A 72,089-nucleotide genomic window follows, 5' to 3' on the forward strand; every position below is an offset into this window, starting at 1 on the left:
AAATCAGCTCATGAAAAGACAGCACAGGCTTTCATGAAACAATAGCCATGTGACTGACATGACACCCGACAGGATTACACTGTAAAACATGGAAAAGAAACAAAGTGAAAGCTTCAAGCAGCGCGCTCAGAGATGGAGAGAGGTGGCAACACAAGTTCAACTACCTCTTCTGGAGAAAGAAACGATGATGCTTTTCATAAATACTCTGAAAGCCCCGTTCATTAACCATATGTTGAGAAGTGCTACTAAGAGCTTCTCAGATATAGTAATGTCTAGCAAGATAATTGAAAACACAATAAGGAGTGGGAAAATTGACGCGGGTGAAAATGCCAAAAGATCAGCCCTGAAAAAGAAAGAAAATAAAGTGAACACCGCAAGTGTGTATAATAAAGGGTATTCAAAATAGGTCACTGTGGGCCAACCAATGACTATAACAACTAGTTACCAAGGCCCTTCGAGGCAAGAATCCAACTCAAGAGCAAACACAGAAAAACTTCAATTCACACCCATCCCATTGAGTGCAATAGCAGATTTTCTTGCCAGTAGAGCTCTAGAAGATTACGAGCCTTTGAATTTCAATTTCCAAAATGAATATCTGATATATGTTGCGACTATCGAAGAAGGTGCTTAAGAAGAACGACCTTGGAAACTAAACTTTGATGGGGCTTCCAATGCTATGGGTAACGAAATCGGGGCAGTCTTAGAGTTAATTAAAAAGTTTGATGACATCACTTTCTGCTACCTCCGACGAGATAAAAATCAAATGGCTGATGCCCTAGTTACCTTAGCTTCCATTACCAAAGTGAACAAACAAGAGGATGTAAAGCATGTCCAGATGAGTATTTATGAGGCTTCAACTCATTGTCACAACAACGAGGAGGAAGAAAAGGACAATCACCCTTGGTGGCACGATATACTGCGATATGTGAAGAATCATGAATACATTGACCAAGCAACTGAGAATGATAAAAGGACGTTGAGAAGACTGGTCAATGGTTATATCTTAGATAGAGAGATCTTATATAAAAGAAGAAAAGATCAGGTGCTACTAAGATGTGTAGACGCTGTTGAGGCTAAAAAAATCTAGGAAGAAGTCCATGAGGGTGTCTGCGGAACACATGCTAATGGTTTTACAATGGCCAAGAAAATTATGAGATTTGGATATTATTGGTTCACCATGGAATGAGATTGCATCAGTTATGCCAAAAGATGTCATAAGTGTCAAATTTATAGAGACAAAATTCATGTGCCTCATTTACCTCTTCATGTTATGACTTCTCCATGACATTTCTCTATGTGAGGCATGGATGTCATTGGGCTGATCTCGCCAAAAGCTTCCAATGGGCATCGATTCATCTTTGTGGTCATCGACTACTTCACTAAGTAGGTAGAAGCCACTTCTTATGCCAATGTCTCAAAAACAAAAGTTAGTAAATTCCTGAATAAAGAAATCATATGTCAGTACGAAATGCCAGAAAGGATCATATCTGACAATGCATTAAATTTGAACAATAATACAATATCAAAAGTTTATAGTCAGTTCAAAATCAAACACCACAACTCGTCACTATATCGCCTAAAAATGAACGATGTAGTTGAGGCAGCCAATAAAAATATTAAGAAGATCGTGGGGAAAATGACTGAGACTTATAAAGATTGGCATGAGAAGCTACCATTTACCATCTTTATTTATCTAACGTCTGTCAGAACCTCCACTGAGGAAAGACCTTTCTCAATGGAGGTGATTTTTCCCATTGAATTCGAGATTCCTTCTTTCCGAGTATTTTCAGAGCTAAAGCTAGAAGAAGCAAAATGGATCTAATCTTGATATGATCAGTTGAACTTGATTGAAGAGAAGAGACTGAAAGCTATACATCATAGTCAGATGTACCAAAAACGAATGATGCAAGCTTATGACAAAAAGGTTCACCCCAGAGAATTCCATGAGGAGGATCTGGTATTAAAAAAAATCATTCCTATACAAAATGACTTTAGAGGAAAGTGGATGTCAAATTGGGAAAAACTTTATATGGTAAATAAAACCTTTTTTGGAGGAGCGCTGATTTTGACCGAGATGGATAGCAAGAACCTGCCTAATCCTGTGAATTCAAACTCATTCAAGAAATATTTCACCTAAAAAAATAAAATGGAGAGGCTCAAGTGAAAACTCGCAAAGGGTGCCTTAAGAACAAAAGGGTTTTAAGTTGAAAACCCAAGAAAGGGCAACTCAAATTTTGATTGAAGATTAAACATGTAATGGTCGGTTTTTCTCAAAAGGAAGAATGTTACATCTTAGGGCATCAACAAAGCACTCTGGACCTCCTAAACACATATCAGGCTCAAAAGGGTCTTCAAGAAGTTAGTACGAAGAAGCTCATGCTACGATATTTGGGGCACCTAGTTTCATCTTACTCATTTTGTATTTTGATTAATCTATTCATTTCGAGCTCTGCTCCCAATAAATTTCAATCTTATCCATTGTTCCCATCATTTTCAAGCATTTTTCATCGAAATAACGATTAATGGATTAATAATATTCAAGTAAAAGAAGTTCTGCATATTGCTCTGAAAGGTTTTCTAAATAGTACAAGGCCCTGAAACAGGACCACTAGTCAAAACTAACCAAATTTAAGAGTTGGAAACATTTGGGAAAGAATAATCTAAATTGTGATTATTTCTTTAGGTTTTCTGTCAAAAATATTAGCTGAACAAGAAGGCAGGGTAATACGTCAGTGATAGAACATTGATGAACAACGAGCAATGTTAACCTAAGCATTAAAAGAGGATCATTCTTGAAAAATGACATTCTGTATTCATGCAAATGTCATTCATACACATCTAGTTAGGAGCATGTAATTAATTTTGATCATGACATCTTAATCGCTTGGCAAAAATATACCCATGAAATGATTCTACAGGTCATATTTCCCAATGAACAGTGTAACAGATTAATGAAACCATAAATCCTATACCCCTGAAGTTGCAGTGGGACAGATTGAGGTCACCGTGGTGAATCTTATCTCCTTAAAGTTGCAGTGGAGCAGATTAAAGCCACAAATTTTATCTCCCTCAAGTTACAGTGGAGTAGATTGAAGATAGCGAATCTTATTTCCCTAAAGTTGCAGTAGGACAGATTAAATCTACAAGTTATCTCCCAGAAGTTACAATGGAGCAGATTGAAGATAGCGAATCTTATTTCCTTGAAGTTGCAGTGGAATAAATTAAAGCTACAAGTTACAAATCTTATCTCTCTAAAGTTGCAGTGGAGCAGATTGAAAATAGTGAATCTTATTTCCCTAAAGTTGCAGTGGAACAGATTAAAGCTACAAGTTACAAATCTTATCTCTCTGAAATTGCAGTGGAGCTAATTGAAGATAAAGAATCTTATTTCCTTAAAGTTACAGTGGAACAGATTAAAGTTACAAGTTACAAATCTTATCTCCCTGAAATTACAGTGGAGCTGATTGAAAATAACGAATCTTATTTCCTTTAAGTTACAGTGGAACAGATTAAAGCTACAAATTACAAATCTTATCTCCCTGAAGTTGCAGCGAAGCAGATTGAAGATAACGAATCTTATTTCCCTGAAGTTACAGTGGAACAGATTAAAGCTACAAATTACAAACCTTATCTCCCTAAAGTTGCAATGGAGCAGATTAAAACTATAAATCTTATCGCCCTAGAGTATAATAGAGTAGATTGAAACAACACTTCCTATACCCCTGAAGTTGTAGTGGGTTAGAACGAGGCTACTTAAAAAGAAAAGCACTAAAGAGTCAAGATTCGGCAAGACCAGACAAAATTGGTCATTCTTAAAGTCTTTACTCCATTCCTGTTGCACGACAACGAACAAAGAGGGGCAGTTGTAAAGGCCTAATTATGTTCGGGCCCTAAACAGAAACCAAAAATAAAAATTAACAGTCCCAAAGTCCAATTACATGCCAGGCCCAATACACTACCCAAACAGCCCAAAAAAGAAAGCCCTAACCCAAAGTCTAAAGCTCATAACCTAAACTAATTTAGAAACCCTAAAACCCTAAATTTCTTTTGGCGCAGCTCCTTGCGCCTCGTCAACATGCTCACCGCTAGAGGCCTAACACGGCCTTGCTACTGTTACACCAAAATGGAAAGCGCAGACCTCTCTCTTCTCTGTTGACTTCACTACCTGCAAGAAAAGAGAAAGCAAGGACAAGAAAAGCAACAAGAACAGTAATAGAAACGAAAGCCAAATACGAAAAAAATAAATGTATCATATTCGGTTATAAAAAGCATGGCCACCAATTAAGTTTTTTACCAAAAAAAAAAGCAATAGAGAACACAAATATTTTTCGAAGAACAAGAAGAAATCAAAAGAAAATAAGGTGATTTATTTCATTTTGTTTTTTACATTCGAAATAACAAACAAAACGAGAATACTTACTTGCCGACTGGTTTTTGTACCACCGTCGTTACCCTTTCTGATCCAAAAGGTTGTTGGGTCCCTAGGGATTCGGTCAAGGCCACGACGGAGAGAGCGTTGGAAACCGAAAGGTTTTCCTTTTTTCTTGGGGTTTAGGCTTTAGTTTAGCTTTTTTTACTCCAAATCGGAGTTTTACACAAAAAAAAAGGGTAAAAAGAGAAACTTTTTGGAATTTTTCAGCACCAGGAATGGCGAAGTCCGTCACCGGCAGCTTCAGAGCTTGGTGCCGGACGTGAGGAGACTAGAGAGAAAAAAAAGTCTTTGGAAAATTCTTTTAAAAACTTTGGCAGAATGATTTTTTTTTAAAAAAAATTGATTTATATAGACGCCGCTAAACGACGTCGTTTAGGGCTGGCTTTAATAGCCTCAAAACGGCGTCATTTTGAAGCCAACCAGGAGATGACCCAACCCAACCTAGGGTCTGCGCGTTTTCGCGACAAATGGGATATTTGCACTCCTAGTCCTTCCGCCTTTTGGGTTGTTTTAATTTAGTCCTAATTTCACTATTTTTTTCTTTTAGAGATTTTACCATTCAATTTTACCCCGCTTTCAATTAAGTCCTCAATTCGCTGATCTCCTGGAGAAGGGATGCGTGTCCTGAGGATTGGGACAATTGCTCATTTGGTCCTCCTTCGTTTTCGCGCTTTTAATTTTAGTCTTTTATTTTTTTATTTTATCCCAATTTATCCTTTTAATTTAATTTAAGTTGCGATTAAGTCATTTACTTATTTTAATTCTTTTATTTATTTATTTACTTATTTGCTTATTTATCATTCCTCTATTTTTGTTATATTTGAAATTATTTTTTATTTTCTTTTCATCGAGCATTTATTTATTTTATTATCTATTATTTTTATTTTTATTATTATCTATTTATTTATTACTTCTTTTTATATATACTCAAGAATTGGATTGTATACATGCTTTCATTTATACATTTTCGTTTATTATTGTCATTTTTTTAATGTGTTCTTGTTATTTTATTATTTCTCTTATTATTTTTTTAGCATTTTCATGTCATGTTTGCTTATATTTTAACCATGCATTTTCCGTTTTTGTTCTTACCTTAAGTTACCTTATTTATTTCATTATTACTATGATTCGATTATTAATATTATTATTATTGTTACTGTAACTACATTAATATTAACATAGCATTTCCTTATTCATTTATTATATATCATTCTAATATTCTACTCATATAGCCATTTTATAACCATTACATCATGCATTATGTTTAAATGTAATTGGCCGCTTTTATAATATACCCCAAAATAAGATAAATACACATTGTTTAAATGTTACATTCGTTATTGTTTAATGAAGAAAATTTTAAAATTAAGGCAATGTCTCGTATTTGGAGATTCGAGAAGTCGTGCCCTAACTTACGGGGTTCGACTTTCTCCTTGAACCTAGATAACCGGACATCCCTTTTAAAATTAAAACAAATGATATTTAAATAGTAATTAAATAAAGAGCAAGCTTATTTTCGAGGATTCAAGATGTTATACCCTAACTTACGGGATATGGTCTTTTGTTACTTCGAGATAAGAAGGCCTTTTACACACGTTTTGATTTATTCGAGTCATTTTAATTTAAAATAACATTATTGCAAAGTGGGATCATGTTTTTAAATTCTCATCAAATTTTTAATTCTCGATTCTAAGACATCAAGTAATCAACTAGGTACCAATTCTAGGAACCACGAGGGTGCTAATCTTTCCTCGTGCGTAATCGACTCCCAAACCTATTTTTTGGATTTTGTAGACCAAAAAACATTGTTTTAGTAAATTAAACCTCTTATTAAAATGATCAAACCTTGAAGTAACCCGATCACACCTCACAAAAATGATTGGTGGCAACTCTCATTTTCATTTTCAAAATATAAGTTGATTTCAAAAAAAGTTCCAAACAATTATAATTAACTCAAAATATTAAATAATAATATGAACTTATTCGTCAAATTTGTGATTCTGAAACCACTGTTTTCGAAATTACAAAAAAAAACGGGTTGCAAGTTGACTGATTTTTCAGTGTAAAAAATTTGACAACTTTAATTAATTAAATTAAATTAATTTCTCCCCATTCACACACGTTGAATCTATCGTTGACACTTAGAAAAAGTCTTCTTACCTTGTCCGTATCCAAGATTCTCTGTTTTAAACCAAGATTTCCAAGAATCAAAATCGTGATTTTCTTTAAGCTCAATATTGTCTCATTGAAGCTTGTTATGTCTGCTTGTACAATCAAGTTCATCTTCATTCGAATCTAACTAGAACTTGCTCGAGTGTTGGACCTTGTGGTAAACTAAGCCCATCACTTTATTGGGTTGGTGAAAGGGCCTTGGTGCATGCATCACAAAAGTTCCACACTGACACATTTATGGTGTTTGAGTGGACTCGATCTTTGCATGCAAAATTTTACTTGCATAATTTCACTTGTGATCCAATTCTCCCTAAAAGGCCAAGGCAAGTTAGATGGGCTCTTCCACTTGGTCCTGCTATTAAGATTAATGTGGACGGTGCTTATTTCGTAAGAGATCATAGTGATGGAGTGGGTGTGGTGGCGAGAGATTATAAGGGCTTTGTTTTTATAGGCCTTGTGGGGCCACTTAGATACTTATTCTGCAAACCTAGCAGAGGCAAAAGTTTTCATCATTGTCTCAAATTTGCTAGGGGTAGGGGCTATCTTAAGGTTGTGATTTGAGGGTGACTCCATAGTTATGTTCAACAAGCTTTGTTCAAAAGGCACATATTTATCCTTGGCGTGCACCCACTAAAGACAGAGAACATTATTAGCCTTTTATTTCTATTTTCTTTTTGTATGCTAATCGTACGGGTAATTCATTTGCACATCATTTAGCTAGATAAGCTTAATAGTGTAAATGTTTTACATTTTGATTTGAATCTGTGATACCTTAAACTCAACCTAAATGTTACAACTAGATTCTGTAAGTCACATTGGTCACCAAAATGACTAAGTAAAAATCATCAGGCCTTCAGAAATTAATTTTTTTAAGTGTTTGTTTATTTTTCAAAAAACATTAATGTTGTTGAGTTTAAAAAAATTTAATTAAACAAAAGTTCTTATTAATTTTGGAATCATATTTAACTTATAATTTACTTTTTAGAAATTCAAGTACGAATTTCGCAGTGGAAAAATACAATGACTATATTTTGTTGTTTGAAATCATATTTCAAACTTATATGATCAAATTTTTAGTTTTCCAATTATTTAACCATATTTCATGCATTCTAAATCAAAATAAAATTCTAATCCCATGCCATAGTTCATATAAAATTTTTTACAGTCCCAAATAATTATGAAATTATAAAATTGAAATACTTTAATTAGCAAAAACCGAGACGAGTCCTCTAAATACTATGTCCAATCCTAACTTTAAGATTATCTAAAAGGAGAAAATTAAGGGGTGAGCTTTAAGAAGCTCAGTGTGATCAAAAAGTAACAATTCAGTCATAAAATCATTCTCAAAAAAATGACAAGCCATCCATACAAAGCCAACAATGATACATAGAAAAATATCAACTAGGACCATCAAAACAAAGTTCATAATAAGCATGGCAATTTTCAACCAATGCATGAGCATGGCTATGATCAAATGATGCAATGCAAAGTGTCAACAGAATAGATCCTACCCCTATCTGCTACATAACATCTTCGTCCATCAAACACACTAACTAGGGTAATTAGGAACCCTTCCAACCCAACACACCAAAATCGTTATCTTTAACCATAAAAAATTATATAAACAAGTTGCCAGATTTATTACGAAAATACCGCTAGAAATAGATAATACAGTTTAATTGTCAAATTAGAATTTGTAGGTAAACCACCAGAATCACAAATCATAGTCTACTAAAATTTCCTCCAAATCATACATAACCCAACCCCAACCCCAGTGCACATGCAAATAGCATAGCAAGCTATTGGCATATTCAGAATATACTAGTTGCACTTATAGTTTAACAGATAAAGAAAATGCTATTAGCATATTTAAAAAAAACTGATTAGAACATACTAATTGCACATATAGTTTAATGGATCAAAAACATGTTATTGGCACATTTGACTATTACAAAAATAGGCAAATATCATTTCAGCAACACAATAGGGACACATACATATGCGACTAACTCAAGTTTGGGCATACTCGCCTTCAATCATGTCACCCAACTCACTTACTCGTTTTCGACCATAATTGAAGCACACCCACAGTCAATTGGCTTACACCAAATTTTACAGTAAGGGAAAATACTTACATTCGGCTTCCGCCAAAAAAAAAACATAGGTCACAACCAAACGATATTAATTAAAACACAACATCATTTTATTTTTATCATACACTCACAGATCACATACACATATACAACTCAACAAGATTTATTTACACATGCACTCGGTTATCACCAAATCATACAATCTAGTTATGAATAAGACACACACGGATTACAAAATATTAGAACCCACACTTGATCTATGTAGAGGATGGCTAGGGGTGGCAAACAAGGGCTGCCGAACATTGAGAGAATTAGCCGCGGGTCGCCAAAGGGCTATTGCGAAGAGCTGTTGCTATTGGCTGGTGGCACACAGGGAGCGACAGATTGCGATGGCTACCGGTTGCGTGCGACAGGATACGATGACTACTGGTAATTGTCGATTGCATGTGATAGACGTCGATGATTGCCGATGCAGAAGATAGGGCGGCAAAAGAAAAGAATAACAAAGTGTTCATTGCGGGCTTATGGAAGCAAAAGAAAAAAGGGAAAGAAAGAAGAGATGGGAAGGAGCAGAAAATAAAGAAAATTCGATAGAAGAGAGTTACAACAACAAAAGAAAACAACTTGGAAAACAAACAAAGTGGAGAATGAGGGGGAAGTGGGAAGGAGAGAGTTTTGGAAAATAATTCTTAAAAAAATTAAATAAATATTAAACAATATCCTAAGCTATTAGATTTATCTATTATCACAATATGGTGGTTTAGAGTTTTTATTTGACCCACCCTTTGACAAGGACGACACAGCAGGGGAAGAGCAAAAATAATTACCAGTTTTGCACACAACAGGATGTAAACTTGGGACCTTATGTGAAAAAATAAATTATGTAATAGAAATAAATTATGTTGGATTATTTTAAATGATTTTCTTGGGAACCAAAACAGGAATCACAAGCAAAATAAAACCTTAAAAAAAAAAAAGAAACCCTATCTAATGGTACAAAGACAAGGAAAAAATAAATAAATAAACAGTAAATGAATTTTTAATAGTGTATAATATTGTATGAACAAGTTAAAAAATACTGTAGGTAGACATTCGAGATCCACCGTCGCACCGCTGGCTTGCGTGGACAGGATAGGTTTTTCTATTGACCACTCAATACTTGAACTTGGACACTTTCCTTTATTTTAGAACTAATAATTTAGGTAAGTAACACATTATCCTTTTTTTCTTATATTGGAATAAATTTAGAATTGGTGAAAAAAAAATCTAAACTAGAAATTTGTACATGATAATAATACAGTATTAATAACTTTGTTCTTGGCTTTGTCTGTGAGGAAATGCATAGGTGGTTGGCAATAAAAAAGAAATCATCTTATAATTTATGCTACTAAAAACAGTATAAAAAACAAAAATCTGCATTCAACGATTAGTATATACTAAAATACAAAACCAGACAAGTAGTTTAGATTGGTACTAAAATATCAGTTGATTAATCCATCTTCAACAACAACTACACCTTGAGGCTTGAAGTTGTTGGTTTTTCGAAGAGTTTAAAAGCTCCACCATTCACTTTCATGTTATTTGGTCATCATCTAATGGTGGATAAATTACTATCACTTCTTTTGATTACGTTAATGTCATGAACACAATATAAGTACTATCCTTTCGGGTATGCCCTGATCTCTTCAAATCCAAGATCTACAATGTTCTTTCTCCAACTTTGATATATGTTATGCTCATGATAATGATTGGATGCGATCCAAGAAAATGATAGTACTTTATCGGCCTGCTTATGGTGAGACTTCCATATATTTGTACAATTTTTGTTTCTATTTTCAAGATAAAATTTTTAAGTTATCAAAAAATAGGATATAATATAATAAGCTATTGAAATGCCAAGCAAAATTCACTATAAGAAAATGTACCGTGAGATAAGAAAGGAAAGCTACTTTCTTGGATGCTTCTTTGCAAGACAGCTTGTCATAAACTGGCATTCTCTCTCTTCTCATGTACATTGGACAATGAAAGTATAACACGCTCTTATAGAAGTTTGTCATCCCTAAAAACTCTTTAGCAATATTTATTAAAAAAAAAAAAACCCAACATTTTTCCTTTGTTTTTCAATTGATGGTAAGTACTCTAATTGTTCATTTCCATGTGTATAGGTTCCCCTTAAAGCTACTAACTTTGAATCTCCTGTTTTTCTCCAAACGATCTCTTGCATTTTATGCATATTCCTTGAAAGCTACTCACTTTTTTTCCCCTTTGTGCTTCCTTTACTACAAGCTTTAATGTGGTAGTATATTTGTTTTGGAGCTGTTGTGCATTGACAATATGAACTAAAGGGTTACTTTTTCTGCTACATAAACATCCAATGCTTGAATCAATTTTGAATTTGCTCAGCATTCTTATTCTGGGTTTTGAAAGTTGCCCAGAACCTTTACTTAAAGATTGATTTTGATGTAATATTGTAAAGATTCTTCTTCTTCTTTTTCTTTTTCTTTAGATTCTGTTAATGCTTTATGTGTACAATGTAAATCCAAGGATATTATTGAGTTGATTGTATCATATGGATTTCCTTTTTCTCGACAGATTTAAGATTGTCTGCTTTCCAATGGCCAGCTTATGCATGCCATAGTAGTTCAAAGAGTTCAGTCCATTGAAAATTAATTGCCCTAGTTTGGACAAAATAGACAATGGAAGAGAGTTTTGTACCATTTCGTGGAATCAAGAATGACCTTGAAGGGAGACTCAAGTGCTACAAGCAAGACTGGACCAGTGGTCTCAGGGCAGGTTTCAGGTACCTCATTCTCTTGTCACCATTCATGAGTCATGACAGACATTGGAGAACTTCATATTCTGCAGGGATAACTTTTAAATAATTTTTGATGTTGGCCTTACAATCTTTGTAGGATTTTGGCTCCCACCACGTATATATTTTTTGCATCTGCAATTCCAGTTATTTCATTTGGAGAACAGTTGGAAAGAGAAACCGGTAAGAAAGTGCATTTTTGTTCATGTTTTGCCACTTATTTTATTGAGTGGAGATGAAAATTTAGTCTAAAATGGAATGACAATGACCAATTGACGAAATGAGAGCTTACTGGTATATATAGTTTCCTGTGTATATTTCTGTAGGTCTCAACTGCTTCATGTTTTTTATTTTTCTTTTGTGTTAACAGATGGGATTCTCACAGCTGTTCAAACATTGGCCTCCACTGCACTATGTGGAATAATACACTCTATTATAGGAGGTCAGCCATTGCTGATCCTTGGAGTTGCAGAGCCAACTGTAATTATGTACACATTTATGTTCAATTTTGCCAAGAATAGGCCAGATTTGGGATCAGAGCTCTTTCTTGCATGGACTGCATGGTATCTTCTTTGTTTCTTGATAACAGATTGTAATTTATGCTCCTAACCATATAGCCATATGATTGATTTTTATGGAAATTTATGATATATTATGCAGGGTTTGTGTGTGGACTGCAGTCTTGCTGTTCCTACTTGCTATCTTAGGAGCTTGTTCCATTATCAACAGATTTACTCGTCTTGCCGGGGAGTTGTTTGGCCTTCTTATTGCAATGCTCTTCATGCAGGAAGCTATTAAGGTGAGAGACAAATAAAAGTTCTAAATTTGCTTGAAGCTTATGTGTCTTAAGCAGTCATGACTTTATTAATTTGCAGAACTTGAGTCCTTTTGTCAGTAACTACTAATTTCCGTATCTTATAACACTATAAAGTTCAATCAAACTAATTTCAAACAATAACTGCTGAATCGGGCTTACTAGGGACTTGTTGATGAGTTTCGTATACCTGAAAGAGAAAATCCAAAGTTGCTAGAGTTTCAACCTTCATGGAGATTTGCAAATGGAATGTTTGCTTTGGTTTTGTCCTTTGGCCTTCTCTTTACTGCATTAAGAAGCCGAAAAGCACGATCTTGGAGATATGGATCTGGTGAGTTTCTGTTAGTCTCTTTACATGCTTTTAGTCCACTACTCCAAGATCATTTATCCAACATAAATATTACACAAGTCCTTAAAACCTTTTTTTTCACTTAATCTCCAAATTGTGTTTTTCATTTCTATCCTTGGGACCCTGCCATTATCCAATAGCTTGCATGTCGATTAAGTGTCAGCTGACTGAAATTTAGTCTAATATTTTTTTCTTCCCAAGGATCTTTGCGAGGCTTCGTAGCAGACTATGGTGTGCCATTAATGATTCTGGTATGGACGGCTGTTTCTTATATACTAGCAGGAAGTACTCCAAAAGGGATTCCAAGGCGGCTTTTCAGTCCTAATCCATGGTCCCCAGGTGCATACGAAAATTGGACCGTCATGAAGGTAAATAAGTTCCTTTTTTACTTGACAACGAGTTTCTCTTTTATATAGTCTGACGTGTTTCATTAAAAGCTTCTTTCCCCCTGCAAACAAATAGAGTGACATATTGATGAATTATAATAAATGGCAAAAACCAACAGGACATGTTAAAGGTTCCAGTGCTCTATATAATCGGAGCTTTCATTCCAGCAACAATGCTCGCCGTCCTGTATTATTTTGATCACAGTGTAGCTTCGCAACTAGCTCAGCAGAAAGAATTCAATTTGAGGAAGCCACCTTCTTTCCATTTTGATTTACTTCTTCTGGGATTCTTGGTAGATCCTGTTCCATCCTTTCTCCATTTTATTGTGTTTGGTATCGAGTTCCGCTAAACTAAAGCATGTAAATTTGGTACTTGCTGGCAGACGATATTATGTGGTCTTATTGGCGTCCCTCCGGCAAATGGTGTCATTCCACAATCCCCAATGCATACTAAAAGCTTAGCTACATTGAAACACCAGGTAATTTTATCCAATTGCAGTTATGTTTTTGCATTGTCAAGTGGCTCAGCATCATTATTCATCATGTCATGACCGTGGATTTCGATAGATTAAAACTTTTTTTTTTTGGTCTGCACAGTTGCTTCGAAACCGAATAGTAGAAACAGCCCGCAAATGTATGCATAATAATGCAAGCTTAGGACAAGTGTATGATAGCATGCAAGAAGCCTATCAACAAATGCAGAGTCCACTGGTTTACCAAGAACCTTCTGCTCGGGTACTGATTTTATAATGATTCCTTCACATTGACATTATTTAACCCATTTTTTATCCCCAGAAATCCACAAACCTTGACGCTGGTTGTCTAGTAACCCAGCCTAAACTTCTTTCTTTGAATAGGGATTAAAGGAACTGAAAGAATCAACAATTCAAATGGCTTCAACCATGGGAAGTATTGATGCCCCAGTTGATGAGACAGTATTTGATGTTGAGAAGGAAATTGATGATCTGCTGCCTATCGAGGTAAAAGAACAGCGGCTAAGTAACTTGCTTCAAGCTACAATGGTTGGAGGATGTCTTGCAGCAATGCCTTTCATTAAAAAGATCCCAACTTCTGTGCTTTGGGGCTACTTTGCATTCATGGCCATTGAAAGCTTGCCAGGGAACCAGTTCTGGGAGCGAATATTGTTGCTCTTCACGGCACCAAGTAGACGATACAAGTAACCTCTTAAATCCATTTACTTTACCATCTTCTAGAGCACTTGTAAATATTAACCGAATCACAATCGTTTAGCCTGCTTATTTACTCTAATAATCTGTTTCAGAGTGCTGGAGGAGTACCATGCCACCTTTGTGGAAACTGTACCTTTCAAGACAATTGCTGTATTTACAATTTTCCAAACTGCTTACTTGTTAGTTTGTTTTGGGATGACGTGGATCCCACTTGCCGGGGTCCTTTTCCCATTAATGATCATGCTTTTGGTTCCTGTGAGACAATATATTTTGCCCAAGTTTTTCAAAGGGGTCCACCTTCAAGATTTAGATGCTGCGGAGTATGAAGAGTCACCAGCTGTTCCATTCAGCCTTGTAAATGTAAGTTCTTAGAATTTTTTAACTCCTGATTAGTTGCACAAAGAATGATTTTAGAGATCTTTAGTGCTATGTTACTTAGACCTGAATATGAGTATCAGATAAGGGTATATGCATGCCCAGTATGGGTATGTAGAGGGTCATGTCTTCATAGCTATGTCTGTATATGTCTTGGAAATTTGGAGCGCCATAGCAATAGAATGCCTTTGAAATTTGGATGCCATATAGTGTATATACATCATTGACCTGTTTCTACTGGGTGTGGGATATTTGGCTGACCTAGATCCTATCACAAATGACATTGAGTCAATTTTTTGTTAATGACTGCAGGAAGGGGAGCTGATTAGAACTGCTTCATTTGCTGATGATGGAGAGATTTTAGATGGAATGTTTACACGAAGCAAGGGCGAGATCAGACGCATAGGCAGCCTAAAGGTGACAAGCGCCACTGCTACACCATCCAAAGAATTTAAGGGCACTGAGATCGAGAGTCCACGTTTCTCGGAACAAGGGTACAGCCCTAGAGTAAACGAACTGAGGGCAGGCCGAAGAAGTCCTCGGAATGTTGGAAGAGGCCCATTCAGTCCAAGAACAAGTGAAGTCAGACCGTCGAATCTAGGAAAAAGTGGTTAGGAATGGACAAGTGATGGACCAAAACTGCCAAAAGAAACAGTGTAGGCAGAAAATAGATTGATAAACATGCAGGAAATCTACGACGCATTTGCCTCACTTCTACCATTCTTTTTAAGTACATGTTTTATATTCATACATTCTTTTCATTTGATCTGACCGACCAAAACTGGATGACAGAGCTAAATATGCTATTGATTAGTTAAGAAAAACTATGATGCTATGAAAAGTACATTGTAAAAATGGCATTATCGATACAATCATTCATCTGCGTTTTATTTTATTTTATTTTATTTTATTTATATCAGGTAAACACCAGGAATCAAACTCAAGGCTAATTTCAACTATGAACACAAGTCCTTTACACCTTCACCACATATGCACCAAAATCCTGAAAAACTAAATTAACCCTGATGCAATTCAACTTGATCACGTTGAAAATTCAAATCTCAACCTTTCGAATAAAATCACTATTATAAATTTCTAGTGTAGAAAATCTTGAACACACGAATGGAACTTGAGCAAAAAAAGAAAAAATAGAACATGGCTCCAATACATGTATCAAGCCACTATCTTTAAGGTTATATTCGCCCCCATCTATTTTCAGTGTACAAATGGTTCCAAGCAAATTAACCTCGAGGATACAATGAAGCCAATGATTATTTGTGTTTTGCATTGACGAGAATAACCCACTAAGCTCTAAGCAATGTATAGCAAAAAATTCTATTTCTACAAAGAATTTCAAAGAATTTCTGTAGTGACTCTTTATAGAACAATCTAATAATATTAGAAAATTAGGAAGTATAAAAAAAACTTTTAGAACTTGTTAGTGTGATTTCCAAATGAAATCTCAACCCTATTTATAGGAATTTTCATATCTCTTCGTAGAGACATCATTCAATAAGTGTATTTATGAATAAATAAATAATAATAATAATTCATTTAATTTTATAACTATTAAAATAATATTGTTTGAATAGTTATAATTCTTTTTAAAAATCAAATGATATAACTTTTGACTAATGACCAAAAGATTTATCTTTTGATTAATTACCCATTCATTTATAGTTATTAGAATACTATAAATATTTGAAAATGTTCGAACAATCTCCCCATTTTCAAAATATTTAGATTTTGATATTCTTAAAAATTAATTTGCATAAATGAATGTGTCTTACGATTAAACCTTCGCTTAGTGAAAACATGTTAAAGTTAATCGAAATTGCATGGTAGATTAAGCTTTGAACCAACTATTCTATTTGATTAATTGAACACATCTCACACAATGATTTCAACATCGGTCAATGCATAATATCTAGGGACACTATTATGGCCATGTGTTTGTGTCCTCTTTTCATGAATGTTGCCAAAGCCAAGCCCTTGAGCTCCTAGAAACAACCACACTTCCACTCACATAGGTAGATCCCATCAAGAGTGTTCCCGTGCTTATAATACTCTAACATATTTATGTTATGGGTCCATTAATAGTACATTACTCATCATTCCCTTATCATTACGAGTACCTAGCACTTTAATCTTAGAATGGATTTATTTATAGTGCTAACAGTCACAAACTGATGATTTACTTTGTCTTATTGAACTCAAGACTTGACAATATACCAAGCATTGAGTCGAGTTTTCATCATGGGTGATTCTAATTAATGGGCTTGAGTCTCATCCTTTTTGAGTTCCTTTTTGCTGCATCTCTAGCAAGACTTTTTTGTCAAAGGATTTGCCAAATTTCCACTTGACCTCACATAATTAATAGTGATCACTCCATCAGAGATTAATTGTCGGACATAACTATGTCTTAATCAAATGCGTCTAGACTTTCCATTATATACTTGGCTATATGCCTTTGTTAGAGTAACCTCACTATCACAATGGATAGAAATAGATGAATTTAGGTTGCCATGGTGGAATCAGCAATACATGTTTGTTTCTTAGAATACCAAGAAATGGCTCCTCCACCAAGAATGAAGATCCACCCACTAGTAGATGCATGATCTTCCAAACTTGTAATCCAACTAGCATCCGAATACCCTTCTAAAACTGGAGGATATCCATTATAACATAATCCATAGTTAATAGTTTTCCTTCAGTAGCTAAGTACTCTATTCAAAGCTTGCCAATGCAAACTACTTAGATTACTTGTTTACCTACTCAATTTCCCAACAGCATATGCAATATCTGGTCTTATACAAGTCATTATATACATAAGTCAACCAATTAGACTTGCATATTTTAATTGATTAATTTTTTTACCAACATTAGATACAAATTTTATTTGAGGATTCATGGATGTAGATACTGGTATACAGTTGAAAAGATCAAACTTTTTAAGCACCTTTTCAATGTAATGTGATTGTGATAAAGCTATAGTGCTTTCATCTCGGGTTATTTTAATCCTAAGAATAACATCTGCTACACCCATATCCTTTATAGCAAATTTTTTTGACAATAATTTCTTTGTGTTTTCTATTTGTTCCAAATTCGTGCAAAAAGTGAGCATGTCATCTACATATAAGCAAATTATGACACCTTTTCCATTTTCAAATTTGCTATATATGCACTTATTAGATTTATTTATTTTATAGCCATTAGTTAAAACAACCTTACCAAACTTTTGGTTCCATTACTTTGGTGCTTGTTTAAGTCGATATAAAGATTTAACAAGCTTACATACCTTATGCTCCTGTCCTGGAACAACAAATCCTTCCGGTTGTTCCATGTCACTTCCTCTTCCAATTCACCATTTAAAAATGCAGTTTTAACATCCATTTGGTGAACAACCAAATTATATATAGAGGTAAGTGATATTAAGAGTCTAATTGTAGCAATTCTTGCTACTTGCTACTGGATCATAGGTATCAAAGTAATCAATACCTTGTCTTAAATTTATCAATGGTTCTATCGACCTTCATTTTCTTTTTGAAGATCCATTTACAATCTATTGATTTGGAACCCGGTGGAAGATCAATTAAGATCCAAATTTGATTTTCCATTATTGAATTCATCTCATCATTTATTGCTTCTTTCCAAAAAACAGAGTCGTGAAATTTCATTGCCTCTTCAAATGTAATAGGATCAGATTATGTATTATAACAATAAGGTATCTTATTGCATATAATATCACATTTTCCTTCTACAAGAAACATAATGAAACTGGTCCAAAATCTTTGACCTTTTTAATCTTCTTACTTCTTCTTAATTCTTGACAAGATTCATCATTATTATCAATTTGTTCCAATGAAATCTCATTCTCATTTGAAGAATGAATCAATTGTTGTGGCTGTAATTATCTTGAAATAAAATTAAATCTATTTTCATAAAAAAAATAGCATCTCTTGATTTAACAACAATATTAATTGAAATTGAATCATTTGGTTCAATTACCATGAACCTATATGCCTTGCTATTATGTGCATATCCTATAAATATGCATTCAATTCCTCTTTCACCTAACTTTTTACATTTAGGTGTTGGAACTTTGACAATAGCTCTACCACCCCAAACCTTCAATAATTAAGGTTTGGTTTCCTTTTCTTCCATTGTTCATATAGGGTTATTTTAGCTTCCTTATTAGTAACTATATTCAATATATGACAAGCTGTTAGAATAGCTTCTCCCCAAAAACCTTATCCAAGACCTGAATATGATAACATTGAATTTACCATTTCAGTCAAGACTCTATTTTTTCTTTCAGCTACACCATTTTCCTGCAGTGTGTAAGGGGTTGAAACTTGATGGACAATTCCAGTGAATTCAAAATAACTTGGATTATATTATTCTCCATCTCTATCCGATCTTAAGCACTTGATAAATGATTCACACTGAAGTTCAATTTCAAATTTATAAACTTTAAATTTATCAAGCGTTTCATCTTTTGAATGCAATAAATATACATAACAATATCTAGAACAGTCATCAATAAAGGTAACAAAATATTTCTTTCCACCTAATGTAGGAGTATTATGCATGTCACATAAATCACTATATATCAAATCAATCAATTTTGTTTTCCTTTTAACCTTAGGGAAAGGATTTCTTATAATTTTAGTCAACATATATGTATTGCATTTTTCAATATTATTATTAAAAACAAGAATTAAATCTAACTTATACATATCATTCAATTTTTATAATTCAAATGACCTAATCTATAATGCTATAAACAAAAGATTCAACCATATAAGTAGAAATAATATTTTTATTCTTATTAATAATATTAAGTTTGAACATACTCTCATACATATACCCTTTCCTACAAAAATTCATCCGTTAGACAAAATAAACTTATCTGCCTCAAAAACAAGTTTGAAATCAAACTTATTCAACAGACTTCTAGACATTAAATTCTTTTTAACTTCTGGTACATAATATACATCATTTAAGGTCAAAACATTTCCATAATTGAATTGTAGTTTAACAGACCTTTTGCGTTTGATTGCTGTGGTGGAAGAATTTCCTATGTACAAGACATTGTCATTTTCACTTTGTGTGAACTTTGTGAACATGCTTTTGTCTTTGCACACATGTTTGGTTGCTCCGGTATCAATTCACCATGTATTATCATATTGTGTCATATTAATTTCAGATATCATTGAAACGAACTTTTTGTTATTATCAGCTTTAGAAGATGATTTCTTCTTTAAAAATCAATATTCATTCTTGAAATGTCCCGGCTTACCGCAATGATAGCATGAGCCCTTTTGTTCTTTCTGAACTTAAGTGCTCTATCAGTCTGTTTGAACTTTCTCTTGAATAGTTTAGTAGTTTGTACTTCCTCCGTAACATGCACTTTGGCATTTTCATAATTTATATTTTGATTTTATTTTTGATATTCTTCTTCAATACGAAAATGATTTGTCAAAGCCTCAAGAGATATTTCCTCTTTCTTATTTTTTGACTTCTTTTAAAGTCTTTCCAAGATAGAGGAAGTTTGTCTATTATGGAGGATACAACAATCATTTCATCCATTTTCATATCATATTGCTTAAATTGATTCAGCATCTTATCAATATCATGGAATTGTTCCATAACAAAACAACCATCAACCATTTGATAATTATTGAAACAACTGACAAGAAATTTCTTACTTGTAATATCTTCGATCATGTATTTTGTGTCCAATTTGTCCAATAATTCTTTAGCAGTGACCTCGTTTTGGTAGGTGTCGAACAAACCATCAAATAAACCATTTAATATGTGGCTCATGCACATGTAATCAACTTTGTCTCATTCTTGCCTTTCTCGTGTTGCAGCAACAAATTCGTTTTCATTCTCTTTAGGTCTTAGAGTATCCAAAACATAAGCAATCTTCAAAGTTGATAATAAGAAGTGTATCTTTTTTTTGCCATTGTCAGAAATTGCCACCATCAAACCGATCAAGTTTGACAAAGTTGGAAGCCAACTCCCTTAGTGTTCCACTTTCATGTGTTGTGATAGTCATCATGAAATATAACCTTAAAAATTGTTAGTACAAATCTCCAATGAGGAAAATCTCGAATATACGAATGGAACTCGAACAAAAAAAGAAGAAATAGGACAAGGTTCCAATGCGTGTATCAAGTCACTATCTTTAAGGTTATATTCGCCCCCATCTATCTTGGTGTGCAAATGGGTTCCAAGTATATTAACTTCGATGATACAATGAAACCAATGACTAGTTGCATTTTGCATTAACGAGAATAGTCCACTAAGTACTAAGCAATATATAACAAGAAATTCAATTTCTACAAAAAACTTTTGCAATAACTCTTTATAAAACAATCTAATAATATTAAAAAATGAGGAAGAATAGAAAGAACTTTTAGAACTTGTTGGTGTGATTTCCAAATGAAATCTCATTCTTATTTATAGGAATTTTCATGTCTCTTCGTAGAGACATCTTTCAATAGGTGTCTTTATGAATAAATAAATATAATAATTATTCATTTAATTTTATAACTATTCAAATAATATTGTTTGAATAGTTATAATTCTTTTTCAAAAATCAAATGATATAACTTTTGACCCATGACCAAAACATTTATCTTTTAATTAATTACACTCATTCACTTATAGTTATTGGAATACTATAAATATTTAAAAATGTTCCAACAGTCACTTCATTGTCTAACCAGCTCAAATAAAAAATCAACTCGGGTTATTTCATGCAACCAAACTCCTTGGAGACGATATGAACAATAGTAAATTCTCTTTCAATGTTAGAAGTGAAACGTGAAAGTTAAGAACAGAAATAACTAGTTATTATGGACCAAAATGTTTACTGTTCCATTCATCTCCATGATAGAGGGTAGAAAAAGCGTAAACGACCTCTATGAGGCTTGCACTTTTCCCAAACAATGATTCGATAAGACACCCTATAGGAACATTATAGCTGAAAATGAGAAGCATTCACAATACGAGACATCTATATTTTATTATATAGGAACATGGGTGTGGTGACTTTCAAGATTACAGCATTTGACCATTGGGACCTTGCAGGAAATATCTTCCACATCTCACTTCCCTAAGGATGTATTTGTAGCTCCATTAGCAGCAGCAACCCATTTGAGCACGGCATGAGAATATATCACATTCTAAAACAAAATATAGCCTGGCATGCTTACACAATGATGCATCATCTTCAACTCACATACTTGAAACTACATCAGTATCATGCATCATACAGCATATATTAAGTAAAACTGAAGCAAGTTCAATGCAGCACACAGTCGAACTCATTATGAACACCAAAATTCAAGCCTTTGTTTATTACTTAGTTGAGCAGTCATGAAATTTGTCTAATACCAATATCTCAAATAAAAACCCCAACTCTATCAAGAGCTATTGCTGAATTTTCGTCCAGATAGCTTCTCAGACTCATAGAGTATGTGGTTAATTAGTCCCCTTGCAGCACTGCAAAAGAAAACAACAAACGTTAAAACATTGCTAAAGGTTTCTGAAAGAGTTAAAATTCAATATGCTGCATATATATCTATGCACATGTATCCCCTTCAATACAATATGAAGATATCAAGTCGCATATCTTTGAAATTCTAGCCAAAGTGGTAAAATGATTTCTCTCTTGTAAGACACCACAGATATATAATTACATTCTTCTATTCAAGCAGATCACAAAAACAGATCGCTTGAAAATGTAAGAAACAAGTCAACTTAAGACTTACTCATCCTTCAGCTTCTGAATCTTCTCTGGATCCGTCTCATGCATATGCTTTTTGAACTGCTGTCTCACCATATCAACAACCAATGCTGTATTATGTTGCTGCACGGTAATTTAAATATTGACTGGAAGTTAATTTCCATATTCACTATATATTAGAGGCAAAATCAAAGTAAGTATATGCTACAGTTTCATTATGTTTAGTAGCCTGTGTAAGTATGCATACAAACAACTCTACAGTCTACCGCCTCAGCTACACAGAAATCTTGTCAAAATAGAAGCTGCAAGTTCTTGAACCAAAATTTAAGCCCCATTTATCAAAATTGTTCAACCAGGTCCATAGATCTCCAAAGACTATACATTTGCTTGATAAAAATAAAACACCATCCTTTACTAGCAGATTTGCAGCACAGACGTACAAACCTTGTAATGTTCACTCAAAGTGAATTATGAAGCTAACTACCAGGGATTAAGCCCCTGTGCTGGCAGCTATGAAGCTAAGACGAATAGAAGACCTTGAAAAGCTATTCATGTCATGGTGGATCAACAAAAACCTGGGTCCCATGAATATCACTACCAATTTATTTGTTCCCAGTACATATTTCCACCCTGAAAATATCTGTAAATGCCAACTGTAGAATGACATATCTTCCTTTTCAATGTGTACAACTATAAAAGGAAACACAAACGATTAACATGCATTATGATTCTTCTGACTAAATTTTCATTGTCATTTGAAAGCACTTCCCAGTTTCATTAATGGTGATGCAAACATATTCATCCTCATCCTAGCTTTTCTGTTCTCGGAAGTATTAAGTCAGAGATAAAATCCCCTTAGCTAAGCAAAAAAAATCTTAAAAATTACCATTTACCCATTCCAAAACATTTATGGCAATCTAGAATCTGCCGGGGACTTCTATTGCAGCCAGCATATTAGAAAGATAGGAATGGAACTTAAAAGGCCTCCATTTCCATTAGGTTTGAGCTTTAACATGAAAATTAGTCTGCAATTCTCTTCTATGATAAATCTCACCCATTATTGCCCTAACAGTACATGATATCAAACAACCAACCAAAGAGATCCCAGCAAACTACTTAGTAAATAATTAAAAACCAAATATGATCTCAAAATTGTTAAAAATTAATACAGTTTTATAAAGTGACCAACTCATTCCAGCACAGAAAACGGAAAAATTATGAAGGACTAGAGGCTAGAGGTACAGTATTGAGGTTACCTTATGGCCTATATATTTAGCTCTTCGAAGACACTCCCGGTAAAGCTGAAACCAACAAGTAAATCCGCAAAAAAATATCAAAAACCATCATTTCGATTACAGTGTATTGATTAATAAAAGAAAACGAGGTAATGAAAGGATACTAACTCTGATAACGTTGTTAGCAAGCTCAGGGGGCAGCGCTGTTTGTAAAGACGGCATTTTCTTCTTCTTATCTGATCAAATAATTCACAGACATGGCAATAAATTAAAAGTGCACTGAGAAAATCAAAATTCTAAAGAAAAAAAAAATGAATCGAGGGAAGATGATGAATACGAAGAAGGAACCTCGTGCGGCAGCTTAGCACCAAGGAAACTGGAAAAGCCGGCGAAAACGAAACGATTGATAGGCGGAGTTGGGTCTTATAATATTGGGCCTTATACATCGGTTTTTGTTTTCTCTATTATATTTGAAAACTTGGTGACAGCCTGGCCCAATACAATTAATAGTATCTTATTTATTATTTATTATTTATCAATTAATGTTAGGTGAATTTATGGTTTTTAGTCCCTGTTATGCTTAATTATGACTTTTAAAAATAATTCACATCCACATTTTAATACAACTATTAATTATTTTTATTAATTAATTATTTTATAAAATTCAAGATATTAATTTTAAAAAAAATAGAGATAGGAGTATACAATTTTTTTTATAAATAACTGGGCTGGATTAATAAAAGAAACAAATCAAAAAAATAAGTCTGACCCATCAAGGCAACCCAGCAAACAATGAAGCCCAATCCGAAAAAACAAAAGAAACAGAAAAAGGAAACTAAAAGCAAAATAAAACGAAACCAGCCTGGACAAGAAATGACTCCACAACTTCTCTGTGTTCTAGAATTATCTTTTCAGTTCCTCTATCGATTCATTTTCCAAGCGCAGATCTCCTGATGAGAGTTCACCATTTCTGCACTCCTAACCGATTCAATCATCGATGACCATCACTCAATCTAGTTCTCTTGCTCGATGCGTACCTAGTCCGAAAGATCTTCTAGCAAACTCCGGTATTGCTCTTACCAGTAAAATCTCCAACCTCCGTTTTAACGATTCCGATGCTATCACATGAGCCGACTGATTATCTGTTCTGGAAATGTGCCTGAAATAAATTTCTTTGAAGTAGCGTTCATGTTGATGGATATTTCTAATAATACTGCCAATTTCAGATCTGTCATTTTCTTTAGATTGACATTTTTTAATGACCACTAATGAATCTCCTTCGATCTCGACCGTGTCGATTTCCAAACGTCGACCCACTGCTATTGCTTCCGCACATGCTAAAGCCTCCGCCGCAAAAGGGGACTCAACCCCTTCATGCAATGATGACTTGGTAAGCAGAGCTTCCTCCCTTCCATTTCTAACAATAACACCTGAACTTGATCTAAACTCCTTTTGGTCAAAAGCAGCGTCAAAGTTAATACGGATGAAAGGATCTTTAGGGGGAGTCCATGTTGACAAGATATTTCTTCTGGTAATTTCCTTTCCTGCTAATCCATCTAACTCTAGAAGATAATTCTTAGTCAATGTTACTGCCCATTTTCCTGTGTTTTTGATTCCTTCATGAAGAGCTTTGTTTCGTTCACTCCAGGTTATCCATAGAGCACAACAGACCAGCCTATAGTCACAGGTCGCGCCTGTAACTGACCCTATAGTAAGGAGTGTCGAAAAGTACAATTTTAGAACTCCGATTCATAAATATTTTTAATAAATAATTACTAATTACGTTCCGGGTAGAAGTTAAATTATAATTTAAAAATAATTAAAGGGACTTAAAAAGTAATTTTATCTTTGTTTCTTTTAAGTGGACGGTAAATATGTTAAAACAATTAATAATATGATATTTATATTATAATAGTTAGTAAATTTAAAGTATGGAAACATATATTATATAATATATAATATATGAAAAAACATAATATATGTAATAATAAAAGAGATTAAAAGAAAGTAAGTGGAAAAGGAAGAGAAAGACATGCAAAATAAAAGAAAGAAGAAAAGAAGGAATGACGCATGGTATCTAAGGGTTTTATGGTTTAAATTTAAATTGGTTAGTAAATTTAATTTTTTTGTAGTTTTTATATTTTTGGAATTTTGGTGCTTAATATTATCGACTCATGTTGAAATTTTAGTAATTATTAAGATTTTAAATGTTAATGTTGGATAATTTTAGTATTAAGGATTAAATTTATAAATTTATAAGCTAGAAATAAGAAAGGATTAAGTTATAGAATAAATTGTAAATTTTGTGTAATAGGGATTAAATTGTAAAAAAATAAAATTTAGAGATTTAATTGAAAATAGGAAGTTAAATTTAGCTTAAAGTGAAATTATTATAAAATATATGATTAAATATGAAGAATAAAAATTAGTCTCGATTTAGGAATTAAATTAAAATTTAAGTAAATATTGAGTAAAATTTTAAATAGTTAATGTGAAATTGAATTGTGTTGAATTAATGTATTTTAATTATTTTAATTTCAGAACTAATATTGTACTGAAATTTTCGATTAAAAAGGGAAAGGATAAAATCGACGTCGAAGAACTCAGAATCTACGATTTGTATTTCTATAAATCCGAACTTAGTTGTTAATTGTTTTAATTCGATTCAATGCGCATTTTGATAATTGATTGAAATGGATTGAATTGGTATATATATTATGAATATATTGATTATTTGAATTGAAATGAATATATGTGTAAATGTGAGAATTGGATATTGGTTGTATTTGAAATGTAAAATTAAATCCTATTAATTGTATCTGGCTGAGTCAGATATAGATGGTATGTCATCGAATAGGAAAAGTTTAGGGATTTCTTCGACTTCGAGTCGATTAGGCACTGGGTGCCAATTGGCTTTGATTAAATCGATGAGACACTGGATGTCAAATTATATAGCATTAGGCATAGTTATTATTTTGGATTTATCCGATGAGGCACTGGGTGCTATACTGGTATGTTGGTTAGATCCGTGTATCCGTCTAAGTTCGAGCCGTGTTAATAAGGGTAATTAAATAATAAAGTTTTGTAATAGATATTGAATTATATTGTATATGAATTAAAAATGAGATAGTGATTTGAAGTATGAAAAAAAAAGTATGTTGTGATTAAATAAGAAAGTTATATACTCATGAATTGAATGTTGAATGGATAATGCCATGGTATAAAAAATTGTGGCTTGATGTGTGAAAAGCTATTTATATAGTAAGTGTGTGAATTGGGATATTTGTTAAATAAATTGAATATGATAACATGTATAAATTGAATATAGTAAGAAATGATATGCTATTATGTATGAATTCAAAAGGTTGGCATATGTTAGTTGTGATATTAGACATTAATACTTGTTTATAATTCAATTGTGCATTTTGTATTCTCTTATCTTTAAATGTTCAAATTATAGAAATATTATTGAGTTTTACTTAGCGTACGGTTTTGTTTTCCTTGCACAAATTAGATATTTTTCTTCTGATAGTCGATTCAGCATCCAGCAACGATTCCAATCTCAAATATGGTGATGTTTACCTTTTGTGTTGACATGTACCTAAGATGTCAAGTTGAAAGTTATTTTGTGGATGGATTGTAAATGAAATTATAAGTGTAATATTGGTTTGAGTATATAAATATATGTTTGTATTTGAAGCCATAATCTGGCATGTTGTTTTGAACAAATGTTTGTTATATGTATGTGAATATAAGTTGATGTTTTAGGTAGATATGAGTTAGACCAAATTGATGAAATTTGGCATGTTTAAAATTTTGATTTGATTGATGCATTGATGATATATTTTGATGATATAATTGTGGTACCAATGGGGGTACATTTGTTAGGCACTTAGGATGATTATTTTTGCATGTTTTGAGTATGTTTGATCGTGTTTTAAATAGATTAAACGAATGATTTTTGAGTTGTTTAATGCCTAAAAAAGTAGGAAATGATAAACTTGTGGTTTAAAGCACATTTTAGGTCCATGTGGCCAGACACACAGGTGTGTAACTTGACCGTGTGAGACAAACGGCTAGTACACGGGCATGTGAAGTCATTTTGAGAGTTATATGGCCTAGCACACGAGCGTGTGACTTGACTGTGTGACTCAAGTTAGTGGGTTACATAGGTTGAAACATAGCTATGTGTCTCTACTTTGAGTGCTCATATGGCTAGACACGAGTTGTAACACCTTAATCTCGAATACGGAGTACACTAATACTAAGACGTTACATAAGCTCACCGGAGTAATTTAGCAAAATTTTCAAATAATTTTCAAATATTAAAATACATTTTATATTAGAGAAAATAACATACATAGTTATACTAAAAATAGTAATAAAAGTAGTTATACAAAATATGTGAAGCTCCAATATCATCGTATATCAAAATAGTGAAAATAACAAAAATAATAAATGAGTTATAGATCTACAAAAAAATACAAGGCCTTAGGAATACAATACCCACTAATAGATAAGGTATTGTACTCTGAATATGTGATGTTAGGAGTCTCTCGTCGATGATGTTCCTCGTTCCTCGAACACGAACAAAAGTCTATAAATCTGAACATTAAGACAATTTAAAGGCTGAGCTTTACAAGCTCAGTGGTACACAACAAATATACCATACTTCAAGTAATTCATAAATATAAGCATGCAAATCAAATGTATACATAGAAACATGACACGAGTATCGAATAATTAAATCATGAGTCATTAAATCTACATAACCAATTTGCTTGCCTATCAAACTGTCAAACTTGTTAAATTGTACATATTGCTCAAATAATTGGGTATCCGGATAGTCCCGCGCTACTTATGGCTGCTAGTCAAATAATCCTGGGTATCTGTAGGGTTATCCCGAACGCTACTAATGGCTGCTAGTTAATTTAAAGTTCGAAGGTTGAGCGCAAACAAAGCATCAAACATATAATCACAAAAAAATACAACCATGACGTTCGAGTCTCATGCTCGTTTCAACTTGCTTATCATTCCAGTTAAAATATTAACTAATGAGATGTGACAGTCTACCACCTTGACATTCTGATATTTTCTCATTAAAAAAGTAATAACTCTTAATATATAATCTAAATTGAGCACCGTTTGTTTTAAACGAAACTAGACTTTTGTAAGGTTATAGAGATATAAGGCTCACTTCCTATTTTATCTTGTAAAATTTTTGGTGATTTTTCAAAGTCACTGATAAATCTGTTTTATAAGAATTTTACTGCCAGATTTTTATGACCTTTCAACACTAAAAAATTTATATCTTTTAAAATATAAATCAAAATCGATCTCTATTTGTTCTAAAGGAAACTAGACTAACTCACGGTTACAACTATGTATAGATCACTTCTTAATTATTTTTACAGAATTTATGGTGAATTTTTTAACTTACTGTTCATGTAATAATTTATTTTTAACAAATTTCACAACTAAATTTTTAGCTTTATTTTTAAATCATTCAAACAAGATTTCTACCCAAAGACATATAAGATGCATGTATTATCACACAAGCATCGTATTTATGACTTATCAAGAAGTATAGGAGAGTTAGAGGGTATCACCTTGATGGAAGAACACCTACAAAGTTTCTTGCCTAGCTCTCCATCACTTTGCCTTTACCCTTAGCTTTAGAAGATTCACCACCCTCTTTAACTAATAACCATGTAACACATAAGATTTCCCACAAAAAAATAAAAAAATAAGAGTTGATAAGATGTAAAAATACATACTTTAAATAAATAAATAAAATATGAGAAGATGGGTAGAGACTTCTTCAAACTCAAAACCTTCCAAACACCCAAAAACCTCCACTTTCATCCTTAATGAACATAAATATTTTTTTTCTTCCATGAAACTTTTTTTTTTAAAATAGATCAAGACTCGTACCTTTTTTTAGAATTGAAAGATGAAAAAAATGGTGAGAATTCACTCAAATCTCTCTCCCTCTACATGACTTTGCTAAGGAAAAAAAATATATATAGAGAGAAAAGAAGAAAAAAAATGAAGAAATGTAAAAAGAAAAAAAAAACAATAGTAATTATAATATAGAGAAAAATAGAGACAAATCTACTTTATCCCGTACCTCAATCTACCAACCCATCTTTTCTCATTAATTGGGAGAAGATTTTTATTCAAAAATAGTAAAATCACCACAGTAGCCATCTATCTTCCCCCTATTTCACATAAGCTTCCCAATATCTTTAATTTCTTATAAAAATGTTCAAAATTCACCCAAATTAATTCTAATAAAACCTAATTCCAAAATAAATATCAAGTCAACACTCGAACGTTGACTCGAGAATTTGGGGCCATTACACAGGTGTGTGACTTGACCGTGTGACCCCTGTAATTAAATTTTTCTTTTTCTTAAAATCTTAAATGATCCCAATTTAGTCCCAAATCGTTTTTAAAGTGATTTTAGGCCCTCAAAGGCTTGAATAAGGGACTTTATGCATGTTTAAGGATGAATTATATTATAATTATTGAAATGTTTCGAAACCAATGAATTATAGATTACATTTATTTGATAATGCTTTGAAATTCTATTCCAACGACGGATACGGGTTAGGGGTGTTACAATGCCAGTCTGAAAAACCCAGGTTAGCCACTCTTGAATATTTAACTAGATCTGAGATATTATTTATGACAAGTTGAGTTCATTCCATGTCTCTTTTGATACTTTACATTCCCGAAAAATATGATTGATTGATCCTGGGCCATATCCGTATCTAGGACAGGCTAAAAGAGTTCTAATTCTTTTGCTATATAAATTAGTGAGAGTAGGCGAATAATTTCATGAAATTTTACAGACTGTAATTTTCTACTTTGTGTCAAGTTTAAGTTCCATAATTTAGTGGCTACTGAGATCATTGTAAAATAAGAACTTCTGTAACTGTTGAGGAGAATTTTGTATGCGCTCCTCACTGAGAAGGTGCCTGATAGTTCACCTCGCCACATAACTAAGTCCTCGTGCTCTATTCTAACCAACAAGATTCACAATATTAGGTTAGCATCATTCTCTTCGAAGGTACATTTAATAAGATTCACATTTCAAACCCTGCGTGATTGGTCAATCAAGTCATAAACTGTAATTAAGTTAATATCATTAACTATTCCATCTACTTTGTAATTTGCAGCCCCAGCAAGCCAAGAATCCTCTTCGATTGAGATTCGATCCCTTTTCCAACCCTCTAACCAATGCCTTATTACAGCAAGTTCTTCGTCGACCAAATACTTAGCCAGGTATAAGAAGGTAAACCCCCTAACCGAGCCTCCAAAAAATCACAATTCGTGTAATATTTAGCTTTAAGTATGCGGCTTAACAACGATTCAGAATTATTAATAAGGAGCCACCTTTGCTTAGCTAATAATGCAATATTAAAAGAAGATAAACAACGAAAGTCCAATCCACCATTTTTTTTAAGATCACATAGTTTCGTCCACTGACACTAATGAATGCATTTCCTTCTATGACCCTTGTGCCACCAAAATCGCGCAATAATGCCTTCCAACTTCTTACAAAGCCACTTCAGTAATAGAAAACAAGACATTGCATATGTTGGAATAGCTTGCAAAACCTCTTTAATAAAAGCTTCCCTCCGTCTTTGTGACAACAACCTTGTGCTCCAATTATCTATCCTCTTTTTAACTCGATCTTTCAATATCTGGAAAGCAATTTTCTTTCGCCTTCCAACCATATTTGGAATACCTAGATATCTTTCAATCTCATTTGATTATTGAACCCCCTAAATTTTTTATATTCAATTTTGCTTCTTTATTCACGTTTGGACTAAAACAAACGATTGATTTATCGTAATTAATACATTGACCTGAAAAAAGTTCATACTCCTTTAGAATTCGTTTTAAATTATTGGCCCCTCTATTATTAGCTTCTCCAAAAAGCACACAGTCGTCTACAAATAAAATATGTGTAATTTATGAACCCATCCTACTTGCTTTGGCTCCTTTGATCAACCCGTTTCCCAAAGCCAACCTCATAAGAGTAGATAAACCTTCACTACAAATAAGGAAAAAAAAGAACTTAATGGGTCTCCTTGGAGAAGTCCTCTACTCAACACAAACCTCTTCCCCACCCTCCCATTCAATACCTGAGAATAAGAGACCAAAGAGATACACCTTATAATTGTTCCCATCCAACTGCTTACAAAACCCATTCGCTCCATTATTTGTCTCAAAAATCCCCATTCCACTCTATCATACGCCTTGCTCATGTCAAGCTTAAGAGCCATAAAACTTTTCCTCCCTACCCTTTTTTGTCGAAAAGAATGTAAAATTTCATAGGCCAATAAAATATTATTAGAAATTAATCATCCTGGCACAAAAGCACTTTAGGCCTCATCAATGCAATCCTTCAAAACCCTTTGGAAATGATTACCTATCATTTTAGCTATAATCTGATAAAGAACCGTGCATAAACTTATAGGCTTAAAATTCGCTAAATTCATCGTGCATGAATTTTTTGGAATAAGCACAATGTTTGTAAGATTTAGAGGAGCTAAGGTTTTACCTTTATTTAAAATTTCCAAACAATAAGAAGTGATATCCTTACCAATAATATACCAACATCTTTGAAAGAAAATTACTAGGAAACCATCATTCCTAGAAGCCTTTGTAGGTCTCATACCATTCAAAGCCTCTAAAACCTCTTGTTCATTATAAGACGTTGTTAACAAAGCATTTGAGTCATCAAAGATATAAGGAATGACTCCCGACAAAATATGATCCATATCCCCTATCCCTTTAGACTCAAAAAAAGATTAAAAATAGTGCCTAGCGATAGTCTCCAATTTCTCCTCCCCCCTTTCAATCCCTCCATCCTTCTTTTATAACCCACTTATTCTATTCGTTCTCATTGTTTGGGAAGTAAAGTTACAAAAGAAAGCTGTATTTTTGTCACCAAATCGTAGCCAATTTGCCCTTGCCTTTTGTTCCCAAAATAACTTGTCTTTGTCAATCTCCAAATTCAATTGAACTTTTGTATCAATCAGCTCTGCAAGGTTGTCATAATCTCTATTGCCTTCTAATTGTATTTCCAGTTTTCTAAATAATTCGTTCTTAACCCTCCCTTTCGTGTTTCTAATCATTTGCACCCACTGTCTTAAACCTCTTTGAACCTTGTCAAGCTTAGTTAGGACATGTTCATCACCTTCCCCTCAAAGGCCCTTAATCTTCTGTTCAAAAGACTCTTCTAGTATCCACCATGATTCAAACTGAAAGCTCTTAAACTGGCAATTGTCCATATCAGTCTCTGTCTATAAAAGAAGCGGGCAGTGATCAAAAAAAGAATGTGAGAGATGACGCAACATTGCATTGGGAAACATACACATCCAGCTATCATTCCCTACCCCTTGTCAAACCTCTCCCTAATATTAGTTTCTGGAAGGTTACTTCTCTCCCAAGTAAACCATAATCCAGAATATCTAACATTAATCAATCTGAATTCATTCAGGGCCTCCCTAAAAGCTTCCATTTGTCTTTCCTCCCTATGTAGCCCCCTTTTTTTTCAAAAGAATATAGAATTTTATTAAAATCACCTCCCACAAACCAAAGGAGATTTTGGGATTGGCCTAAAGTCTTTAATAAAGTTCAAGTGTCCTCTCTATTACGTACGTTAGGGCCCCAATAGAAACCCATAAACCTCCATTTACTACCCTCTTCCCCTTCCACAACTTCCGTATCAATATGATTTTTTGAGAAACTCCTCAAAGTAATCGTGAAATTCCCTCTCCATGCAAGACTCAAACCCCCTATTGAACCATCAATTCCAACATCAATCCCATTAAGAAAACCACATTTTCTACGAACATTCTTCATCATTGTAGAATTTAGCTTTGTCTCCATATGGAAAACAATCTACAGATTATAAATCTTCAGTATATGACAAAGTCTTTTAACGCTCATTGGCCTCCCCAAACCGCGGACGTTCTAGCAAAAAGTTTTCATTGTGACCAGTTGGCTTGCCCTTTGGCAGCCGTCGATATAAAAAAATTATTTCCGGTCTCTTTCCTACTTTTGACCATCAATGAGCCCAACTCCCCTCCCTCAACAAGATTGACGCCCTCCTTTCTAAGTCGCTTTTTACCATCTCCACCTATAATTGTAGTGTCTTCCAAATCGTGATCTATCTCTGTAAAAGAAACAAAAAAGAGTCAGGTGCTTGTATTGAAACTTAATATAAGAAGTCACCCCAGCTGAAAACATGATCTTTTTCCTTTTTTTTAAGGGTTTCCTAACGTCCAATTGAACCCGTACTCGTAATTAAGTGCATAAACCCTTTCCCAAGTTAGTTCCGTCGAACTCCAAAAAACCCCTCAAAAATTCCCCAATTTGATGTGCTAGATTCTCTATATAAAATCTCGTTGGCGCTCTATAAATTTGAACCCAAAAGTTTGCATAAATTAATGACACCCTTAGCGAATCTTCCCCTTCCACTAGCCAATGAAGTAACAATAGATAGTTATTAAAAGTCTATAGAGAACCCTTCTCTCTAAATCTATCTTATGAAAATTTTTTAAATAGAAACCTCTTCTCCCCTAGATCTGAGATCTGGACCCCTTTAGATGCCAAAGGTTTGCTATCGTGCCTCTCATCGCCGGGAAGTTTATAATACTAGCTGTCAAAAAGTAACCAACCAAGCAAAAATCAACATCTTGGTCTACTGACTCCGGATCTCTTTGTGCTTGCAGAACTTCGTCCTCCTTGTCATCTAATAAGAGATCTGCCAGACCCTTCTCAATGTTACCGAGATCCAGTACTTTTACCAAAAGCCAAAGGAAACCAATTTTGAATAGAAGAAAAAGCCAGTAAATCGTTGAAAGTAGAAGATTTTGTCGACACCAGCCCCAAAGAGAGGAAAAACACAAAAACAAAATCAAACAGAGACCTACTAAGGAACGCAGACAGAGACGTGCTAGGAAATAACAGACATTTAAATTTAAAGTATACAAAGTTAAAACATAGAGATTAAAGCAATTTTATTGGGTCAAGTGATATTAATTATTTTGATTAATTAATAATTTTATAAAAATTTAAAATATTCATTTTAAAAAAATAGAGATAAAAAGTTTACAAAATTAAAGTATAAATATTAAAGTAGTTTTTATTGGGTCAAGTGGTAAATAATTCAATGACCCTTGAATTTAAGTCTAGTGAATGAAAAATAATTTATTTTGAGATAGTTTCACAACTTATTTAAAGATTTTATCTAATTCGATTTGACTTCAAATTTACACAAAATAGATATGTACAAATTAAATCTATGGTAATGAAAACTAGAATTCCCCTTAATTTTATCTTATTTTGAAAGTATATAGAATAGTTTTGCAAACCAATATTCAACTCATATCTCCAAATCATTCATAGTTACGCCATGCCTCCTGTATTTACAATTAACCATGTAAGATTTGTAGTGTAAATGATTCTCCTATCATATAAATTTAACCATGTTTAGTTAAATGTATTTAACATTACTTTTTAAAAGTACTTTTAGCGTTAAAAGTATTTTTAAAGTCATAAATAATGCTAAACAAATAGCTTTTAGAGTTAAAATACATTTGAAAAGTGCTTATGAATCAAAAGGTAAAACAAGTTCTTTTTAGCTTTTATGTTTGAAAAAAAATATTTTAGATTCAAATGACATTTTTAACATTTATTTATAATTCCATGTATCTTATGTAATATTTATATTAGATGTAAAATTATTTTTATTGAAATTTATTTCAAATATATAAATTATATATTTAAATTCTTAATGGTTATATTTTAATATTTAAAATATAATTTATATATTCAAATTAAACTTTATAAATAATTAATATTATTTACTTCAAAGTATTCAAATTTGTATTTCATATATTGAAATATTAACAATGAGTTATAGTAAATTATTTTTATATTTTATTGAGATATTGTAATATAACTAATTTAAATAGTATTTAAATGCTTAATTTTTTTAGTTTATTATATCATATTTAAAATGAACATTTTATTTTTTGAAGGTACTTTTAACTATAATATTAAACACTTAAATCTTAAATCTTAGAGCACTTATTCATGCACTTTTTAAAAATACTTTTCAAAAATAAATAATTAATAATAATTAATAATTTCCCATGTGATCATTTTCCTCCTTGAATGCATTAAAATCAAAACCATAATTAAATAAAAAGTCAGAAGTTTTTAGTTAATTTTTTTAAAAAATCAATTGAGTTCTTAAAATAATGTACTCAATTGAGTTGTTATAACAAAAAAGAGAATTAATTAAGTTATTCCGTTAAAAATATCGTTAATTAACCAATTTTATTTAACATCGTTAATTAACCAATTTTATTATTAATAATATTAATGTGATTGACCAAATTGTCACATGGTATGATTTGTGAATAATTACTTCAACATATATTCAAAAGGAAAAGACTAAAAGGTATTAACAAAAACATTTACATATATAATGAATTTAGATAAATTCTAAATGTAAATTTCAAATATTTATTAAAAGGAGAATTATTTGGTATATTATCAGTAGAGTTTTTAAACTCTACAAGTAAGGTTAGGGTTGACAAGTGTATTATAAGGGTATAGTAAAATATTTAAAAAAAAGACACGTGTCTAATTTTTTAAAACTGTTTGTGGAATAAAAAAATATACTACCAAAGTGTATCAAATAATGAAATATTAAAAATATGTAAAATTTTTAACTTGAATTATGATATTTTCTATTTTCTTATTTAAAATTCTAATCCAATTATGGTTGTTTTTTTTGTTGTTTTTTGGTATAATGATTTTTTCCTCCAACTTTATAAAAATATTTTAACCTTCTATTTATTTTCTCGCCTCTTTTAGTTATTGAATTTGTATTTTTTATCAAATCATTTTAAAATAGCTAGAAAAATTAACGTTTGTTAACTTTACTTACGTAACATACACATAGATTGCCATATAAATGACACGTTAACATTTAATTAATTTTTAAATTTTAAAATATTTTTATAGATTTTAATGATGTTTAATTTTTAAAATAGTTTTATAACTTTTTAAATTTTAAATTTAAAAATTAATTAAATGTTAAAATGTCACTGACATGAGAGTTTATACATATGTAACATCAGCAAAAGTTACAAAAATTAACTATTTTCATTCATTTTAGAATAAAAATTTAAAACTAAAAAACCAAAAAATAAAATAATTTTTTATAAAATTAAAAGGCCAAATAAATTACTATACAATTAAGAAAGTAAATTATTATAAACTTAATAAAATTATTATTAATTTTAAATATAAATATTGAATTTCAAATATCCACGTAGATTTATAAATTTAGCAGTTGACTGTCATCTTTCTAACTCGGTAATTTCTAGACTTATTTTTATTTTTATATTTTCTGAATTTTATAAAGTTTCAAAACTTTTATTGAGAAATTAACTAGATTTTTAATTTTTTTAAAAGATATAAATTAATAAAATTTACAAATTAAATTAAATTTATTTTACATTAATAAAAAATTATATCAGTTTCCCGAGAGAATTATTAGAATATTTAATTTAAAAGTTAATAATTAAGTAAAAATTTAACCTTACCATCAATTTAAGATTAGAATTTTAAATTCTAAAAAATAGAATTTTGGGTTATTAAAGAATGAAAAACATTTTGTTAAATAAGAAAATTAATAATTAATAGAGTGAAAAGGGATAACTTATGAATTAACAAGATGGTTTTATTCACTGCAGGTCAAGTTGCACAACTTAATCCCACATTCATACATAAAAGTCACTTATTTCAAGCTTCAAACATACAATTTCAAGTAAACTGGTTCAAAAGTTGCAAATTTTTAGCCAGAAATCTCAACAGCCTTAACATTAGGCTTTTTAACTTCCAGCTTGGGTACAGTGACAGTAAGCACCCCATTCTCCATGGAAGCCTTAACCTGATCCATCTTGGCATTCTCAGGCAACCTGAACCTCCTCATGAACTTGCCGCTGCTCCGTTCAACCCGGTGCCACGTATCATTCTTGTCTTCCTTCTCCACGTTCCTCTCCCCACTTATCTGCAACACCCGATCATCTTCCACTTCCACTTTCACTTCTTCTTTCTTAAGCCCCGGCACATCGGCCCTGAACACGTGGGCTTCCGGGGTTTCCTTCCAGTCGATCCGGGTGTCGAAAAAGGCAGAGGTTTCCGGCGTCCGTGTCGTAGAGACAGCCCTGAATGGGTCCCAAACATCAAGTGAGAATGGGTCGAACACGTTGCTGCGTCGGTTGCCGAAGAAGCTTGGAATCAGAGACATTTTCAGAAGCAAGATAAGAGCAATATATGAAGAAACCTTGAAAGGAGTTATCTTAAAAGCTGTCGATCTAAGCTTTGCTTGTCTGAGAATGTAGGGGACCTGAAATGGATATTAATAGTTGGAGTTGTGGAGGATTCTAGCATGGACAAGATTTTTCTATTCCTGGGTTTAAATCATTTTTCTGGAACATTTATCTAGAAGCCTGTAACGACAGCAAATTTCATTCGAGGACATTCGTGAATATTTTGTATTATTATGGGCTTTATAATTAATAAGAAATCGTTCTAGGAAAATATTCATCAGCGTCCTTGTGAATATGGCCAGGTTGAATTAAATTGTTGGATACTCAAAAGTTCCATTTTCGCCTGTAGAAAATAAAAGGGTTTTACTAAAAAATAAAAAAATTAGTAATGGGGCCTTGGAAACTTATCAATTTGACCGTTGACAACGTGATTAAAAGAGTTGATTTGTGGATAAATTATTAACGTGGTACGCCACATCCCTATATTTTAAAAATAATTTTTTTCAAAAATATAAAAAATACTAAAATATTTATATCTATAATGAATCTAGAACTTGGATAACTATTTATCTAATACAAAATAATTGAAGATAAAATTGAGATTTATTATTTATAATTAAAAGTATAATGTATGCTTATTAAGTTTATAATAATTTATTTTAAAATTGGTGTGATTGCATGTACATGTTGATGATACCTTTTAAGGAAAATACTAAAATAGAAAAGATTAGGATTAAATTCTAAGTTTTATTCGACATATTTTTAGATTTTTAAATAAATTTTAATATTTTTACATATTTTTATAATATTTAAAAGTTACATTAGAATGAATATGAATAACCATTTGTTTAAATTCATTTTTATGAATAACCATTTGTTTAAATTCATTTTAGTGTGTCTTTATAACTTTTAATATTTTTATAATTTTTATAATTATTAAGAATTATTTATGATTATTTGTATTTTTCCATTTTTAATATTTTTGCATATTTTTGTTACAATATTTGAAATTTATATTTATATTTGGACCTAATATTTTAGTAATTTTAAAAAATTTAGATTTTTATTTTCTAAATATATGTGCTCCATCAACCACAACAGTCTCATTAAAGATTAAACCACTTAACTAAAGATTTTTGTTAAAAAAAAAAAAACCTAATAGTTTTCTTGTTCTACCCATAACTGCTCAAGTAGGTGCCTTAAATTTTTTTTTTTGCTAAGAATTTTTATACCTTTTGCAAGCCAGAAATTAATTTCAATAAGAATAAATACTTCTATGTAAGGATTTAAAGGATAAAACACTCTAGGCCCAACTTGGTATGCAAACCAGCACATCTCATCTCATCACACGCTAAGGGATAAATAACCGCCTTAAAGGGATGAAAGAAGCCTAAACCAACACCACAAAAAACAAACCAATTATATAATATATATTCAGATGATTGTGCTATGTCATCTCTCCCCCTCGGCCTCTATCTATATAAATTATACTATGCAATCATTAATATTAATATATATATATAAAACACTAAAATCTACCATTCTCATTTGAGCAACTATACTGAGAACTCTCTGTTATGGCATGGGGCATCCCTTTCAGTAAGCAACCAATGGGGGGTATACTTAATGTCTCTTCAATTCCATAAGCATTCCAACAAAATGGTTCCTCCATCAATTCACCTTCGTGTGGCATAAGCTCGACATCTGCCATTGTTATGTTCGTGCAAGCCACCGTGTCGCTGCACGCGAAATGGATCGGAGTATTTCTCACGTCATAGCTGCCTTTAATGTTCCTATATTGCACATCTCTTACATAAACAGCCGATGTTTGGTTTAGGCATGCCTTTTGCAAACAGTAGTATTGGTCTATGTTTATGCAGTTTCTAACATTCTCCATCTGGATGTTCTCAAATGATATGCCTGATACAGAACCTGTGCCCCCTTGCCATGTCTTGATCCTTACCCCATTGTCTGATTCTCTTATCACCGCATTTCGAACGGTTATGTTTGAAACACATGCCAGCGAATTATGCACCCCAAGGCTCCCAATGCTGCAGAAATAAACTCTCTCAGTTAAGTCACTCTAATTAGTTTAAAAGAACAGAGCCAGTTTCATTTATATCTTCATTTAGTTCCAAAAATGATAGAGAGACCGCTTTTTAACTGTCTGCGTACCAATCCAAAGATAAGAGAATAGATTGTATAAGCCGAAATCGATTTACAAAAGGGCTAGTATACCTGATCCCGTGACTTGGACCACAAGTAACACCTTCAATGTGCACATCCGAGCATCCTGGACCGATCGAAATGCAATCATCTCCTATTTAAAATCATGAGACTTGGATCATTGCAAGGAATAATACATAAACAGTACAATGTAGGATAAACTGTTCAATAGAGTATGGTAGACACAAGTTCCATTTTCCTTACCGTTGCTTATCATTGAATTGTATATGCCAACAGATTTTGTGTTTCCAATGTGGATTCCATCGGTGTTCGGGCTAAGTTTAGGGGTCGATATCAATAGTTTTTCTATCAAAACCCCTTCGCACCCATCGAATTTCATATGAAACTGAGGACTGTTTTGTATCTTTATGCCACTGACTACTAAATTGGAGCTCATAAAGAACCTGATCATCTGAATCAACAAAAGTGCAAGAGCAAGAAATAGAACAAGTGAGCTGATTTGAACATCATGAATTAAAGAACTTAAACTTCTGTTATGTACTTACAGTAGGGCTGTCACATGGTCCTGGCAGAGTTGAACCATTTGGACCCTATATAGTCACATCACTAGAATTTAGATGTGCATGATTTAACTTGAAACAAGTAATTATTGATGAGTTGATTAGGAAATGGATACCCTGTGAGGTTTACAAGGGAGATCCCACCACTTCTGTCCATTTCCTTCAATGATTCCATTCCCAGTGAGTTTCATATCATTAAGTCTATAAAACACAAGCCATTGCTGACGGCTATCTGCTTTTGGCCAGCAATTAGGTCCATCTGGTGGCATTAGGACCCCATCAACCTATCACATTCAATGACACAAAAACTGTCCGTCACTCAGAATTAAGGAAAACAAAGGAAGATGATGAACTAGATATCAGATTCTCACTTGAAGGACAAGTCCATGTTTGCATGGCCCTGGGAAGATAGTGGAAGTGATCATGAAAACTTTATCTGAAGGAACCAAAACAGTGGCTGATTCTACTGCACAAGCAGCTTTCCATGCTTCCATGAATGCTGCAGTGTCATCTGAACAACCGTCCCCTACCGCACCGTAAGAAGTGACGTCGAAGATGCTGCCTGTTGTATCCCCAGGATCATTGGGATAAGGGTCTGAAGGAATAGATGGAGGGTCAGGGTTTTTGGGAGGAGCAGGGACATGAACAGGTGACTTCCCATGGGAGCCTTTGGGTTTATGCTTCTTGTGGTAATGATATCTTGCATTTGCATTGCTTGAACATTGATGAAAGGAAAGAATTGCCAAAATCCAAATGAATAATAATCCACGACCAAGTTCCATTAGCAGCAGACAATAAGCTGAAGCCAAACCAATCTGAGAAAATGTATATAGGAAGTAAAAACCAGAAATCTGATTCCGAAGTTTCAATTTTCAAGAAAACAAATATACATAATACAATGAGTTAAAGGGTCAGATGAAAGGCTTGACCATAACCTCTAATTTATACTCTTTAACAACAATTCCAGAGATCAAAGCTGTTCTTCAGTGATAGTTGAAGACACATGTCAAATACTGGTTGATAGCTATATCATAATCAATGCGAATAAAATATTTGAAATGCATTTGGGAGGTTAGCCTTTTTGTGGCTAATTTGGCAGAAGGTTGTTGGCTTTATATTGATTTTTTTCCCCCTTGTTTTGCTTTTCTATGTCACATGGTCTGTGGACCTGACAGAGATCCTTATGTTTCTTCAATTCTTCATGGTTGGATTTTAATTCCCCACTGTTTTTTTCCGGCTTATGTTGCCAAGGACTGTATCCTGGACCCTTGATCAAGGTTACTGTAAGCTTGTGAACTGTCTTCGCGGCCTACATTTTCTAGATGGATCTTTTTAAGACATTTTTCTTCATATTTCAAGCTTTCAAAAGGGGCAAAAAGTTTCATCCATTACATTACACTGCAGTATTACTAACCATTTGCCATTTAAGCTTCATGTTTTCTGTAATCCGTTCCCGCAATTTAAATCCCTGTATTCCTTATAGAATTCTGTTTATACATAAAGGCTGATAAGGAATTTTCAATGATCTTGATCATGTGAAACCATTTATGGCCTAAACTGCTCTTTCATGAAACTTTTCTAGATAAGCTAGCTGGTTTAGTCGATGTGGAGATGAAAAGAAAAAGAAAGAAAAATGTCTTGATGAAAAATGGGGTTTCTTTTTTTTTTGGGGGGGTTATGTAAAAGCAACAAGTCTCGTGACTCTCTGTTGTTGTTTAGCTCTCGTGGCCATACATAGTGATGTAGGAAACATGTACTACAAAGTGGACGATAGCGGAAATAAATTTAAACCAGTCACGGGTGAATCCAATTCTATATATGGTCCATAAGCCGAAAATTACCCTTTAAGAAACTCTCGTCCAATAAACCAATACTAATGAAACATATATCCCAATGCCTCAAGTGTAAAAATAAAATAAAATTACCTGACACAATTAAAAGAATCAATCCAAAGATGGTGTTGACGAGCAGCTACATGCATGCATTGGTATTTTGTTGAAGAAATGTAGTAGAAGAATCAGTGACAATGTAGGTTGCGTTTAAGTTAAAGAGTGAAGTTGAAGAGGCTTTTTATAGAGGTTAGTAGTTGATACATGACATGGAATTTATGCATGCATGGGTTCACGGGTGGGTGTTTAAAGGCTCAAAAAGTTGGGGGGGGGGGTTGGTGAGAGAGGATTCGAAATAGTGCACTCTACTGGCACAAAAAAAGCATTGAATTTGTTGAGTTTGTGGCTAGGAGCTATGCCACATAGGATTGCCATAGTATGCACCATTGCTTGCTCTGGTTGGTGCATTGTGATGGGACCAGCCATTGCCAGCCGGGCCAGTTTAGTTTATGGCTAGGTGCTCGTGGGGCCTCCATGATGGGCGGAAAAAAAACCGAAGGTGGTGGTTTTAGGCTGGTGCAGAATGGTAATCTGTAGCATCATCAGTGTTCCAAAATTCAACATGAACAAAATTCACATGCAGATATATCTGGTTGAAATGAATGTGGTGAGAAGGTGAAATAAAAAGGTGGCACGTATCACCTGAGGATTCACGGGTTGTAATTCCTGTGTGTCACGGGTGAAGAATTGATGAGTAATTTAGATTCTTAAATGTCTCTGCTTTTCCAAGGGCTTTGGTCTTAAAACAAGACAAACTGGCAGACAAAGAAAGCAGCCTAGCTGGACTCTCTAAATTTGCTTCTCTTTTGATTTGTCCTAAATTATGTTATTTTTAAATGAAATGTGATCTATGTTATGAATTATTTTGAGGAGTTTGGTCATGAATGTTATATTTTTGTAGTAATTTTAGATTTCGAATTATATTCTTATATTTGGAGAATAAAGATTATCTTAAGCAAATAATATGATATTTTCAAAAGTATTAAAATTTGGTAATTATACATTATTTATTTAATAAATTATAATGAATAAATTTGTTTATACAAAATAGTCATAATTTTATTTCAAATTTTAGAGAATGTACTTTGTAACTTTAAATGTTGTTATAAGTAAAAACTGTTATAAATTGTTTAAATAAAATATAAAAATTAATTCTACTAAAATTTGATTGTTATAGCTAAATGTCATCATAGCGAGTGGTTGTTAGTTTTATGTTTCATGTTAAATTATATAATACAAATTTGAAGGCTAAATTATAATCTAATCCTACTTTAATTTTTAGAAATTTAGACCCTTTATTTTTAATTTAAAATTTAGGTCCAATTATTATCACTATTAAAATTCTTCTTTTGAAATTAAAATATAAAAACCAGATCATATTAATAATTAAAATATATAAAATTAAATCTCAAATCAAGACAATGCTTGTTATGTTGGGCAATTTACTACTCAAGCTGTCTGTAACATCCCGAATTAGGGCCTAATAGGAACAGTGATTTCGGGACTACAAATCTGACGTAAGAAAATTTATTTCTATTATATTTTTATTATATTTTTATGGTCTACGATTTCATGGAATGATTTCGTGAAAATTTCGTTTGAAAATTTCGACGTTTGGACACTCAATTTGGTCAAAAGGACTAAATTGTAAAAAGTGCAAAAGTTGAGTTCTACATGTTAGAGGTGTCTAATTTTTATGAAATTTTAAATGAGAGTTCCTTAAATGGTAATTAGACCATCGTATAACTTGTTGGACAAAAATGGCCTTGGTTGGGTAAAATTTGAAAGAATAGTAAAAAGGATATTTTGGTCATATAAGGGTAAAATGAATTAAAAGACAGATTTTAAAACCCAAATGTGTCCCTTTCTTCTTGATTTAGACGAATGTACCAAGATCAGCCATGGTTAGGGTTTTTCCAAGCTTTCAAGCTCAATAGTAAGTGATTCCGAGCACCGTTTTTAACGTTCTATGCATTTTGAAGTCCCGGTAACATGTTCTAGCTATTTCTACCATTTATTTGAGCCAGGGTTTGTGTTTAAAATTTACCCATGAATGATATGCATGTATTTTGATGTTTAATGGTAGAATAGAAGGCTCGGTGTGTAATAAACAACTTTTACTAAGCGATTTTTGATGAAAATGTCCGAAAGGACCGTTTTGTAAAAATTGTAAAATTAGTCATAAAAGGGTGATTTAGTGGAAATTAGGGGTTCCATATTTATGAAAACGATTCGGGTAGACTTGAAATGCAATGAAATTGAATAAAAATCATTTTACGAGCATTGAGTCAACAGTGAAAATATGTGAAAGTTCAGGGGTCAAAATACAAATTTGTAAAAATATGATTTTTGAACCCATATGAATAATGTGACTAATTAGTAGGCTAAATGTGATATTATAGATTAAGGAAAACAAGATTCGGGCTTAGAACGAGGTTGAACAAGGTTAAGTACAAACTCGAAATAAATAGTCATACTCGAAACCGAGGTAAGTTCATATGTCAATGATAATGCAATGATATTATTATTCATACGAACTTAAATTGATGTGTTAGTATTGTGTGATGAATATTTATTTAGTTGATATAAATTTATATATTGTAACAAATGCCTAAATAAAATTGTATGCAATACTATGTTTATTTCATGGACTAATGTCTAAATAAATATAGAAATGTGTTGAATTGGATGTACATTGCATGATCAGCTATGCATAACGAGATACTTGATGAAAAGAGAAAAATCCCGGTTGAATAAAAAGGGAAATCCGATGGATAAACCATGGCATACATGACTTGAGATCCTGCATGTGTTGCAGAAAAGGATTTAGCCTGGACGGGTAATCCGTTGATCTCAAATATAGAAAAGGATCTAGCCTGGACTGGTGTTCCTTGAGTGATCGAGCCTCCCGAAGAATATGTGTGCATTAAGGATTTAGCCCGGACGGGTAATCCGATTAGGATCTGAATTTAGCCTAGAAATTTAGATTCGATCTCATTTGAGTATATGTCGTCGTCGGGGATTTAGCCTAGACTGGTAATCCGACAATACTTTATGAGTGTATATTACGGGGGATTTAGCCTAGACTGGTAATCTCGCCGTAAGATGTGAGGTTCGCGGGAGTGCGTACTTCAGATGATCACCTGTATGACTTGATGGTAAATGGATTATCCATCGAGATTTCTGAGAAATTCAACGGGTATTGTAACGAATAACGTGATGAAAGTCCCGAGAAGGGCATGGTGATAAAGGTAAAGTTAATCGATATGCTATGGATATGTCCATGTACGTACATTATACTCATAAGTGATGCCTTATTGAAATGTGATAAATGATGAGTAAGCGAATTCATGCATATGTATGTGTATACATGATGAACAAGTGAAAAGATTTGAAAGACGAACCATCTTTATGCTTATGATTATGAATTGTATTGCAATATCATGTTAACTTACATTGTGTAATTGACTATGGGATTTATGAAATAATGAGTCCATGATCAATGTGACAATGAAATTATGATAGCTATTGTGATTTTGCACCGAAATAGTGTTGAACAGCAGCAGTAGCCCAACTTTGAAAAATCCCCATAAATGGTGGAACTAGAATTAGAGGCTGAATAATATATGAAATTAAAGCTTAATGAGTCTAGTTTCACATAAAGAAAACGGTGTAAGCAAAAAAAAAAATTATTATGAGATATTTGAATTTTTGTGAGACAGAGTCAGAGTGATTCCAAACTCCCCTATCTTAACTTTGGAAAATCACTAGAAATTGTAAAAAAATAATTATGAGTCAAAATTCATATGAATGAAATCATTAATGAGTATATTTTGAAAAAAAATAGATGAGAACATTATCTGAGTCTCATACTACAAGATATTTGATTTTTAGTAGATAGAGGTCGAAGCTGTCGGGCAGTGAAATAGAGGAGAGTTTAAAGAATAAACTGTACTTATTAGCTAGACCAAAAATTCTGGAAATTTTATGGTAAGAAAATATATGAGTCTAGTTTCAGAGAAAATTAACGGATCTTAATTTAGCATCCTGTAGCTTGAGATATAAATAATTTATTAACTATAACTTGAGTAGACAGCTTGACCAGAATATGAATAAAAGTGTAATTGTAGTTGTTTTACTTAAGGAAACATGTTGTTATAATACTTATTATTTTCATATGGACTTACTAAGCGTAAAACTTACTCCCCTTCCATTTCTTCTAGTGTCCTCAGGTCTGCTCGGGGTTGGAGATCGTCGGAGGCAACCTCACACTATCAAGCTACCATCTTTAGAGTATTGTTGAAATTAATTTTTTCAAGTGAGTGGCATGTATGGGGACTTAATTGTTGATATGTGTTTTTATGTTTTGGCCAAGATGTTGGCTTATATTAATTCATTGTATATAGCCATAAGATGTGGCTTATAATGATTTTGGCTTGTAAGCCTATTTGTCCATGGTATGTGATAATGTCTTGTGATATGGTTATGTGATTATACTTGTTCACTATGTATGAGAAGTATATGACACATGTACATGATGAATGCCCTAGGACCATTCAAGATGGTCGTGGCCATGGAGTGAATGTGTAATGATTGAACATGGACAATCGTTGAATGTGTAGAGATTAAGTGTTGAGTAATAAACACATGTATGACAACATGCAAATTATTTAATTGAATTTCACCAAAGGTTGATTTAACATTAAATTGATGTTATAATTTGTGCCTATGATGTGTAAAAGTATGGGGGAAAAATAAGATCAACATAAGGCTTGGAAAATAGACTAAGTGTTAGCCACACGGGCAGAGACACAGCCATGTGTCTCAACCATGTGGAGGACATGGCCTAGTACACGGGTGTGTGGTCTGGCCGTGTGGTATAAATTATTTTACTGGCGTCATAAACAGAGAGTTACACGGGCTGAGGACACAGGCGTGCCCAAGCCACACGGGCGTGTGTGACCACACGACTCCACCCATACGGGCGTGTGGCTCTCTAAAGCAAGAAAATTTATTAAGTTGCCCAAAGATTATCGAATGTTTTCGGTTTTGTCCCGAATTGCCCCGATGTATGTTTTAGGCCTCGAAGGCCTGTATAAGGGATGATATGCATGTGTTTAAAAAGTTTTAATTTTGGACGAATTTGGTGACTCGGTTTTGTATGTTTGTGAATGTTTAAGTCCGGTAAAGCCTCGAACCCTGTCCTGGAGTTGGATATGGGTGAGGGGTGTTACACTGTCAATGAGTATTGTATGCTACATTGCCAAAGCAAGTAACTATAGCAAAAGCCTATTGTTTATACGTATAAATTGATTTAGCATAATTAATATTTAAATACCTTTAGTTAGTAACTAAATCATATTTTTTTTAGAATAAATATTTTTTTATATATGTACAAGGATATGATATTTTATATGAATTAACACTTGTATACATGTAAATAGGTTTTGATAAATACTCTCTATTATTATTGACTTTTGGTCCGGAGCCAAATACAACAATTTTAGAATTTTTGAGCGTGCAATGTATGTTCAATTTGCTCTACCACAATGCACTAAATGAGTATTCAAACAAAGTTGAGAATATACATTAGTTATGAGTCTCTTTGTATTATTAAATGAGAGAAATAATAGTTGGATAAAATAATTATTTAGAATGAATTATCATTATCTAGATCATCGTTAAAAGATAATTCGCTTTATTGCAAGTTAACTCTAAAATGTATTTATTGACCGATGAGAATAACTAAGTGTTATATACCAACTAATATTTTGATTTGAATTAAAGTCCTGGTAGAACAATCTTTTACAATGAATGAAAGTAATGCATATCTGAAGCAAAGAAGATTGATTAGTTTCAAAGATAAACATTATCATAAAAGAAAATAACAAATTTAAATTATCATAAAGTGGAAGTGGGGCCTCAAAGTATTTAATTGTATTTTTTAGACAATCATTTTAGTTTTGAAAAAATATAGGCAACAAAAACTGAACCTGAAATCTTTATAAAGTATAAGGTAAACTTAAATTGATAAAAAAATCATATTTTGAATTGAATTGAAATTAAATAAAAAATATAAAGATATTTTGCATGAATTTAGCTCCATACCATAACATTGTCCATAAACACCTATAAGCTGTACGATAGTTCCATTCATTTTGTACTATAACCTTGTCCTCATAAATTCTATGAGCAAATTGATCTAAGCTTTGCTTATAAACTCTTTCTTGCCAACACATTTTGTTCGCGCCAAGTATGGGGTTACAGATGTTTATCTCCTAATGAATTTTTAAAAATCTTAAAATTAAATATACAAAATTATATTATATTAACTACAAATCTTAATTATACATAAAATAACTTTATATATATATATATTGTACTTTAACTTTTTTCAACTTAAAATATTTGTTAACTTTATAAATACATTGTACCCTGATTACATAATGTCTCATCTTATTTTTTATTAGTATTTTCTTCTTTCAGAATTTTAATTCCATTTTTAATGAATTGAATGCATTTTTCTTTTCCATTATTTAAAGATAGCATTATCATTTTTTCTTTAACTTTCATGTTTTTTCATCTAATATGATATACTATTTGACACACTTTTGGTTTTGTCTCCGTGATATATTTTTATGTATAACACTTGTACAAAATCATGAAATGTGGGTTGATTTGTTCTAATTTTCCAGTATTTTCACTACGAACAAGTCAAAGATTTTGTACATCCCGAATTTCATCTCTTAATGTATGTGTTGAAGTAAAGCTTAATGATTACAATTTCATTCATAAAAATAATAAATTTTCAATTAGACTTAGTTTAGCAATTTTTTTGGTGGAAGTTAAAATTTTTAATTTTTCAAAAGGTGTTATTAGATCAATTTTGACTTGGTAAAAATACTTTCTCTCTAAAAATAACTTGTTTAAAAATATTTTTATCTTAAAAATATTTTTATTTTAAAAATACTTCTTAGAAATAATATTAAACACACCTTTACTCGAATTACAAAAGGTAATCTATAATAAATTCTAACATATAGTATTTTTATGATTTAGTAGAATGTCTATATTAAACGCATAAATTCCAGGAACGCATCCCTACAGTAAATTTGCAAGAATTAACTTTCGAAACACTTTGCTTTATTATGAAACTAATATCACAACCTTAAAATAAATGTAGGCTTGAAAATGGATTATTTAGATTTTTTTATGTTGAAATAATCACTTGAGTTGAAGTTTTATATTTTCTTATAATATTTTCTCGATTAATAATCAATTAAAAAATAAAAGATATTTATAAGGGTAAGCCATTAAAATAGTCACTTTTGTTTACCTCAATTACATTTTAGTCACTTATATTTAAAATGTTACATTTTAGTCACTTACATTATCGTGTTGTAACATTTTAGTTACTGAATCATTAATTGTCGTTAACGGTGTAACGGTAAGCTAACATGACACGTTAAATCATCATTTCAAATAAAAATTTTAGGTTAATTTATACAATCGGTCCTATATTTTTTTATTTTAAGTAATTGAAATTTTTTTATGTTCTTTTTCATTATCCTATACTTTTATTTTTTTGAACAATTTAATTTTTTGAGTGAGGCAAACTTGTGGACTAGTTTTAACAAATGGTAAACATATAAAAACTACGTTAAAAGAAATGAAGAACGGAGAAAAATAGAGGGAGAATCAGAAGAGAACGAAAAATAAAGAAAAAAAAAAGAAAATTAAAAGAACATAAAAGAAAAAGTTAAATTGCTCAAAATGACAAAAATATAAGGACCAATTGTAGAATTTAGTCTAAAATTTTCGTTTGAAATGATAATTTAACATGTCACGTTAACCTATCGTTACACTGTTAATGACAATTAATGGCTCAATGACTAAAATGTTACAACACGATAACGTAGGTGAATAAAATATAACATTTCAAGTATAAGTGACTAAAATGTAACCTAATGCAAACAAAAATGACTATTTTGGTAGTTTATCCTATTTATAAATTAAAATTAAAATTTAATTGTTAAAATAATAATTTCAAATCAAAATAATTGAAAATTGTGCTTCATGCAATTTTTGCAACATTAAGCGATTACATTAGATAAAACTATAATCAAGAGTAAATAGACATGTTGCGATCGACATGTTTGTGATCGAAGTTGGTGGGGATTTAAATAAGCGTATCAAAGAGCTACTTGTATCAACACATTTAGTCATGTGATCAACAACATCATTAAGAGTTCTCGGGATGTGTCGGATACGAATCTTCCATTTTTGACGCAAAACTTGATGTAACAGTCTTAGTTCCATTAAACTACTACTAGCTCCTCCACCAGACAAAAGTAATTCACCCAACAAAGCATTATCACACTCAACTTTAACTTTTCGAAACCTTTTATACCAAGCTAAGAATAATCTTTCCAACATTGCTCTTGTTTCAACTTTAAAAACTAGCTCATTACCGAATCTCTAAGAACACCCCCAATAGAAGCCCTTCATTCCAAATTCGACACAGCTCCATCTGAATTGAGTTTTATCTAACCTGTTACAGGAGGAGTCCAACTCGAAAAACTCCTTATGGTTCCCAAGGATTTCATTTGCACATCCAAATACCGATAACTCCTAGCCCACATGTAGCCAGTATCGACAATAGCCCCGATATTCCTGTGACTATTAGAGAACACACATTCATTTTTACTCTTCCAAAGTAGACAACACAAAATTATAAATAGTGTTTGCCACTCAATTTCTTCACAGTGAAGATTATCTTTATCATGCAAGTTCCAAACTAACCATTCCTTCATTGACAAAGAAAAAAAAATATTATGGGCTTGCTGAGGAACCACTATTTGCCATATAGTCTTAGCAAAAGCGCAATCCCTAAAAGCATGAATCCATTTCTTCAAACTATCAGTACATAAAGGACAAAGACTGTCCTCTGTCATATGCCTACGTCTTCTCTCATGATTTGTCAATAATCTATCATGTCATAAAAGCCATAAGAAAACATGCACCCTTTGAGGTGCCAGAACTTTCCAATTCATCTTCCAAATAACAACATCATTAGAAACTTGACTAAAGAGATTCTTATAAGTTATAGATGATGAGAAACCATCCTTTTCCATCATTTTCCATCCATTTCCAAGCCAAGCAATCTTGTCCTACAACATCAGATGGGGGTATGATTGCTACGATCTGTTGAATAATGGGACGTGGAACGAGATTAGTAAAACGATTCCAATCCTAAAGACCATTCTCAGTCACTAAGTTACAAACATGCAATGTGTTATCAAGTTGATCCGATCTTCCAAGAATATCTCGCAAGGGACCCATCTGCCTAACCCATACATCATTCCAAAAATTTGTCATAAGACCATCGCCAATTGACTAAAAAACATTACCCACAACTTCTGGCCAAACCCGTGATAATGACTTCCATATGAATGAACAGTTGCATCGAGAGATAGAGTTTAAAAGCGCCCCTTGTACATTATATTTCTTCCTTAACACTTGAACCCATAGGGACTCGGTATTCACAAGCAGACGGTAGCTAAACTTCATTAAGAAAATCTTGTTCTGATTATATAATTTCCGCAAACCTAGTCCACCGCTATCCAAAAGCCGACAACAATATTCTCAAGAAAGAAGGACAGTTTTTCTTGTATTATTAGTTACTCCCCAGATGAAATTACGAGCAAGTTTCTCAATTTCATTGCATACAGAAAGAGGCACCTAAATAGTAAACATAAAGTAGTTAGGAATAGCAAGAAGAATTGACTGAACCAAAGTTATTCGTCCCGCTAGCAAAAGTTTCCTCGCATCTCATCTAGACAGTTTTTGCCTATCCTTGCTTACAATAAAGTCGAAAGTATGCACATTAACTCTGTTATGAAACAATGGCATGCCAAGGTAACATCCAATATCATCCACTCGATTGAATCCCACACTCTTGCAAATCACCTCAATAACCGAACTAGGAGTACTAAGGGAGAAAAACACCTGCGACTTGGACTTGTTAACCTTCTGCACAAAAAAGTAATAGAAAGTTTCCAGTACACTACTCACTACAACAGTTTGATCTCTACTAGCTACACAGAAAAACATAAGGTCTTCAGTAAATAAAATATGAGACAAGGCAGGCCTTCTTCTTAAGAGGAACAAAGGCCTCCAACTCCCATTCACGGCTGCCTCCTCAATAAGGTGCCCAAGCCTCTTCATATAAATGAAAAAAAGATAAGGCGATAAAGGGTCACCCTGTCTTATACCACGTGCGGTTGGAAAGCGTCAATAAGAGTCTCATTCCATAAAACCTGGAGTGAAGTAGAAAAACACAATGCAACATGACACTAATTAACTACTCAAGAATTTTTGCCATTAACAAAGTATCTCGTAAGAATGCTCAGCTGATTTTATCATAAGCCTTTTTGAGGTCTATCTTCATGATCATACCATATTTTTTCCTTGAAAGTTCCTCAAAGAGTGCACCCCTTATTATGCCACTATAATACTATCAACAATATCTCTGCCTGGAATAAAGCTTGATTGGTTTTGACTTATCAATTTTACCATCAAAGGTCGCAGTCTATTAACAATCGTCTTCGTAAGAATCTTATACAACATTGAACATAAGCTTATAGGTCGAAATTAATTAATTCTCTCCGGATTCGATGTCTTTAGGATAAGAACTAGTAATGTTCTATTCAATTTCAGATCCAACCACAGCCCACCCAAACTATTTCTAACAAAAAAACACACTGACAGTCCCTCAATTTCCCATTGAGTCGAAAGAAACTAGCCTGAAACCTATCCACACCGGGGGCCTTTAAAAAAACCATATTAAACACTACTCTACGTACCTCATCATCCGAAACTATTAAAATAAGAGCCCTCGTCTCATCACAGAAAATTTACCTTGACAAGGGAAAACACCACTAGTCAAATAGTTTGTGGTTTAAAGTTCCTTAAAGAATTACACCACATGTTGTTTCAACATATCCTCCTCAAAACACCATTCATTATCCACCAGAAGACCTTCAACTTTATTCTGCTTCCATTTGCTAATGTACGACTATGAAAATAGGATGTATTCCTATCCCCATCTTTTAACTATTCTGCTCCAGATTTTTGAAACCACAACAACTCTTCATGAGCTAAAACTTCATCAATTTCTTATCTCAGTTCGCACTCCCATCTATGAAGTGATTGAGAGGAGCGAACCTCAAGGACTTTTTGAACCCTTTCTAACTCAGAAATCAACTTTTTTTTGCATACAAAGATATTCCTATAAACTTGTTTGTTCCATTCCTTAATAGATTCCTGAAGCGTTCTAGATTATCTCCAATTGCTAACTCATTATTCCAACTACTATTAACAATGTTACCAAAATCCACATGAGACATCCAACTAGCAAGACAACGAAAATGCTTTAAACCTTTGCTAATGCTCGACTTCAGAGAAATTATGTAACGCCCTGAATAATTTATTTCTATTTTTGTAAATATTTGTCATAAATGAGTATCTGCTTCAGTGGCTAAGTGTTTTGGGTGGGTCTGAGAGGTCTTGGGTTCAAGTCTCACATTTTGTAAATTTTGGTAATTTTAGATCCAAGCTTTACCCTTGTTGAATGGGCTTACATAAAATTGTTTGTTAATTCATATTAGAATGAGCCTACTAGATCGAGTGGTAAGGAGTTGGTGTGTTGGAGGTTCTGTGTTCGAATCTCTACGTAAGTGTGGGTATTATTTTTGCTCGATTTTGTGATAGAGTTTCGATGGAACTAGAATTCTGAGGCAGTTGGGTGGTTGAGGATATAATGGGATAGTGGCAATTAAAATTAAATATTTTTATTTTTATTTTTATTTTTTCTCTTTCTCTAAAGTTTTGACGTTCTTTTTCTGTGACTGGAAAAATTCCTTCTTTTTCCTTGCTTTTGAAATCCTATCAAAATTCTGTCAATCAGCTTTGATTTTTTAATTCCCTACTTTCGTACATTTTGGTAAGTGGCGGTAGTAAGGCTTTGCGAGTTGGGGAAATTTTTTTTAATGTCGTATTTTAGTGTGGCTGTTTATTTCGTTAGTTGATCTCTATTAGGTTTTTGGCAACAGCAAATTGTGAAGAACGGGACTCACCTCTTGCGGAATCGTAGTCGAAATCATTCGGAGTAGTAGAGTAAGTGTTGAGCACTTGTTTTGAACCATTGTCAGTTTCATTATTTTGGTTAAATTGAGGTTTAAAACTGATTTTGGGGGTTTGCTGTGTCGATTTAGGTGCTGTTTGGCTCGGGAGTGTTTTCACATCGAAATCATACCAGGTGTGTTCCCAAACACGAAAAATCAAGTTTCAGCAAAAGCTGAAACCTAGTCTGTCGATGCCACATGGGCGTGTACCTGGCCGTGTAGTTGGTCATGTGCGAGACACTGCCGTATGGTTGATGAGGGCATGGCCGTACGCAAGACACGACCATGTAGTGGTTTGAGTGTGGTCATGTGGGCTACATGGGCTAGGCCAAGTTGGGCGTGTGAATTTTGGGCCAGGCCATGTGGACCACACGGACAAGGCCAATCTGGATGTGTGGGCCTACACGAGCATGTGGGCCTAAAATTCTAAAATTTTCCCTAGAGTCGCACGTGTCGTTCTGATCGACTATGGGCCTACTGTAAAGTCGGCAAAGGCTAACCAAACCCTAAAACTATGTGATTTGTTAGTCTGATATTCTGTTCTGAATATAATACTATTATGCATGTCTGATTAGTTTGGGGTATATATATATATCTGATATCTATATATAAGCATGTGAGGATGATAACTCTGATTTGATATATATCTAATTGGGGTGGGATTTTATATGTGGAAGAAGTGTTTTGTATGGTGATCATCGCCTATATTTTGGCAACTTGGTTGCACATTATCTGACATGTGTCGTAATGGCACGATATGGTGTGTAGGGATGGGTGGATGTTTTTAACCCCAGATGGTGTGATGGGATGGTCGGAGTTGGTGTGTAGAGGATGGAGGTAGGATTCTGTATTTCTGAACTGCATATCCGTTCTGTTATCTGAATCTATAAAGGGCTTAGGTCTGAATCTGAATCTGTATCTGACGTGTATAAGTTTATTGTATGTATTGCATGTCTATTTCTGTTGTGTTACATAGTGAGTTTACAAAAACTCACGTCTGTATGCCTGCTCTGTTTAGGTAATCCACAGGCTTAAACGGGTCGGTGCGATGGAGGCTCAGCGGTGACCACTTGCTTGAGAACTATTTTACTTAGCAAATTACATTTTTATTTATAATTTTGGTTTCATTTGAGAGTTTCTAATTTTTGCGACTCTCCAGACTGTTGTTTTTTTTTGGTATTGGATTCAACTTTTAATTCTTTCATTGCTATGTATGATAGAAAGCATGATTTTTTATGAAAATAAAGGTCTTTCTGAAAACACGAACTGGATTTCTAAAATATAACGATTTTAAGACTTCTGCTGTAAATTATGGTTTGGTAAATAAATGAATTAAAAAACACTTTCAAAAATGGTTATAAACGAATATGAACTATGGATCTTGAATGACTTGACGAAACGACCCTATTTTCAAAACCCTACCTTGTGAAAACTCTGGATTCGGTTATCACTTCTAGGTTGGGTTTGGGGTGTTACATTTAGTGGTATCAGAACCAGGTTACAAAACTTGGGCTGTGAATTTTGGGTTCCAAAATTGTATTTAAAAAAGAATATACTATTAAACAATTTGGCTAATTTGAGAAAGAATATGGTATACAGAGTCTCCGGCACTGATCTTGTAAGTATTTCTAAACTTTAGATAGAATATTTTGAAAATACTATAGATAGTACTTTTTAAAACTGTATTGAAATAGTTAGAGACTGAAACCTCTGAAAACATTTATTAACTTCTGATAGTTTACGCATAAAATATCTGCTAATAAATACTGGAACTGATGCATAAAATTTCATAATGTAGATTAAATTTGACATATACAATGAGCACTCGTAAAACTCGCGGACATGGTATTCGTGGCCGTGGTAGAGGCTGTAGGGGGAGCTGAGTCTTCTTCTCTAGGCAGTATGCCAAATTTAGACACGAGTGAGACACCAGTTTCACCTGCTACTGAGATTTGGTTTCAAAGCTGTTCGGCTAGGGACGACGTACTGCCCCAAGCCATATTGAGGGTATTGGAGAGAGTAGCTGGACCCTATTCTGGATCTAGGGGCCGTGGATTGGTAATTGTGCGACTCTAGTCCAATGGTGTTGAGCTATTTAATGGTGTCACTAGGTCTCCCCTACTGTAGTCGAGTATTGGTTAGAGGCCACCGAGAGGATCATGAATAATATAGACTGTACACCCAAACAGAAACTTAAGGGTATAGTTTCATTGCTTTGCGACGAGGCTTATCAGTGGTGGTTATCAGTTGAGGAGGGTACTTAGTCTGATCATCTGAACTGGGACTTCTTTAAAACTACTTTTTAGGGAAAATATGTGGGAGTGAGCTATGTGGATGCTCGTAGGTGTGAGTTCATAAATCTCACGCAAGGTGATAGATTAGTGGTTGAGTATAAGGATGGGTTTTTGAGGTTGAGCCGCTACGCTTGAGGCATGGTGGCGTTTGAGTATGAGAAGTGCATCCACTTTGAAAATGGTCTGAGGGATAACTTGAGGATATTGATTGCTCCACAGAGGGAGTGAGAGTTTGCGGTTCTGGTTTATAAGGTGAAGATCGTCGATGAGGTTAAGTGCGTGGAGCGTCAAAATAGGGACCGAGAGATAGGCAAGAGTAAGAGGGAGTCGGAGTCCTCTAGTTCTATTTACAGGCCTAAGAAATGGGCCAGACCTGATGGGGCAGTTATAGTGGGGGTTTCTGCTACTCCTACTGGGATTCAGCCATGTGAAAATTATGGTAGGCGCCATTCGGATGAGTGTTGGAGGAGGATAGGGGCTTGTTTAAGGTGTGGGTTTTTGGAGCATTGTATTAAGGAGTGTCCACAGTGGACACATCAAATGTAAGCTTTAGGACCGGGTTCTGTATAGCCTCAGAGGTCGTGGACCGACTAGGGGTGGTAATGGTTTGGAACGAGGACAGAGGGCACCTGGCAGAGGTTCTAGGCAAACTGAGGTGAGGCAGCCTGCATTGGTCTATGCTGCTCGACGCCAAGAGGATAGAGATGTTCCTGATGTTATCACTGGTACGTTCTTAATTTTTTATGTACCTTATATTAATTTGATGGACATAGGTTCTACACACTCCTATGTAGCTAGTTCCGTTTCTGAAAACATGGGGATTTCTGTTGAGTGCACTTCTAGTAAGGTTACTGTACTGAGTTTATTGGGACAGTCTGTTCGGGTTAGTAAATTTTATAAAAATGTTTCGTTAGAAGTGCGAGAGGCTATTTTTCTAGCAAATCTGATGGAGCTACCATTTGAGGAGTTTGACTTGATTTTGGGTATGGATTGGTTGGTTGAGCACTGAGTCAGTTTGGATTGCATGACTAAAATGGTCATTCTACGAATTGAGGATGATAAGGAAGTGGTTGTGATCGGTGAGCTTTAAGATTATCTGTCCAATGTGATTTCCACTCTTGTGGCTGAGAAACTAGATCGGAAAGGGTGTGAGGCGTATTTGACTTACGTCAGTGTTTCTGTTTTTGGGGACTCTTCTATAGGGTATATCATGACATTGAAGGATTTTTCAAATGTCTTTCTTGAGGTATTACTAGGTTTACCTTCGAATTTAGAAATTGAGTTTGGTATTGGGCTTTTATTGGGTACAACTCTAGTGTCTATCACTCCATACTGTATGGCACCGAAAGAGCTTATAGAGCTTAAGGCTCAACTTCAAGAGCTTCTGGATCATGGTTTCATCTGTCCTATTGTGCCTCCGTGGGGAGCAACAATTCTGTTTGTTAAGAAGAATGATGGAACCATGAGGATGTGTATTAATTATCGGCAACTAAATTAACTAACTGTAAAAAATAAGTATCCACTTCCGAGGATTGATGATTTGTTTGATCAGTTCCAAGGGGCTTCAATGTTTTCGAAAATAGGTCACCGATCTGGATATATCAGCTTAGAGTTAAAGAGGTGGATGTTCATAAGACTGTATTGAAAACTCGTTATAGACATTATGAGTTCCTAGTTATTCCTTTTGGTCTGACGAATGCTCCGGCTACATTCATGGATCTGATGTACTGAGTCTTTTAGCCATATTTGGATCAGTTCATCGTAGTTTTCATCGATGATATTTTGGTTTTCTCTAAGACCGAGGATGAGCGTGATGAACATATTAGAGTAGTGCTTCTGATACTCCGTGAGAAACAGCTCTATGCTAAGTTGAGCAAGTGTGAGTTCTAGTTACGTGAGGTGACTTTTCTAGGGTACGTAGTTTCTGATAAGGGGATTCGAGTTGATTAGAGAAAGATCAAGGCTGTGCTTAATTGGAAATAGCTTAAGAACATGTCTGAGATTCGTAGTTTTCTGGGTCTTGCGGGTGATTATCGGTGGTTTATCGAGGGGTTCTCTTTGATTGCAACTCTTTTTTACTGAGCTTCTGTGCAAGGGTGTTCCTTTTGTTTGGACTAATGCGTAACAATCAAGCATTGAGAAGCTCAAATCTATTTTGACTTAGGCTCCTGTTCTGATACAATCTGAATCTGGTAAATAGTTTATGGTGTATAGTGATGTATCGCACATCGGTTTAGGATGTATAATGATGTAGGATGGTTAGGTTGTGGCTTATGTGCATCGTAAGCTTAAGACTCATGAAGGGAATTATCTGGCGCATGACCTTGAATCGGCTGCTGTGGTTTTTGTGTTGAAGATCTGGAGGCATTATTTGTACAGAGAAAGGTGTATCATCTACACTGATCACAAGAGCCTCAAATACCTCCTTACTCAGAAGGAGTTGAATCTTAAATAGCGTCGATGGATTGATCTGCTCAAAGATTATGACTGCACGATAGAGTATCATCCTGGTAAGGCCAATGTAGTGGATGATGCTCTCAGTCGTAGAGCGATGACTGATTTGAGGGTGATGTTCGCTTACCTTAGTCTGTTTGATGATGAGAGTCTGTTAGCTGGATTGCAAGTTAAGCCTACTTGGATTGATCAAATTGGATATAAGCAATTAGGGGATGAATCTCTAGGTTTGCAGTTTCGTCAGATTGAGAATGGTAGTACTTCTGATTTTGGGCTGAGTAAAGATGGAGTTCTGTGTTTTTTAGGTCAGATCTGTGTGCCAATGATTTTAATTTGAGACAGCCGGTTCTGAAGGAGGCGCATAGTAGCCATTATGCTATGCATACCAGTGGTAATAAAATGTATCACGATCTTTGTGAGCTGTATTGGTGGCTGAGTTTGAGACGTGAAGTTACAAATTTAGTTGCTTGTTGTCTGACTTGCCAGCAAGTTAAGGCTGAGCACCAGTTGCCTTCGAGTTTGTTACAACCCGTCAAGATTCCCTTATGGAAGTTGGAACGAGTGACGGTGGACTTCATTTGTGGGTTGCCCTTGACACCCACTAAGAAGGATTCTGTTTGGATCATCATGGATCGATTGACCAAGTCCGCTCATTTTATTTTGGTTTGGACGGACTATTCTCTGCCAAAGTTAGCAAAGCTCTATGTTTCTAATATCGTAAGACTGTATAGGGTTCCTGTTTTGATAATTTCTAATAGAGATCCTCGCTTCACTTCTTAGTTTTGGAAGAAATTGCACGACGCTCTTGGTTCGAGATTGAACTTCAGTACTGCATTTCATCTTTAGACCGATGGTTAATTTGAAAGGGTGATTCAGATACTGAAGGATATGCTTCAGAGTTATGTAATAGACTTCTGAAGTAGTTGGAAGGATTATCTGCCGCTAGCTGAGTTCGCCTACAATAACAGTTTCTAGGCTAGCATTCAGATAACACTTTACGAGGCTTTATATGGTCGTAAGCATTGTACTCTGTTATGTTGGACTGAGTTGGGTGAGCGTCGGGTTTTGGGTCCTAAGTTGGTTTCGGAGACCAAAGACAAGATTATATTGATTCGGGATCATCTGAAGGCAGCTTTTGATAGACAAAAGTCTTATGAAGATCTGAAGAGGGAAGATATTGAGTACTCTGTGGGTGACTTCGTTTTTCTTAAGGTTTCTCCGTGGAAGAAAGTTTTGAGATTCGATCGTAAGGGCAAGTTAAGCCTTAGGTTCATTGGGCCGTATTAGATTTTGAAGCGTGTAGGGCTAGTCATTTATCTGTTGGAGCTACATCCAGAGTTGGACCGTATCCATGATATATTTCATGTATCAATGTTGAGACAGTATTAGTCTGATCCGTCTCACGTTGTTTCTGTTGAGGAGATTGAGATTAGACTAGATTTGTCTTTTGAGGAGGAGCCGATTTAGATTATGGATCGTGATATTAAAGTTTTGAGGATGAAGTCTATACTATTAGTGAAGGTTTTATGGCAGAATCACAGCATTGAGGAAGTTACATGGGAACCTGAGGACTCGATGCGTCAGCAGTGTCCTCGTTTATTCTGATTAGGTAAATTTTGAGGTCGAAATTTATTTTAAGAGGTAGAGTTTTAACGCCCTGAATAATTTATTTCTGTTTTTGTAAATATCTGTCATAAATGAGTATCTGCTTCAGTGATTAAGTGTTCTAAGTGGGTTTGAGAGGTCTTGGGTTCAAGTCTCACCTTTTGTAAATTTTGGTGATTTTAGATCCAAGCCTTACCCTTGTTGAGGGGGTTTACACAAAATTGTATTTTAATTCATATCAGAATAAGCCGGTTGGTTCGAATGGTAAGGAGTTGGTGTGCTGGAGGTCCTGTGTTCAAATCTCTGCGCGAGCGTGGGTATTATTTTTGCTCGATTTTGTGATAGAGTTTCGGTGGAATTAGAATTCTGAGGCGGTTGGGTGGTTGAGGATGTAGTGGGATAGTGCCAATTAAAATTAAATATTTTATTTTTTATTTTTTATTTTATTTTTTCTCTTTCTCCAAAGTTTTGACGTTCTTTTTCTGTGACTGTAAAAATTCCTTCTTTTTTCTTGCTTCTGAAATCCTGTCAATCAGCTTCGATTTTTCAATTCCCTGCTTTCGTACGTTTTGGTAAGTGGCGGTAGTAGGGCTTTGTGAGTTGGAGAAATTTCTTTTAATGCCGTATTTTTGCGTGGTTGCCTGTTTCATTAGTTGATTTCTTTTATGTTTTTGGCAGCAGCAAATTATGAATAACGGGACTTGTTTTGAGTAATAGAGTAAGTGTTGGGCACTTGTTTTAAACTATTGTCAGTTTCGTTGTTTTGGTTAAATTGAGGTTTTGAATTGATTTTGGGGCTATGCTATGTCGATTTTAGGTGTTGTTTGCTTGGGAGTGTTTTCGCGTCGAAGCCGTACCAGGTGTGTTCCCAAAACGTAGAAAATCAAGTTTCGACAAAATTCAAAAAACTAGTCTATCGATGCCACACGGGCGTGTGCCTGGCCGTGTGGTTAGTTGTTTGCGAGGCACGGTCGTATGGTCGATGAGGGCATAGCCATGCAGAAGACACGACCGTGTGGTGGTGTGAGTGGCCGTGTGGGCCACACGGGCGTATGGGCCCATACGGGTATTGGGCCCAAAATTCTAAAATTTTCCCTAGGGTCGCACGATTCGTTCTGATCGACTGTGGGCCTACCGTAAGGTCGGTAAAGGCTAACCAAACCCTAAAATTATGTGATCTGTTAGTCTAATATTCTATTCTGAATATAATACTGTTATGCATGTCTGATTAGTCTGAGGTATATATATTTGATATCTTTTTATGAGTATATGAGCATGATAACTCTAATTATATATATCTAATTGGGGTGGGATTTATATATGTGGAGGAAGTGTTCTATATGGCGATCATCGCCTATATTCTGACAGCTTCGTTGCACATCATCTGACATGTGTCGTAATGGCACCACATGGTGTGATGGGATGGTCGGAGTTAGTGTTTATAGGATAAAGGTAGGATTCTGTATTTCTAAACTGCATATCCGTTCTGTTACCGAAAATCGCATTCAGAACAAGGTATAGATATTATGAATTCCTTGTTATGCCTTTCGGCTTAACTAATGCTCCTGCGATTTTTATGGATTTGATGACTCGGATATTAAGACCATATTTAGATAGATTTGTTGTTGTATTCATTGACGATATTCTAATCTATTCATGAGATGAATTTGAGCATACTGAACATTTGAGAATTGTGTTACAAATTCTACACGATAAACAGTTATTCGCAAAGTTTTGTAAATATGAGTTCTGGCTTAAAGAGGTTAGATTTTTGGGGCATATTGTTTCAGTTGACAATATTAGAGTTGATCCGAGCAAGATTTCTGCTGTTATTGATTGGAAACCTCCTAGAAATGTATTTGAAGTTCGTAGTTTTCTAGGCTTAGCGAGCTATTACTGAAGATTCGTGAAAGGATTCTCAATGATTGCGACACCAATGGCACACTGCTACAAAAAGATGTGAAGTTTGAATGGTCAGAACAGTGTCAACAGAATTTTGAACAGTTGAAAGCATTGTTAACAGAAGCACCAGTTTTGGCTCAACTGGAATCGGGAAAAGAATATGTGATTTATAGCGATGCATCATTAAATGGTCTGGGATGTGTTCTAATGTAAGAAGGAAAGGTTATAGCTTATGCTTCTCGATAGTTGAAACTGCACGAAAAGAACTATCTGACACAGATTTAGAGTTGGTTGCAATTGTGTTCACATTGAAGATTTGGCGACACTACTTATATAGTGGAAAATGCCACATTTATACAAATCGCTTGAATTATCTGATGACACAAAAATATTTGGATCTAGGACAACGAAGATGGCTTGAGTTATTGAAAGATTATGACTTTGTGGTCAATTATCACCCGGGAAAAGCTAATGTTGTTACAGATGCTCTGAGCTGAAAATCTTTGTTTGCATTACAGGTGATGAATACCCAGTTGATGATTTGTAATGATGGGTCTATATTAGCTGAGTTAAAAGCTAAACTGGTATTTCTTCAACAAATTTGTAAAGCTTAGAAAGATGACAGTGAGTTACAAGCTAAACGAATTCAATGTGAGTCTAATTCTGATTCAGAATTTTATATTGGAACTAATGACCGTTTAATGTTTTAAAATAGAATTAATGTTATGAAATAGAATTTGTGTACAGAAAAATGCAAAGCTTATTCAAAAAATTCTGCGTGAAGCACAAAGTAGTCGTTTTTCTGTTCATCCGGGTAGTACTAAGATGTATAATGATCTGAAACAGCTGTACTGGTTGTCAAATATGAAACGAAATATATCAGACTTTGCATTGAAATGTCTGATTTTTCAATAGGTAAAAGCTAAACATCAACTACCATCGAGTTTACTACAGCCTGTAATGATTCCCGAGTGGAAATGGGATAAAGTTTCAATGGATTTTGTGTTGGGATTGCCTCAAACTCCAAAAAAGAAAGATTCTATCTAGGTTGTCGTTGATCGACTCACGAAATCTGCTCATTTCATATCGGTATGTACAGATTATTCACTTGATAGACTAGCTAAATTGTACATTTTGAGATTGTTCGGCTACATGGAGAGCCATTATCCATTATTTCTGATAGGGATCCGAGATTTACATCGCGATTCTGGAAGAAACTGTAAAAGGCTCTGGGAACAAAGTTGAATTTTAGTACTATTTTTCATCCTCAGATTGATGGTCAGACTGAGAGAGTTATTCAGATTCTCGAAGATATGTTGAGATGTTGTATTCTAGAATTTGAAGGCAGTTGGGAAAAATATTTACCGTTGATTGAATTTGCGTATAACAACAGTTTCCAAACAAGTATAAAATGGCACTGTACGAAGCTTTATATGGCCAAAAATGTTGAACTCCACTATACTGGACTGAATTGAGTGAGAAAAAGATTCGCGGGGTTGAACTGATTAGAGAAACTGAAGAAAAAGTGAAAACAATTTGTGACAGTTTAAAAGCAGCTTCAGATCAAAAGAAATCATACGCAGATTTGAAATGTAGAGAAATTGAGTTTCAAGTCAGAGACCGAGTATTTCTAAAAGTGTCATCGTGGAAAATAGTTCTTCGATTCTGTCGTAAAGGAAAGTTAAGTCCGCAATTCATCGGGCCCTATAAGATCATTGAAAGAATATGGCCTGTAGCATATCGATTGTTGTTACCGTCAGAACTTGAAGAGATTCATAATGTTTTCCATGTTTTTATGCTATGTCGTTACATATTCGATCCCTCACATGTGATCTCTCTGTTAGATGTTGAAATTCAACCCGATATGTCGTATAATGAAGAACCAATCAAGATTTTCGCTCTTGAAATCAAAGAATTGAGAAACAAGCGCATAGCCTTGGTAAAGATTCTTTGGCTTAAGCACGGGATAGAGGAAGCTGCGTGGGAACTCGAAGAAGCTATGCAAAAATAGTACCCTAACTTTTTCACCGGTAAGATTTTCGGGGACAAAAATCCCTAAGGGGGGAGAGTTGTAATAGCCCGTTTTTAGGTCAAATCGAAACAGTGGTTTTGAAACCACAAATACAAAGTTAAAATATTTATTTTATTATTTTAATAAGGTTTACAACATGATAGATTAATTATATGAAATTTTCGTTAAGAAATTTTACTGTTTAAATGTTAATTCGGTAAAAAGGACTAAATCGCGTAACGAGTAAAATTTGAGTTCTATTATTTAAATGTATTAAATAGCTTTGGATCATTAAATTAAAAGTCCTTATACTAAAATTTGACCATGATTAAGGTTAGTGGACATTTATGTCCATGAATTACATGATATGTTAAGGTTTTATAATAAGGTTAAATGTGTAATTTAGTTAATTATGTTTAATAAAATAAAACTAAACAAAAATTTAGCTAATCCTTCATCTTCATTGCCAAAATTGAGAAAAAAAATAAGGGTTTGAAGCTTCCATGGTTTCGACACATTCTTAGCTAAATTAAGGTACGGTTTTAGCTCGGTTTTTAATGATTTCTACATTTTTGAGCTCGTTGCAGCTTAATCTAGCTAGCTCGTACCTTCATTTTTGAAATTGTTATAAATTTTAAATGATGCCGTGGTTGAATACCTGAGTTATTTGATGTTAATGATAGATTATGGAAGCTTGATGATAGTTTTACAAGTTTTATAAAGTGATTTTGGATAAAAATATCAAATAAGGATTAAATTATGAAAATGTAAAATGTGGTAGTTAAAAGTGTGAAATAATGAAAGATTTGGGCTGCTAGTAGTATATAGGAAATTCGGCTATAATGGGTTATGGCCTAGTTGTGTAATTTTGCATTTTTATGTGTTAAGGACTAAATTGTAAAGTAGTCAAAAGTCTAGGGTAAATTTGTAATTTAGCCAAAATGAATTTTTTAGGCTAAATTGAGTTGAATAAAAGTTTGAATGAGTTAATTTGATATCATATAGATTAAGATAAGCAAATACTAGAACTGGATTGGGGAAAACGAAAAGTGGACGAATAGCCGACAGTTTTATCCAAGGTTACAAGGTAAGTTTGTATAATCAGAATCAAACTTTTATATACTTGTAATTATTGAAATAAATGTGTATAATGGAAATATTTGAAGTATAAATGCCTTATTGATATAATGTATTTGTTACTGATCCCTGTTTGAACCGTATGAATTCATTGGATACGAGTGACATGTTACTGAGGTTACCATTTTGGTCGAGCTCCTGCATTTGTTGCTGACTCACCACAACTCATAAGAGCTTACCGATATATCAGCTCGTAAGAGCTTACTGTTTTCAGCTCAGTGGAGCTTACCGTTTCAGCTCGTATGAGCTTACTGTTCAGCTTGATAGAGCTTACCGTTTCAGCTCATTAGAGCTTACTGTTCATCAGCTCAGGAGGAGCTTACCGATCATGGCTCGAAAGAGCATATATGATAATGAATTGACGGATTACTGACATTGTTCACTCGAGTATCCTTTGAAGTTCTAATAGATTCAACGGGCTTAAATCCAGTTTATACGGATAAATTACGGGTTATAAATGTTACTAATGCTATATATATGATATGTGAATTTTGGATTGATGCAAAGTATTGTATTAATGGATGGTTTTATGTATTTTCCAAATGACTAAGATGTGATGGATACTTGTGATTAGGTGTTGGTTAATTGAATTGTTGGTATTTTAATGTTGCTTTGATTATGTATAAATGGTAAGTTTAATTCTGCATTTTACGGGCTTACTAAGCTATAAAGCTTACTCTGTTTCTTTTTTCATGTTTTATAGAGGCTTGATAGCTCGCTCGTTTTAGACAAGTCGGAGTTGCACATCACACTATCCAATTTTCGATTGGTACTTTTGAACTCGTGGATATGTAAATATGGCATGTATAGGCTAGTTTAAATGGTGTTAGTTATGTTACTTGATATCATGGTTTTGTTATATTTTGTATATGTGTTAAGCCATGTGATTTGGCTTATTTTGGTACCATGTTTTGGTTGAATTAAGTGTTCAATTATGGTATGTTTTGGTAAGGTAATGTTTGAATGAAAATATGCAAATGAGGTATTGATATGTATTTGCTAAATGAATGGATTATGCTTGGTATTAAATAAGTAATTGAATAACAAGTTCAATTGGTAATAATGTGCATTGAAATGGTTATCTTGGCTGCCTATTGAGTTGTAAAAATGTGATTATCTATGCTTATGAATGCTTGTGTTTTTAGGGTGGCAAAAGGGCTTTACAAATAGCCTATTTTTGTTTACACGGGTAGAGACACGGGCTTGTGTTGTAACATCCCTATTTAGACCCTAATCGGAACGATGGTTTCGGGACCACGAATCCGAATCAGAAAAATATTTAAAAATTATTTTATGTGTTTATTTTTTGTGAATTTATATTCGTGAAATTTTCGTAATTTATTTTTTGTCGTTTGAGTGTTCGATTTAATAAACAGGCTTAATCGCGTAAAATCAAAACTTAATAGTTTAATATGTAAAGGCCGAATTGTTGTTGTCTTTTTAAATGGAAGTACTTATGTTGTAAATAGGCCATTGGTTATATAAGTGGACGGTTTTAGACATGTTTATAAGGTTTGCTAATTAAATTTTAAAGGTTAAAATAGTAATTAGCATTTTATAATGAAATTAAATAAAACAATCATAAAATAGCCATGCATTTTAGTTCATTATTGACCGAAACTTAAAGAAAATAAAGCTTAAGAAAGTTTCAAGCATTCGATACTTTGGAAGCTTGATTCAAGGTAAGTTTTTGTTCGGGTTTTGATAATTTTTACGTTTTTGATATCGTTTCTTCGAACACTATTCGATCCATGCTAGAATTTTTGATTTTGATGAATATTTTGAATTATTCCAATGATGAATTTTTTATTATTTTATGATGTTTGATGATGAATTATGAAATATAAGTTTTGGATTAATATGTTTTGTATTGGAATTTTTGATGAATTTGAGTAATTAGGGCTAAATTGCAAAAATAATAATTTGAAAGACTAAAATGTGAAATAAATTAAATGTGTGTATTTGTATATACTAGAGGAATATTCGGCCTAAGCATGTTACATGAAGATTTTGTGTATTTTGTGTTTTATGCAATTAGGACTAAATTATAAAAGTATGAAAAATCAGGGTTAAAATGGTAATTTACCCATTTATGTGTTGTTGGATTAAATTGAATGAAATGGTGTTTGAATGAGATTAATTTGAAATTATATAGATCAAGAACAAAAGAAATCAAACTTGGAGAAGGGAAAAGCAAAAATAGTCGAATAGTCGATTTACATGGTTCGTCGATATCCGAGGTAAGTCTATAAGCAATAAACGTCGTTAAATTTGAATGTATATGATCTTTATATGCTGAATTTAATTGTGTGAATTTCTATTAACTATAGCCGAATGTATAAATGTTTATGAAATTGGGGAATAAGTTCGATTCAATTGAGATATGATGTACGAAAAGTTTCGATTGAACCTTAAGTAATGATTAGGATTTATGAAATATTAATTATGTGTAAGATTGACTTTGTATCAGTGATACTCTAGCTTTATTGCCTAGCAGGCTTTATGCTAGTGTATTATATCGGGCTTCATTGCCTAGCAGGCTTTATGCTGGTGTATTATATCGGGCTTTATTGAATAGCAGGCTTTATGCTGGTGTATTATATCGGGCTTTATTGCCTAGCAGGCTTTATGCCAGTGTATTATGTCAGACCTATTGCCTAGCAGGTTCTGTGCTGGTGTATTATACTAGGCTTTATGCCTAGTAAATTTTATTTGAGCAATGGTAAAAGTAATCAAAGGTGTTAAATAAGCTAAAGTGATCAGGTATGTGAATGTGGTTTACTTATTTGAAATGAAGATAAATTGACTGAAAGTTATGTGATAAAAATGTTATGTGATGCTATTGAAAATGTATATAATTATGGGTAGTGTATTCGGTCTTGTGATAGGTTTAAGTACGAAATTTAAAAGATTATTAATTTGTTTAAATTACTTATAACTTACTAAGCTAAGTTAGCTTACTTTGTGTATATGTGTATTTATGTTTTATAGATTTTGGATCAAGTTACGAGCCGGGGATCGTTAGCAAAGTTTATCATACTATCCACTATTTTGGCATTTAAATAGTTGTACTCGAATTATGGCATGTATAGGCTGGATTTCGTTTTGAAATATTGGATTTTGGTTGTGTGTAATCTAGCCACGTGAAAATGGCTTAAGTGTTATGTTTGAGTTTGGCTTTTTTTAGATTATGGTTTGAGCTCATATTCGATTATCATGCTATGTGCCATGGATGGGATGTAAATATGGTATGTGTTTTTGAGCATTGAAGTTGATTAAAGACCTTAGATGTGGTATGAATATTTTGGTTTATGTATACTGATCGTGATTTTCGTGACAGGTTTTAAATATTTATAATTAATCGTTCTTAAAACTAACTATTATCACAATGAAGGCAAGTGTACCTATCGAATAGTAGTATAGCTTTAGCAAGACCGGATTATCAAACCCAAAGGAATTAAAAGTACTAGTAATGATTGTCTTTTTATTATCTAGCCTAAGAATAATGGGGTTTGTTTTTAACTAACTAATTAACTAAACTAAGAATTCACTGAAAATAGAATTGAGGAATTACTTTTGGAAAAACGATTGAATTAAGACAATACCTAAGGAAAAATCCACCTAGACTTTACTTGTTATTTGACTCTGAATTAGACGATTTATTCATTTGACTTGATCCGTAGAAATCCCTAAGTTATATTATTATCCCTCTCGAGACTAACAACGTCTAACCCTAAGTTGAATAATTGAAATCTCTTTCTAATTAACTCCCTAGGGTTGCATTAACTCGATCTATGGATCCCCTTATTAGGTTTCACCCTAATCCGGCAAAATCTTGTCACCCTATCTCTAGGCGTGCAATCAACTCTGCTTAATTATGACAAATGTACTCTTAGACAGCGTCTATTCCTTCTCTGAATAAGAGCTTAACTTGAATCAATATCCTGGAATATCAAAACAAGAACTAAGAACACATAATTAAGAACAAGTCAAATATTTATCATACAATTCAGATAACAATAATAAGATGTGTCTTAGGTTTCATTCCCCTTAGGTATTTAGGGGTTTTAGTTCATAACTAAAAAGGTAAACATCTTAGAAGAATAATGATTACAAAACATAAAGAAAAACCCAGAACTCCTGAAGGGAAATTGAGGGGAGATCTTCAGTCTTAATGATGAATCTGGCTTCTGAGATGGATCAATCAGCTTTCCTTGAGCAGTTCCCTGCTTCCCTCTCTGTGCCTCCTTTTTCCTCCTTATTTAGGGTGTATTTATAGGCTTTGGAATGCCTAAGAACCCTCAAAATTGACCTTTTCCGAATTGGACTAAACTTGAGCTCGGCAGAGACACGGTCGTGTGTGATTACTTCAGGCCGTGGTCAAGCCTGTTAAATAGACACGGGCATGTGGTCCACCCGTGTGAGTCGTGCTTTGATTCTACCAAATTGACACGGCCGTGTGGTTTGCCCGTGTGAGGAGGTCCAGGCCGTGTTGATTTCGTACGTTGGCCCATTTTCTCCGTTTTTGGCCTGTTTCTCGTTCCTTTCGCTCTCCTATGCTCATCTAAGTATAAAACATGAAAATAAGGCATTAGGAGCATCGAATTCACCCATTCTAAGGAAAAATCATCCATAAAATGTATTAAGCATGGAGTAAAAATATGTATAAATTACGGTTTATCAAATACCCCCACACTTAAGCATTTGCTTGTCCTCAAGAAAAATCCTCAACTCATAATCGAAATAAATTCTTCTCAACTTATAATTTCTATCGATAATATCTCAAAATAATCCATAGGTAATCATACATTGAAAATTCAACTGAAAGAACATGAAAGTTTCAAACATTCCAAGTTGAGTATTTTATCATGAAAACATAAGTGTCTCCCATTGTCTAAGTAATTACCTTTAATTCAAAATATCACAGAGTTTCACATCCTCACTAAAGATTCAGTCAAATCACTCGAGGTGTTTAAGGACAATAAATGAAGCACTCAATAGTCAATAATGAAGTGTCATTACCATAGGCTTGCATGAAAGTCAAATCTCCACCACTATAAATTGAGATGAAACATCAATCAAAAGGTCTTTAGAGGGTTGTAACGTGGCTTTGGTTAGAGGGTGTGGTCACAAACTGAAAGAAAGGGTTAGAATCGAGATTGAATTGAAAAATTGCCTAACTAGAAAAATGACTAGTCATCAATTACATACAACAGAGCTTTTTTTCAGAATATGGAATTTAACTTCTTTAACTCAGAAGATCACTACTACTAATATGTATACATGTTTTTTTTTAGAACACATAATCACAAAATAGAATAAAACATAGCTAAGCAATTATTCCAACTCAAATATCGACAAAAATAGGGATCAAATTAATTTAGGGAGTTTCAACAATAATGAGTTATGGGTTAATATCGAGGGTAAATAATGAATGGGTTGTTAGGCTCAAGGGGGTTCACTAAGGGTTAATTGTGAAGGTAGGCTTTTATGGAGTAAGTGGGTTAAACCTAAGTGCCTTTATCATTTTGACATATCAAATCAAATGGTGTGGTCTTGACATGCATAATCAAGCAAGTTCTAGAATAACAATTCAATACTGACGCACTCATAATGAAAGTGAGCATGAAAGAAATAATAGATGCTCTAAAGGCTCAAGATCTCAAAAAAATTATGGCTTTTTGATGTTTAAACTTGTGAATTCCAACTCAAGATAATACCTAAACTTAGGAAACAACCTAAAAGTTTTAATTCTTCAAAATCAACTTATCATGCTTGATTCCCTAATGTCTTAAAGTTTAAACAATCAATGCATAAATGCCTATGTTTTAATTCAAGATATATCAATAAAAGTCATAAATCAATCAAAATATATC

At 33.6% G+C, this 72,089-nt stretch overlaps 4 protein-coding genes and 1 long non-coding RNA gene across 7 annotated transcripts; 1 reads left to right on the forward strand and 4 right to left on the reverse strand.

Annotated features, from left to right (window-relative positions):
• The first annotated feature begins 10,687 nt into the window (after positions 1-10,687).
• LOC108476438 (boron transporter 1) lies at positions 10,688-15,495 on the forward strand. Its single transcript, XM_017778663.2, has 13 exons — positions 10,688-10,827; positions 11,290-11,497; positions 11,610-11,692; positions 11,880-12,072; positions 12,170-12,308; positions 12,489-12,654; positions 12,874-13,040; positions 13,178-13,351; positions 13,442-13,537; positions 13,656-13,793; positions 13,916-14,235; positions 14,341-14,608; positions 14,936-15,495. The coding sequence occupies exons 2-13, from the start codon at positions 11,394-11,396 to the stop codon at positions 15,236-15,238; spliced, it is 2,151 nt and encodes a 716-aa protein (XP_017634152.1). The 5' UTR covers positions 10,688-10,827; positions 11,290-11,393; the 3' UTR covers positions 15,239-15,495.
• Positions 15,496-21,484: 5,989 nt separating this feature from the next.
• LOC108474739 (uncharacterized) lies at positions 21,485-24,089 on the reverse strand. 2 transcript variants are annotated; one of them, XM_017776749.2, is made up of 5 exons: positions 23,966-24,089; positions 23,786-23,853; positions 23,639-23,683; positions 22,408-22,505; positions 21,485-22,138 (listed from the first exon to the last, which is right to left on the reverse strand). In XM_017776749.2, exons 2-5 carry the CDS (start codon positions 23,837-23,839, stop codon positions 22,060-22,062), a joined length of 276 nt encoding a protein of 91 aa, XP_017632238.1. In that variant the 5' UTR covers positions 23,840-23,853; positions 23,966-24,089; the 3' UTR covers positions 21,485-22,059. The 2 variants fall into 2 exon arrangements, with proteins under 2 accessions (XP_017632238.1, XP_017632239.1); XM_017776750.2 differs by having other exon boundaries at positions 23,955-24,041.
• Positions 24,090-27,952: 3,863 nt separating this feature from the next.
• Positions 27,953-29,705, reverse strand: LOC128290412 (uncharacterized). The gene is made up of 3 exons (XR_008280248.1): positions 29,552-29,705; positions 29,227-29,317; positions 27,953-28,222 (listed from the first exon to the last, which is right to left on the reverse strand). It is a non-coding gene; the product is annotated as an uncharacterized LOC128290412 (long non-coding RNA).
• Positions 29,706-37,376: 7,671 nt separating this feature from the next.
• LOC108475426 (17.5 kDa class I heat shock protein-like) lies at positions 37,377-38,193 on the reverse strand. Its single transcript, XM_017777386.2, has one exon. It carries the CDS (start codon positions 37,965-37,967, stop codon positions 37,512-37,514), a length of 456 nt encoding a protein of 151 aa, XP_017632875.1. The 5' UTR covers positions 37,968-38,193; the 3' UTR covers positions 37,377-37,511.
• A 991-nt stretch (positions 38,194-39,184) lies between these two features.
• Positions 39,185-42,801, reverse strand: LOC108474881 (polygalacturonase At1g48100-like). Of its 2 annotated transcripts, none has more exons than XM_017776918.2 (7): positions 42,662-42,801; positions 41,108-41,551; positions 40,853-41,020; positions 40,722-40,766; positions 40,420-40,627; positions 40,228-40,309; positions 39,185-40,040 (listed from the first exon to the last, which is right to left on the reverse strand). In XM_017776918.2, exons 2-7 carry the CDS (start codon positions 41,516-41,518, stop codon positions 39,518-39,520), a joined length of 1,437 nt encoding a protein of 478 aa, XP_017632407.1. In that variant the 5' UTR covers positions 41,519-41,551; positions 42,662-42,801; the 3' UTR covers positions 39,185-39,517. The 2 variants fall into 2 exon arrangements, with proteins under 2 accessions (XP_017632407.1, XP_017632406.1); XM_017776917.2 differs by lacking the exon at positions 42,662-42,801 and adding an exon at positions 41,672-42,373.
• Between the last annotated feature and the right edge of the window lie 29,288 nt (positions 42,802-72,089).

This window comes from Gossypium arboreum, chromosome 3 (genome assembly GCF_025698485.1).
Source record: "Gossypium arboreum isolate Shixiya-1 chromosome 3, ASM2569848v2, whole genome shotgun sequence".
Taxonomy (NCBI): Eukaryota; Viridiplantae; Streptophyta; class Magnoliopsida; order Malvales; family Malvaceae; genus Gossypium; species Gossypium arboreum.

Coding starts and splice junctions, on each gene's coding strand:
- LOC108474881 (XM_017776918.2), bottom strand. CDS start 41,518: ATGGAACTTGGTCGTGGATTATTATTCATTTGGATTTTGGCAATTCTT. Junction 40,310..40,419: donor CAATTCAATGATAAGCAACG/GTAAGGAAAATG, acceptor GATTTTAAATAG/GAGATGATTGCATTTCGATC. Junction 40,041..40,227: donor GGTCCAAGTCACGGGATCAG/GTATACTAGCCC, acceptor TTATTTCTGCAG/CATTGGGAGCCTTGGGGTGC.
- LOC108475426 (XM_017777386.2), bottom strand. CDS start 37,967: ATGTCTCTGATTCCAAGCTTCTTCGGCAACCGACGCAGCAACGTGTTC.
- LOC108476438 (XM_017778663.2), top strand. CDS start 11,394: ATGGAAGAGAGTTTTGTACCATTTCGTGGAATCAAGAATGACCTTGAA. Junction 13,794..13,915: donor ACCAAGAACCTTCTGCTCGG/GTACTGATTTTA, acceptor TTCTTTGAATAG/GGATTAAAGGAACTGAAAGA. Junction 14,609..14,935: donor TTCCATTCAGCCTTGTAAAT/GTAAGTTCTTAG, acceptor TAATGACTGCAG/GAAGGGGAGCTGATTAGAAC.
- LOC108474739 (XM_017776749.2), bottom strand. CDS start 23,839: ATGCCGTCTTTACAAACAGCGCTGCCCCCTGAGCTTGCTAACAACGTT. Junction 23,684..23,785: donor TTGCTAACAACGTTATCAGA/GTTAGTATCCTT, acceptor TGTTGGTTTCAG/CTTTACCGGGAGTGTCTTCG. Junction 22,506..23,638: donor CTAAATATATAGGCCATAAG/GTAACCTCAATA, acceptor ATTACCGTGCAG/CAACATAATACAGCATTGGT.